At 39.8% G+C, this 66,823-nt stretch overlaps 1 protein-coding gene across 1 annotated transcript; it reads right to left on the bottom strand.

Annotated features, from left to right (window-relative positions):
* Nucleotides 1–7,491: 7,491 nt before the first annotated feature.
* Nucleotides 7,492–33,413, bottom strand: RRP15 (ribosomal RNA processing 15 homolog). The gene is made up of 5 exons (XM_082757183.1): nt 33,355–33,413; nt 30,857–31,131; nt 29,001–29,098; nt 27,934–28,132; nt 7,492–13,071 (listed from the first exon to the last, which is right to left on the bottom strand). The coding sequence occupies exons 1-5, from the start codon at nt 33,398–33,400 to the stop codon at nt 12,919–12,921; spliced, it is 771 nt and encodes a 256-aa protein (XP_082613309.1). The 5' UTR covers nt 33,401–33,413; the 3' UTR covers nt 7,492–12,918.
* Between the last annotated feature and the right edge of the window lie 33,410 nt (nt 33,414–66,823).

Genomic DNA, 66,823 nt, shown 5'->3' with positions numbered 1-66,823 from the left:
CCGATAAACAAACCCGCGAGTCGCGTAAGTCGGAAAAGAGGCTGTTCTCAGCGAGCTGGCGGAGCAGGGTGGAAAACGCACACAGGCACCAAAAAAAAAAAAAAAAAAAAAAAAAAAAAAAAAAAAAAAGAGGAGGGAAGGAGGGAGGGAGTTAGGGAAGAAGTGATGGGTACGGCAGGGCGCTGCGGCACCGGGGGAGGCGCGCACGTGTGCGGCCGGCGGCGCGCAGCCCCGAGCCCCGGCAGCGAGCGGTGCTGCTGCTGCTGCTGCTGCTGCTGCTGCTGCTGCTGCTGCTGCTGCTGCTGGCGTTGCTCCGGCCGCCCGCCTCCCGCCGGCTGCTGCCTGCGCCCCGCGCCGCATGCACCGACCCACCCCCGCCCGGGCCGCTGCGCTTTTTTCGCAGCTCCCTCCTCTTCCTCCTCCTTCCGCCGCGCTCCGCCAGGCAGCGCCGCCGCCGCCTCCCCGGCAGCAGCGTCCCGGGGCCGAGCCGCGCCGCTGCCCCCCCCCCGGCGGCTCCCCCCCCGGCGCCCCCCGGCCGCGGCGCTCCCGGCGAGGAGGGGACGGGTGGCGGCAGCCAGCATCGCGGCCGCGCGGGGACACGGCCCTTTATAGGGCCCTTTATAGGGCCGCCCCGCCCCGCCGCTCGCCCCGCCGCGGGGTGACGTGGTGGGGCCGCGGGGAGCCAGCCCGGGGCGCCGCCGCCCGCCGCCGCCGCCTCCCCCCCCGTGGGGGGCACCCCGCCGCCCCGGCTCTCTCCCCCCTCCTGTTTAAAAGGGAAGGCTTTGAGGCTGCTTGCGCCCGGTACTACATCGGGCCGAGCGGCAGCGCTGCTCCAGAGGAGTAACGGAGCCGGGTGGGAGCCCGGGCGGAGAGCAGGGAGCGCCCCGGAGGGACCCCCCCCCGCGCTCTGCCCCTTCCCTTCTCTGCACGTTCGCTGCCCCTGCCCGGCAGGGAGGGACGAGCAGCGTTTGCTCCTTCCCCGAGGTGTGCTCGTACCTCCTCGCCCGCACTTGACAGGAGCTCTGGAGCCCCGCGGAATGACTCCGTCATTCAGTTTTTTCCGCTGCCTCCTTCGGCCGCAGCGAACATCGCAGGCTCGGGCCGTGCAGGCAGCCGGGGGCTGGTGCTGTGACCTCGGGAGGACGGCTGCACCCGGCTCTGGAAACATCATTCCTGGGTCCACTACACATCCCGCGACTTCGTGCCGCGAAGCTCTTTCACAGCCCATTTATCAGCCCTGTTGATCAGCGTTTACTTTGTAAAAAGTTTAGGTAGCCTTTTCCTTCCCCTCATCCCTTCTGTCCCCAAAGCCCCCTCTGAATTAACGTTCCTCTTCCTTCTTGGTGCATCTGCACAGAAAAGGTCTTCCTCCAAACCATGACAGCCACGGGCTGGGGAGGTCACGGCGCTGCGGTGTGCTGCTTGCATTGTGCAGGATTCCCCCACGGAGGAGTCCTGCCAATGCTGCCAAACCGCAAGGAAGAGATGCAGAGAGACAAAGGAGCTGAGGATATATATTTACAAGTACTGTGCACATGCAGTTTTTGGAAATAAATTTACTCTTCATCCTTTAGAAGTACTTGGGTGTGTATGGCACTTGTCACTGCGAGGCTGTATCGTCCCCAGTCCAAGAGCTAATGGTGCTTTCTGCCTAAATCCATGAATTCCTGCAAGGCCAGATTAAACGTCTGGGCCACAACATCACATTTTTACTGCTGTGCATGTCAATGTCCCACTCCTACTGACCTCAAAAACACAGCTGCAGTGAGAGGAATGGCAACGTTTCCAGAATTACTCAAATAAATAAGCAATCTCAACATGTAGACTCAGCTGGTTTCACTTCTGCAACACACCTGTACAAAACCAAGGGGACAGTTCCTTGAGCTGTTACATCTCACAGCTCAGCTGACTTCACTGCTCAGCTGACGAACCAGCGCTGCAGCACAAGGTGCCTCAACTGCAAATACTTCTAAAGGAAAGGCTTATTGAGTTATTTCCTCCAAAAGCTCCAGCAAAACCCATGGAGAAACACCTTGCTCTAACCCCATGGCCCAGTAACAACACTTGGCTGCTGTTAATGCACTGCCCAGTGCTTGCCTTGGGGGCTTCTGAGCAGCCCTGGGGACAATGCTCGACACTTTCCTGCCCTGCCAGATCCCCCCAGATTCTTGCATTTGTTCAAATTTGGAGAAAAGTAAACACACACACACACACACACACACACACACACACACACACACACACCCCTTTGCCATCTCTTTTGCAAGAAGCAGCCCCATAGCCTGTAGGACTGTGAAGATGGGGCTGTGCCTGGTGCTGTGGCAGTATGGGTTCCCCCTGCAGCCAGAGGTGCTGGAGGCCCAAGCTCCACAGAAGCCCTCTGCAGAAGTCACCAGGGATGCCTCCAGGCTGACAGCACACCAGGCTGACTAGGTTTTGAATGCTGCTGCGATTCCTTCTGATTTGGCAATGTTTCCTCAGAAACTTTTTTTTTTTTTTCCTAGTCCCTTTAAAACCCATCTGTTTTGTTCACATTCGAGGTGGCCTGTTTGCTTCTGTTTCTGACTCTCTCAGTGTGACATGGGGTGTCAGGTTTACCCGGGTTCAGATCTCTATTTTGCCTCACTGCTGCAACAAAGCTGAATTCCCTACAACTTTCTGGTATCACCATGGTGATGTTTTTGCCACGCAGGACTTCCTGGGAGTAGCGGCACAGACAGGCTTTGGCTTTTCTGTTACGAAAGCCCCGGCCACTTGAGCTAAATCCCCAACAGCTGCAGCTGGCCCATCGCACATGCCTGAGCTGCTCTGATTCGCCCCAGGAAAGGACACCTACCTACTCGCCAAATCATTAAAACGCACATTGGCGTCCATAAACACCGACTTTCCATTTTGCAAATGGAAAATATCTGGAACATATACATCATGATATACACACCATGACTTATCTGATCTCACTTCCCAAATCTCCCCGCTGCACGTATTTGTCTCTCCTCCTCCCCAGGGTACAAGCCTCTAAATGGGTGACAGCTTTACCTCACTAAAGGAAGCATTACACAGAAGAGGCTATCAGAGATTACCAAGCCAAACTGCACGCGCTCTTCAAAGCTAGACAAAGAGCAATATCACCAGAACTTAATAATCACGTGCCCTCCACAGGTAATTCAGCTTCCACTTTTTACCTTTAAGTTTCAGATAGCTGTCAAAAGACATCCTAATCACAGCTTTGTGTGTTATCCTGAAACACTCTTTATTTTTATCCATTTCAAAACAGTTTGTATTTAATGAGCACCCGCTAGCTTCAAAAGCTGTTGGGATTACCAGGCACTAAAGCTGAACTAACCCTGCACTTGCCCATTCTCTCTACCTCTATGAAATGGACTTACCCTGTGTGGCTGCTGTCAGTGGGAGCTTTGTAAGTCAGAAAGCAGGAACTGGCCCTCAGCATTTACACAGGGAAAGAACAGAACTCATCTGTTCTAGAGCTTTTAATTCAATACAATACCGTCTTTTTATATATTGATTTATTTTTTTTTTAATAAACAGTAACTGTTTATTAGAAAAACAGGGACACCTGGAAAGTTACTTCACTAAACTTAAAAGTTTCATGTTTCCTATTAACTTAAAAATTATGTGGTCAGGATTTTACAATTTGTGGTTTCTTTTTAGATTGTTTTGGTTATACGCAAATGTGCTGTGCAAAATACAAAGGCAATAATCTTTCTAAAATTGCTGACGACCAGGTCATTAAGTAAGGTGGCCGGCCACATTTTATACACTAAAGAACACTGTTAGAAGAGGAATAACTTTTAAAAGTTAAGAGGTGACTTTTGTAAACTCGCACACTGATGACGACTGTAGGATGCTTGCACAATTAATTCTTTGTGGCATGCACAGAAATCAGCAGCAGTTGCTGTGGTCATGCAGAATCTCAGCTATTCTGATGCAGGGTGCTAGGCAAAAACTTTTGAATTCTCCTTTTTATAAAAGCACGCATAAGAAGGTTCAACTTGAAGAGCTGAGGTGACACCTAATAAAGGTAAGGCAAAAAGGAGATGACAAATAATGGAAAATTTTAATATATACACCATAATAACCCTCTAGATTTTTCTGTTTATTATCTTTACTGAAGTACAAGTCCACACTTCTGTGCTGTACATTTCATTACTGTGTGCAGTAATGCCTATATGAATTTTGAGAGCAAATCCTGCTGACCTTACTAATACAAGCAGCCCCACTGCCGCGAGGATTGCATTTCACACAGCCCCAGCCCCCTTCTGCAACGCTCGTGTTCCAGAAGATAATGGCTACTTTATATAACACACTGTTTAACACGCAAGACTGCTATCCATATATACACATGCATGTGTAACTACTTGCCAACTGGCAAATCGAAGGTATGTTTCTGATATGTATGTGTATATATATAAATTAAAGTGGAATACATACATACACGAAAGTTCTCATTCCCACAAACACAGTCAGTAAGCTCTGTGGAAATGACCACAAGAGAACTGTCAACAGGATATGGCCCAGAAAGCCATTCAGGAGGCTCTTCTGGGATCCTGTGGAATGCCACCCCCTCCACCACCGTATTACAGTAAGCAGTAATGTCCACAAGGCAGTGTGCAGTCTGTATTTAGAACTGTACCTTAATAAAATACATCTAAATGGTACTACGAAAACAACAACATCAGACAGGATCCCGATCCCAAGACACCTCAAGTCAATATTACTAAAATTTACAGGAATGGGAGGTACTGAGATATTATAGCTGGCCCTTAGAATAACTCTACTGCAAAAGTCCAAGAATTCTACAAACAAAAAGGAACATGACCATTAGTCTGCATTTCATTGCTATGGTTATTACCCGTCTTATGGAGCTTGGATTTGACATCCTAGAAAATAACTCCCCGGTGGTAAAGTTGCCCACGCTCTCCAAAGAGTACTGCAGGACACTACGGAAATCAACACCATTATCAATGGGCTAAAAATTCCTATCCTGAAATATACATTTGTTTTTTAAAAAGGTTGCAAACACACATCAGTGCTGCATTCAAAGGCTTTCCTTCTTCTAACAGCCAATTCCCATCTTCAAATTAGTTAAGACTGAAGCCTTGATAAAAATTTCATGAATGCCAGACAAGTTCCGCCATGGTTATACCTCCCAGTTTGATCCTCTCATGTTCTCTTCCAAATCTGCTTGTCAGCCCTGGGGTTACCACACTAATCTTCTCTGTATCTTTCCAGTTTTAGTGTATGTACCACCAAAAAAAAAAAAAAAAAAAAAAGGCCTTCCTTAATCCTAGCACCTGTGGTTTTAATCACCACAGGAAATTCTGTTTCCACTAAAGTCAGTAAGATTTCTACTGTAAGTATCAGCAGAGGAAAATGATCAGGTTTGCTAACTAAAAATAAAAAATAAAAGAGAGAGAAATGCAAGCGCAGGGGTTTATATACCACAGGGTCTTGACATCTACTTACAGCAAGCATGACAAAGTAAAGACAGTAGGGTAGAAGTCATCCCTTTAATCTCTGTGTTTGAACCCCTGACCTGCATCTCTTTCTCAGTATTACGGCTGTTGCCTGCTATTTCTGAACCACTCCATGATGATTTGGGTTATGCCCCACAAAGTAACATACAAATGATACCTATAAATACTGTATTCCTAACAGAGCATCAATTGGAGTTTATTTCAGGAAATTAAAGTTATGCAACTCAAGTTAGAATACGCATCACATTGCACTACAGAGGTTTAAGAAGATTACGTATGGAGCAAGATTAATTGGCAGCAAATTCAAAAAATGGGCCAGCCAATAATGCAATATTTTAACCCATAAAAAGCCAGACAGCCTGGGGACTGGAATCCTGGCTTCTTCACAAGCTGCTGGTGAAGTCCACACAGAAAGAAAGCTTTAGTGAGTTTATGCAGCTTCAGAAATGTTTTTCCTGATGTTTTTAAGCGACACACATTTGAGATAATCCCCATGAGTTTACAGAATGCAGTGCTTTGTTTCATATTACCCCAGGGGAAAAAAAAAAACAACACACATGCACTGTTAAGGTTTTCTGCTGCACTCACAAAACTAGTTCTGGAGAAAGTCTTTGTATTGCCTTTCTCTCTCCTCCCAGTCTCACACATTTTTAAACCTGCTTTCTATGCCTGGCTACCAAAACCAACGAAAACAATATTCTTGAGTGGCTCCATTTCAGTTCAGTTGGGATTCATCTCCCTATAGCAGAAGATATTTTTCTCCCTATAGCAGAAGATATTTTTCTCCCTATAGCAGAAGATACTTATATTCTAAGATACATATTTATCTTCTGCTATAGCTGAGATATTTATATTATCCTGAGGGCTGCTCTTTAAATGTACCAAATACTGGAAAATTTGGCAACCTTAGCTTGTAATTTTTTTCATTGTAGAAGTCTCCTTTCCCACCCTGCATTATATAACACATCCTTCCTTTACTTTGCAGCATCTTACGCTACCTCAGTAGGCAAAGAACATCAACTACAGCTTTCTTTCCCATCTGAGGTGCTACAGACCCATCAAGGCTATCAGATTTAGGCAAGTGCTCAAACAGATGCACATCTGCCAGCCCAGGGCTGAATGTGGCAGCCCTCCTGAAGGTATACCTCAAGAGGAGGGGTTTGTGACACACCCCTTCTAAGAAGGGAAAGAATGGCATTGTTCAGAAAAGATTTAAGAACAACTGGTATCAAGAGCAGGAGAATTACATGTATCACCATTAACTACGTCAGAGGACGATCTGTCCTTTGGACATCAACTTTCTCTGTCACAGATACAGGCTGACAGCTAAATGCCTACTCTCACAAATGTTAATGACGTGAGTGTTCAGACAACATTTACAGGTAAATTAAAAAAAAAAAAAAAAAAAAGCACACAAGCCTATAATGCAGCTGTTAGACCCAGTAACAACTCGAATAAAGGACTCTGACTAATTGTGCTCTTAACCAATTACTGTCCTACCAGTATTGAGAAGAACCATTAGGAATAAAGCATGAAACAGAAGGCTCTTTTCCACTTATAACTTTAGCAAGTTTGGGGCACTAAGTTCTCTGTTATTATGGATAAATGCCGTAACTGTTTTAGCCAAATTTCCTTCATGAATAACAAGCGTATAAAGTCAGTGACATGTACAAGGGAATACAGAAAGACACCCAGAGCAGGTACGTACATTACTTCAGTACATTTCACTTGGTTCACAAGGCCATATCCACAGGTGACCCTCACAGCCACTCCTCATTGCATCATGGTTCGTTACATTGCTTCCTGAACTACCAAGGCTTCAAACAGGCTCCCTGTCTTTGACCTTCAGAGGCCAAATCCAGTGGGTCACCTGCAAGTTGTCTGTATGTAGACAGCACGATGCATAAGGAGGGAAGGAATTATATACTACTTTCATACAAATTTATCACTAGTTTGGCAGGTCATCTTGATTACTAACCTCAAATAATGGTGGCAACTTTTTGTGACAACTATCTTAACACAGCAGCATACAGAGACAGCATGCAAAGCACTGATGGAATAAGAAACCAAACTTAGTTCTGTAGTACAAAACAAACAAACAAACAAAAACAATTTGTCATAAGGCAGATGGTCTAGCATTATGCTCCAACAGTAACTGAAGTGAATGAGAAACAAAGACAATGGTCTGTCTCTGGTTAAGTGCAGTATTGATGTTACAGGAAGACACAGAGGTAACTCATTTCCCTTTTTACTTAAACTATCTTTTTTACATAAAAGTTATTTCACTTTCACTTTAATTCTAGACAATAACACACAAGATTGTAGTAATTGCTCCAGCAATTAAAAAAAAATAAAATTAATGAACAGAAAACAGCAGTGGTACTGGCGGTCTTGGCCTAACCTGGTTGCACTGAGACAATGTCAGAAAGGCGTTCAATGTCTTGCAAGGCCGAGTCCCTTTGCTAACAAAATCTGCACAATGAATGGCAATGTATTATCCCCATGAGCTGGATTTGTTTGTTCAATTGTTTTACTGGAAGTGTATTTATACTTAGGTCTAATACATTGTCTGGCAGAGTAAGGAGCCCTGAAACGGATAATCTTGCCTGAAGGTTCTGAAAAATCTTCGTTGTCTCTCTGTCATGAAGTAACACCCACTTGAGAATTTTATGAAGTATCTTTTTAATAAAAATATATTTCTTTCATAAGCACATAACCAAGAAAATTTCAGCAGGTATTGTCAAGTACTCCAATCACCTAAAAAAAAACAGTATGCAAAAACACACTCTTGTCACCAATGCATAGCTGTGACATCTGTTACTTTTGAACTGTAAGCTCTTTGGAAACTCATGGGAATTATAAATTAGAAAGTCTTATCACCATTGCGTAGGTTGCTAACAACATGGTTTTGATCACTTTTGATCTCCAAAGCAGCACTGCAAGGTGGCAACTGCATGTATGGTAAGTGCAGGTATGTCAAATTCTCAATTACAAAGAAGAGTAAGTTGTGGTACCCAACCCTCTAATGAGGGTTTCCATTCAGAAGCCCAACTTTAGGCACGTTTTCTGAAATGGATGCACACCAGTATCTGTCCCTGAACGCAGGGCACTCAGTATAAGGCTGCCTCAAAAGAACACTGTTAGGAAGCTGCAGAGGTGGAAAAAAAGCCCAGAACTGCTCACTACATGTATTTCTGTCAGCAGCTTCCCACTCCGATACATCAGTGCCAACAAGCTTTGCAATTTACAGATCACTTGTAAAACAAAGAAAGTCCTCTTTAAATAAATTGTAGACAACAAGAAAGTCAATGCAGTAAATATTCAAAGTAAATCATAAACATCTACAAACTAGAAAGCTTTTCACTACCATTTTGCATGGATCAAGCAATTCTTACATTTGTTTCTGTTCTGAACAAGAATGGGAATGTTCTTCCTGACTGGGATAGAAAAACAAAGTTAAAAGCAACAAAGTGACTCTATAGCCAAGGGCCCTTGGTCATAATCTTCAGGATTACATTCATAAATGTAGTTTATAAAAGGCTCAGGAATGGCTATTGGAAACTCCAATATTCAAATATGTTAACGTTTTTTTAAATTACAGCAAACAACCCTATGCTACCCTCATTCCAAAGGATGAAGCATCGCACCAACACAAGCATCTTTCAGCAAGTGCTGAAACCATTCAGTTCAACATAAGTCTTATTTCAACATCTCTTAAGAGAAAAAAGTGTTTTTTTTTCTAAGAAGTATTGGCCACTCTGTGTGTAAAAAAGAATGATTAAGGAAAAGCCCTAATCTAGTAGATCATCTACAAAGGTGAAAACTTTGAGGTTTACATGCTGATAGAAACTAAAAGCCTTTGCATTAAGGGTAACAGTGAAGGAAATTAACGATCTGTTAACCAAGAACTTGCCCTGTCTCCAGTGTCTGTCATTGAGGTCCTAGGATATGTTTAGCATTTTGTTTAGCAGTAGGATCCTATCTATTAATAAAAGTTTAGGAGACTTCAATATTTAAAGCCTTCTCCTGGCCCCTCTTACTCTTTACCTCAGCAAGTCTTGAAGAAATCATTGAGCAATTTGCAGGGGCTGGAAGTAAGCAACACTGATGACTGTTCTGTGTGGATATTAACTAAGCCAGGACTCATTTCATAAGAATGAGGAGTTTGTCATTTTAAGTTGTGCAGCGTGGTGTGCCAGATGACTTCTGCCTTCCTCCCTGAAGACAGCTACTGAGCCAGCTCTGAACAGATGCAGCATTACAGAACACCTTCTTCTGGAAGTATCAGATAGTCAAAATACTTTTATGGACTCCAAACAAAAAGAGAGAAGAGGAAAGAGAAAGAGCCCTGTCTCCACTAGGAAGCAGCAGGGACCCCAGGCAGCAGCTTCCAGCCCTTTTGTTCTGCTCAACTTCTGAACTCCACGAGAATCTGCCTTGCAGCTGCAGAACTAGGACCTCTTCCCTCCATGTTTTAGCAGGGAAGACTACGTGATGCAGTAGCATCACACACAAGGATATTCTACGACCACTCCCAAAGTTTTTCCCTAAGAGCAGGCTGAAGAAAAGAAGGGAGATGGTCCATTTTTCCATAGACCAAATCATGTTTTCCTTGCTGAGAAACTAGACGGGAAGAGGACAGGCATGGGAAGAGCTGACCCTATGCCTTCTCTTATTAAACAAAACCTTGTTACTTGCATGCAATCCATACAATATTAAACTCTACATACTCTGGAGTTGGCCTGAAGCCTAACAAAACTGGAACCACCCCATCCTTATTGGCTTTATATAGATAGGTACAGAAATATACAAAGTTAAGATGATTCATGCTCTCTGGAATGAAGGGCAGCAGCACAGCTTTGCTTAAGCAGAGATATTCATGGGAGCAGGCAAAATAGACTGAGAACTCTTGACGGGAAAAACTGCTAAATATTGTTCTTTTTAGCTGTTGAAAAGGAAGAATATTACTGAAAAAGCTGGTAGGGAGGCAGGTGGGCCAGCTGATTCTACAAATGAGAGGAAACTGGAAGATGTCTGGGCCAAGCAAGGTTTAGCTCTTCATTTGCTGGTCAATTAAAACTGAACTTGTGAAATAAACCAGTGCCAAATGCCTAAAATTAAAATGCACTGCTTCCATCTGCCACAGGACTCCTTAGTTTATTTCTCTTTTAGAATTAGTTACCCATTGAAGTTATTCTAGGAGCTTCTCTATATATGTCACAATGAAAGGACAAGCCGCACTATCAAATTTATAAAATTATCCCATTGAACAAAAAATCTGAGTAGTATGCCTCTTAAAAGGCAAGAAATGCTTTGATTCTATAGGCAAAATATTTAAGCACTGCTATGCACTTTAAATGGAATGGGAGCTCAAGATGCACACAGTTAAACACCTGAGTATTCTAGAAGTATTTTGAAAGTAGTCTGAAGTTTTCATAATCACCTCAGGATATTGTAGTTTCTAAGAAAAACTAGATTATTTTTCAAGAGTTTGATCTCAGCCAGAGACTGGTGATATAAACCTAGAGACCTACTCTAGATTTAAAGGTGCTGATGTAGTTTTTCCACACAAAGTAACTAAAGTCTGCAGAAAGAAAGCAATGTCAGATTAGACTATTATGCTGTTTTATAGACTCAAGATTCATTGTAGTATATTTTTGTATTGCACTAATGAGATGCCAGCTCTAGCTGAACAGCTATACAGATGTCTAACCTTCAGAAGCTGGGATAACCATATGTCAAACTTCTGTGGTTTTGCCACTTGATATTTTGGGTGTATGCCTTCATTTGTGATAATAAATATCAGGCCACAAACTAATGTCTACTCAGATATCTAATATGTTTAACACTCAAAGCAGCTTGAAAATCTAAACATTTCTGCTGTTAGCTTGAGTTCTCCTCAAAGAATTATGCTACAATATATACCAGATGAATAGGCTAGGGATAACGCAACCACTGCCAGTTGTTAGGATGGGTTTCTCTCTACCATTTTGTATGTATATTTTTTACGCTGTAAAACACACACAGTTCAATCCCTCTGCCTTCCTCAATGCCTTTGTTACAAAACTTAAATACACTGTCTTACCACACATTTCAATGCTGAAGACCAAAAATTCAAGTTGTATCTGTAGACACTATATATTTTTAAATATCAATTCAGAGGACCTAAAACATTCTCTTCACATTGCTATCACATTTCTGCATTTTTTAAGTTAAACTACACAGCATCAGACAGACAATCCAACTAGTGAAGGCAGAAGAATTCAGCCTCAGCTTCTCGTTTAAAACTCCTTAACCACCATGCTATTCCATCTGTACTCACATGATTCTATATATTTGTATTATGTACACTGGTTTCTACACCTCTGCAACCTAACCACCTATTAGGAGAAGCTGCTTAATCAAAGTGAGTAGTGTTATACTGATGTGTGTTTTCCAAAATTTGGTATTGTTAGAATATGCACCTTAAAGGAGGGGCTTTTGTTTGACCCTTGCAGACCTGAGGAATTAGCATTACAGTTGACTAAATCCACAGGATGCATCTTGGAGGTCTGGCTCCCTACTGAAAAAGACCAGAACACTGGAACTGCAAATGAACTAACACTGAATACAATTCTATGCAGTGTTGCTAGAAAAGCCCTTTCTGCCCCCACAAACACAATAGCAATGACTGTCCTTTCCACTCTTACGAGTCTCTTAGGACATACAACTTTAGGCTTGCAGAGAAAAAACATACATGCATATACATGTATGCTTTTATATATATATATATATATATTTATATATTTATATATATGTGTACATAGACGCACACAAAAAGCCAATCAGTAAGGTCAAGTCCCATTTTACAATTGTGTTTCTAGAGTTGTCTCTAATCAAAGTAATGCTCCAAGACCAGACCATCACATGAACGCTTACTTTTCTTTATTATCTACAAAACCTCTCCTGGCCAAAGTAATAAAGTCTCTATAGGAGTCCGATAACTTTACAAGGTGAAGGCATTTCTGTGTTTATTGTAAGCCATTTCTACTGCGAATTGCTAACAACTTTTCAAAGTGCAACTCTGATTTGCAAATGCAGGCGCACTAATACATCAACTGCTATGACTAATGTATAAACTTTTAATGACCTTGGCAAAATCTATCTTTTATTGGGCAGGTGCCACTATTTTGACTGTACAAAATATTTTGGAAATATGTTGAAAATTATACATGTTTTGGAAAATATTTCAGGATTTCAGTATAGCAAACGTAGCTATATTAAATAAGAGTGTGACATGGAAGAGAAAATGCACGCCAAAGTTGTGCAAGTTTCTTTTCAAGAAAAGAAACATTCTCCAACCATTGTACATTCACAGAATGTTGACTTTTTATCCAAATAAAGAAAAAAGATAAAAAATTATCTTGATAATTTTCAGTTTCATTCAGTCACTGTCATCTTCTTGTTTCAGACCACCTCCTTGTTCAGTATTACTCTCTCCATCACTTTCCTTGTCCCAGTCTTTCATAGATGCTCCCATCATGAAGTCATCTCGCAGTATATTCCATTCTGGCCCCTCTTCAGACTTCACTTGACCCTGTATGAGGGGAGGGTAAGGAAGAGAAGATGAGATGAATGTGAAAGAGGAGCAGGAAAAGATGGAAGCCCTTCAAGCAACCAAAATAACACCTCACACGCCATTTGCACTGACAGACATCCCAAAGGCCAGCTCTTCATGCAAATGGTACAGAAATGACAATCATAAATGACCTGATACTGAAAAAGAAACTTGTTTTAACCAACCAATGAAAGAAATAAGGAAACAAATCAATTATTCATTGTGGATGAAACGGTCAACCCTGGGCATGGCTTCCTTTATTAAAATCTTTCTTGGCAATCAAAATGGATTCATGATATCATTTATTAACCCCCAGGTGCTGCTTCATTAGAACACTTCTTGGCACATTTCTAAAACACAAATATGGATTTAATAAAGGCTTAAAAAAAAACAAATTTAATATTAAACATATTCAGTGATACATGAACCAAATCTCCTTTATGTGGATTATTACCTCACTACCTGGGCTTGTCATATGGTGCAAAGCTGCCTCTAAGAAACTGAAAGGTGATCTACAGTCAGCAAGCCAACAACACCTTATTCCAAGTTTCCTACTTCTTCAAAATGGATAAACTGAGTCCATAATACACAGACTGGTGAACAATCAAGTGACAGGAGCCTTAGTTTTAGGTTAGCACTGAAAACATTGCTAGGGTGCAGTTCGTCTAAGTGACTGCTCATACTTGGACAGTGCAACAGCTCCATCCTGTGGCAAAAGTTTTAAAGAACAGTATGAAGCAAGTCTGACATTCCTACTGATACTGAAAACTGTTCAATGTCAATGTTCAACTGTTCAATGATTTCAATGGTTTGAGACTCTGTAGCAAAATACTTCTGAGGAACAATACAGCTCAGTGTCCAACATGCAATAAAAAATTACCCTACCAAAGAGGAATCAGGGGAAGTGAAAACAACTTACTTTTGAAAGGTCTTTGAAACACAGGTATACAAGTAACTCACTGTTCTTCCCACTCCCCTGCTCAAAAGGATAGGCCTCAACTGATTCACACTAGTGTAACTGCCACCTCCTGATGCTATATATCAGATTAGAATTGTGTGTTACAGTGTCCTCTGTGGATGTGGTTTTGCTTACTAGATGCAAAACCCATAGTAAACGTATGATCTCTGCAGACATTTGTTCATGCCTCTTTGCAGTGCATCTCTAAACTATGCATACTGTATAGAACCACTGCATCCTTAAGCTAATGCTCACACCATTTCTGAGAGAGAGCAGCATAAAGAATTTAACAGCAAGAGAAATTAGGAATAGAGAGTACAGATCAACATTAACCTAACACTTCACTCCAAAAGAGGCTATTTGAGTGTAAAAAGTCTGCCAAACAAGACATATATTTTTAATAAGTAACCAAAACAAAAATGTTTATAAATGTGACTTGTTCAGCCGTTTTTGAAAGGTTACCTTCACAAAAATAGCATTACAAATCTTAACACCTTCCTTCCCAAATGGAATCTCCCAGGGACCAGTTGGAAAAAAAAAAAAAAAAAAAAAAAGACAAAAGAGAAATACTACAGTACTGCAGCTATTCATCAGGATGCATGCACCTTTTTTTTTTCTTCCCCATTTTATTTTTTGTCTTCACAGCTGCTCTCATAATGCCTACTCCTAAGGGTAACTCTCCCACCTCTAGCAGCAGTGGAAAAAGCAACAATCCACTTTTTCCCCAGGTGAGTGACTTCTATCTTCTTTCACCTTTGCAGAAATTCACATAAATACAGTATCCAGTAAAGCTTGAAATCACCTCAGGCAGGGTAATCAATTAACTAGAATTAAGAGTTACAGTCTGGGTAGGTCCATATGCAGACCTTAAGATATTCTTGTGGTAATAAAGCATGTTAGTGCCAACTCTGGTATTCTGTTGTTGGACACAAGGAGCTGGAAGCTTTTTTTTTCTTAAAACTGGATTCCAATTGTTCTATATGTCCATCTTTCCAGAGGAGAGAGAAAGGTCAGAATGGTTACAAAAAACACTTTAAAAAAAAAAAATAAATAAATCCCAGACCTTTTAGAAATAATCACTGCTTGAACGTGCCACAGAGTAAAACTTCAAATACCCAAATAGAAAAATCCCATTTTCCTTACAAAATCCAATTTTCTTCTTCCAGTAATAATAAAATCATCAGAGATGCCATTTCTTTTTCCACATGCGCATAACAGACATTATTGTCAGCAATGACAGTGTAAGACTGCTCAGGCTTTGACAAGCCCCATTCTCAAATTCATCACAATCGACTATTCAGCAAGCGAACAACAGGACAAAAGCAGGACCTCAACAAAAAAGGGATGCTGATCCTCCACAGAATTACCCACTATGTAAGGAGACACAAAGGTTTGAATAGAGATTTATACAAGCACTAAGATGACAGACAGAGGTAGCATGTCCATGCCTGAAACATGAAGATTAAATACCTGAAAGCAAATATTTAATCAGTTTTAAGCATGCTCCCAAGTGAAGAAAACACTGTGTTTGGTATCTTCATTCCTAAGTCATTTACTGCTCTGTTCTTCCCGTCACAGCTACCCCAATCTATTCTATCAAAAAAATTCCCAGAGTCTTAAGAAAATATGCAGCAAGACTATCTGTATAATTAACAATTAGTTCAACTGTAATATTGCCTCCCCCATTGTTTTATATAAGAATGTTAATGTACTTGGGCTTTCAATGCCATAATCTAGTTTAATCTAAATAAAGCAAAAGTGATTCTTGGCACTTGGAAAATAAACCAGCTTTCATTCTGTGCTTTGAACTCCCAGTCAGCTGTTCATCCACCTCTCCCACATTCCGGGACATCACTGAAGTTCCCTTTGAACATCCCCACGTGCAAACAAAACAGGCCGTATAAACATAAATGCGTAATGCTACACGAAGCAGTAAGGCAAGGAGTGAACAATTGTTTTTTGTTATCCCTCCCCCCGCCTTTTATACACACTTTTGTATGGGTTTGTTCTTTGCCTGAAGGTGTGATAACTTGTTTCAAAAAGGTCTGAGAGGCAGCAACCAGCAAAATGTCTCAGGAGTCACTGGTACGTGGTGTTATCACTGCAATAAGACAGACCAAAACCCAAAGCTGTGGTTACCATAGTGCAGACGGCCCATTTGCTGGGAAAGGTGGATAGCCCAGTTGAAGAGATCATATAAATACCACAAACACCATCCTGCCTGTTTGATGTGTCACCTAAACTATCACAGCATTAGCTCAAATCTGAGACAAGTACTTCTGTAATGGGGAGGTACTTCCCAAACTAATTCTGGTTTGAAGACATTCTCTAAAATCTGCACCAGGACAAGACGAACAGAAATTCTTAGCTAAGTCCTAGTAAAACTGATCAACAAACAAAGCTTATTTCTGTCATCTAGAACAAGCAGACATCACTTGCAGGATCTGGGCTGTAATCGACTCCTGGATGCCTTTGGAGCAATTTTTCTGTGGTCTTGCAGTGCCAGCAGCAGAAGGGGACTTACCACTACACATCAGCTCCTTCAGTCTGCAAACAAGTGTCTTAAGCCCAAAGCCTGCTTCCTTTGAAAGCATGAGAGAATTAAGTTCACTCTAAGTCACAGGACATTCTCATTTTTAGCTGTTGTCTTACTGAGATAGCACTAGTCTAAAACTGGAGCAGGGAAGTTTTCCAGAGCCTTACTCATAGGCTGATAAAAGTCCTGTAATGCTTATTGGTGACAATATTAAAGTATATGATCTGAAAACAGAGTGCACAGATTAGACTTCACTCTGCTTTCCACTAGCTTGTGGAACTTACATCAGTTTCTGCACCTGCACAACAGCAAAAGTATCTGCATGACTGTGGAGATTCCCTTACGGTCTGAATTCCCCTATTGTCCAGAAGACAATAACTGCGGAATATTAACAAGTTAACATTTTTCAAACATAAGAATTACGATCAGCGCATTGGGCTCCCATGCCTTTGCTCTGTGAACAAGATGAAATGCCAGAGCTTGCAGGGGCATCTCTCTTTACAATCACGTACAATAAATGTTTATTAGTACCTGTCAGGGAAAGAATTTCTAACGTAAATATCTTTAAAGCAACAATTTTAAGCCCTGAGAAAACAATTCTAACATGCCTAATTAATTTGAGCTGCCTCCCCAGGTTACTCTATTTTGCTCAATACAAACATCTAAGAACTCAAAATACAGGGAGGCTTTTGTCAGAACCAAGAAGTTAAAAGTGTAACTGCCAAAATGGATTCTCACACTACGTTTGACAATTATTCTCCCTGCAAATCCTGCATCTTTCTCCAAATGACTGCTGCTATGCTGTTCCTCATCCCCAGGCAAGCAAATTGAAGCCTAACTCAAAAACACGGCAAGTACTGGAGGTGTCTCCATTAAAACAAAACAAAAAAAAAACAAAAACAAAACAAAACAAAACAAAAAAAAACCCACACACAAAAGAAGAAACAAACCTTGGAGGGGGAAGATAAAGAACACCAAAAAAAATCATTACCCCTAAATTTATTTTCAGGAATATCCAACCTCACAGGCTAAGAAAAATAAGTATGCTCTCAGCTGCAAGTAAATAAAACTGTAGTTTAAGTATCTGAAAGAGCAATATAAGCAAATTACCAAATTTAATGATTTTTAACAGACAAAACAAACAAACAAACAGAACTTATAGGTTTAAAGTGACAGTCAGAACTGTTGATCAACTTATTTCAGATGCAGTGAGATCTTAACTGTAAGAAAGGTTCCTACATGCATATGGATCCCAAACAGACCAAAAAAAAACCCCACAGATCTGGAAAATGAGACTATATGCTGTGCCTGTTACTGGCCCAAACTTCTAAGCTGAAGTCTCATAGAAACTCACTTTGGCTTTGGAAAGCATTTTTGAGCTTGCAGAGCAAGCAATTCGCACAACAGAAGTCTATTCTGCTGCAGAGTAATGTTTGCTACACAAACATTTATTCCTTAAGGTGAGTGTCATTCAACAACCATTTATACTCTCTCTTAATGAGAAATTAGAGTAACTGAAATAAATTGCCTTTGTATATTTGAAGTGACACTATAATGTGGATACCAAGCATGGTATAGGAGATTTATTCAAACCACACTATGATTTGTATTTGCATTGCTAGTAAACAAATACAAGAGTGATTTTTTTTTCCAGTATGTTTTGAACCTCGGTGTTACTGTTCAAACTTCTCTGCAAGTAAAGCACTGGAATTAGTACTACAAGGCAATGGAAGCACAATACTCATTTTCACTTTGAGCACAGCCAGAAGACCACCCACAGCTTAATGACCTGCATGAGGAATCTCCCCATTCTCACATCCTCCTCTAGGGTTTACTGCAATGAGGGGAGGATGTGTGAAGGAGAAGGAACGCTTTGGGTTGGCATGCAGAGGCTTAATCATGCTCCAACCTTAGAGCAGTCAGAAATGTATTACAGAAATCTAAGAACAAGCAATTATCTGGACTTAAAGAGGAAAATCATTAGCATCATTATTAAATGCGTAATTGCAAAAAAGAATCACAGGAGTTTGAAAGAACAGATTTCTTCAACCTCAGCTCATCAGAAACCTCATGAATCACTATTTCTGTCAGAAAAAGCAAAAATATTCAAAAGATTTCAAGTGTAACACAGAGCTCTTCTGCATACAGGAAGCTCTGGAGCTCTTCAGCACTTGCTAGGCTCCCGTTCTCATGGCAGTCATCTCAGAAATCCCTGCACTGCACAACAAATTGTACCACTTGCTGCTGCAAGATTATGCCCGACCATACTACTATTCTTGTATTTTTTAAAGTGTCATGTTTGTTTTTTGTCCTCTTGTAACAAAAACTATTTCATTATCCTCAGCTATTTGCTTTTACCTTTATACCTGCCATGCCCACTTATCAGATTTTATACCACCACCAGGGGAATTACTGCCATACTGGTCACTAGCATACTGGTCACTATCACAGCATTCACCTGTTATTCCTACCTTTTCTCCATGTGTCATACAGCTTTCATGTTTCATCTACTTAAACAATAGGATCTGTAAAGCAAAGACTGCATAGCACCTAGATCCATAAATTCCTGACAAAGATCCAATGAGTTGTATAGTTGAAAACAGCGTATGATCAAGACTGTTGCATTTAATGCACCACGTTATATTGTAGTTTTGAATACAATAACCAGCTATATAAATTGTTGTCTGATAAGTGACGTACTTGAATCATAAAGCATTTTGTTCATAAGACATCTAAGATGTAAAGTAGCTGCACTGCTTCATTGAGAATCTTCATTCTGACTCAGAAAAGATCATGCTGCTCATCAGTAAGACTAGGTAGGTCTCTGTGCTAGCTAAGCCTGAGCTTCCAGGAACCACAGCCTGCAAAATAATGTTCATTGTGTACCAAAAAATATTGGCTAATTACCAAGACGAAACTTAGATGGACTCCTCCTTACCAACTTCTATTGATATTCCTAAAAAGGAAAATAATGAACCAAGAGTTTTTCTGTTTGGATGTGATTCAAACAAAGGAAGAAAGAACTTTTCCAGATAATTAGTATTTCAACCCAGAAAAAAATCCCACACAACAAGGGATAGAAGAAGCTGGTGTTACATTTTTTAATGTGTATTTGGTGCAGTAATTGAAGACATGACAGAGTTTAAGGATCAGCTCTCTCCCTAAACATTCCCCAGATCCAAAATACCCTTGTTGCAAGGTGCACAGTTTCTGAACCTTTACATTGTACCTAGAAAATATGTAACTACATATGCGCCTGGAAAAAAGTGCCTGGAAAAAAATATCAGTTTAAGACTAAGGCCTTCTATTCAGTATCCCTCAGAAGTCCAGTAATAATGGACTGCAACAACCTATTTCAGACAAGTATTTTCAAGTCACAACAGATCTTTTCATGTTACTCATTTATGAAAGATACTTAGGCACTGTCCCAGATGGGTATCTAAGACCTGCATGCTTTTAATAAAAGTTTGCATTTGCCTGCTAGCATAGTAAGGATACATGAAGGCCAACGGTTGTCTGGAGTGCTTTTGATCCGTTTTTTTTTTTTTTTTTTTTTTTTTTTTTTTAAGAATAAATTAGCAGCCTGCAGATTTTTTAATAATCAAAACGTGATACCAATTATTTCCTATAGATGATGCTGAAATCATCCACTGTTTTCCATTATGTTTCAGCAAGAGGCATAGCAAAGCAAGTCCCAAAAGGTTATCTCAAATAACGAAGACCATAGTAATAATCAAGTCCTTTACCTCCAGCACTTAAGAAATCATCTCAAAGTACAGCTGATTAGGAAATAGAGCTAATAAAAGGCCTCCTTTTTCTGACTCAGGATTTCCAGTCACATTTGAGTCCTGAAACAAGTATAGCTATCCAAAATCTAGGAGGAAGGAAGAGGAAGAAAAAAAAAATACAACTAGCTTGTGCATATTTTTATTACTAAATATGAAATACTGGAGTTTTTATTACTACTAAGCAGTTTTTTTGGCTAAATGACCCTGCTCTCATTGCCCCTACTTTTATTTAAATGGCTTTTGCAATATAAACTATATGCCTGCAAATCCAAGTTTCTTTGAGTTTACTTTGCTGCAATTTCCCACACACCCTCATGAACAAGCAGCAAATTCATTAACAAACAGACCATACACCCTGATCTACATTTCTGCATAGGCTTTCACAATGACTGCACATCAAGAAGTAATGGAAGAGGCCACAAAGAGAAGAACACCATCCAGGGTTTGGCAACAAAGTCAAAAAAGGTCAGATCTTTCCAAGATGACAGCTTTAGTATTATTTGTAATAGCAGGTTAAAAAATATTATATATATCTTTCCTACGTTTCCAATGAATTTAAGAAACAGTCATTAAATACTGGCCAGATTATCCAACAGAAAATAAATATATATATATACAAACTGAATTGAGCAACCCTCTATTGGAAGCTGTAAGCAGGTTGACCCATCACTCCCGAACTCTAGAAAGATAAACAGAAGAGTAGGTGTGCACAGAGGTCATTTATAATACACATCTCACATCTGCTAGTTCAACACTTTGCAAATAGGAACATTTTATACCTTAATAAAACTTCAAAGTAAAGCAATCATATTTCAAGATAATTTGCAATAGAAAGTGCTTAGGTGAGGGGAAAAAAACTGGTTCAGAGAGACAAGTCCCACCCAGTATTTGTTACTTTCAGAGAACTTTTTCTATAAACTCTGTGGAACGTTCAGATTTATTTTCTCTAATTACATTACCCTACCTATAAGAGTTATGAACAAAGCCAAAAGTGGACAGCTGCTTTTATAAGGCTTCCAACTTGATTTACCAGATAAAACTGGATATTTTTTTTTAAGTTGTTTTTTCATTAAATCAGGGCTGTGTCCACAGTCATAACTTTGTGAGATCTGCTGAGGTTGGTTTTGAAGTCAAAAACTATCAATTTGGTAGGGGTGCAGGCAGTGGTTAGGAAGTACTTTTTAGCAACAGGGAGCAGCTGTTTAACAGTTACGGCATTTTCCAAATAAAAAGCTGCAAGGATTAAAATTTGGAAAAAGTGATAGGTCCCCAAAAGAATAATGACCTGAAGCATTTTAAGTTTTCTGCCATTGTTGCAGAGAAAAATAAATGCATAAATTAAAAAAAATAATAAATAATGAAAAGATTTCCCCCAGCTCTGACACAATGCACTTTTACAACTTTAGTCAAAAAAAGTCACAGATTACACTGAAGACAACTTTCCTTTAAAAATAATTCTGCAAATCATAGTTTTACACTTCAGTAAGGCAATTCTAATAGGGTTTGACATTTTGGATGTCTGTGCTTTGTATACTTACAGAAAGATCAGAAGATGATGTATACCACAAGCTTGTGGTTATTTTAGACACAGTTTTACTGAAAACCAGCTTGGCAACACTGTCTGGGAAAACAGAACAACACCATAGTCCCCTGTGCATTAATAATCAAATAGCAAGGCGAGTTACTCTCGAATATTACAGATGGAGCCATTTCAATATTGCATCACATTTCAATTGTTAGTCCCTGTTTAAATTCACTTAAACCTGCCAAACTTTGACCACATTAGGCTGAAGTTTTCCATTGCAGTCACCTGCCTCAGGCCGTAGGTTTTTGCAACGTTTCAACTAAATCTCCTCAACTCTTTCCAAGGCAAGAGGAACTTAAAACATTTTGTCTACTCTAAGAAGGAAGTATTTCCTACCTGTATTTGCTAATACCTTGTTATGCATTTTCTTGAACTTACAAATCATTTAATGACTATTTTGGAGCCGGTAATGTATTTTGTTATCTCCATGAACACCTTCCCAGGTGTGGCCAAGTTTTAAACACCTGGTGGACCAGCCTTCTCAAACCTGAGGTCACCACCTCAGTTGGTATGACAGGCTTTTAGTAGCCAAATTCTCCTGAAATATCCGTCCCCACTGACCACATGCTATCTGCATCTTTGAAGACCACATGTGAATCACAATGACAAATAGAGAACAGGTCCTCCTGTGCAAGCAGTTGCCAGGGCTGCTTTAGCATTAGGAACCATAGTATAGGAACGTGTGCTTGGCCCTGAAATGAAGAGGGAAAGATCCTGTTGGGAACATGAAACATAAAGAGGATTAAAAAAAAAAAAAAAAAAAAAAAGAGGAAAAAAAGAGAAAAAAAAGAAGAAGTTGGTGGAAGCAGACTGCACAAATCACAGCTTTTTTTTCCTTCCTGCCTTCTAGTCAAGTACAACAGAAAAAGAAAACAGGCCCTAGGAGATACAAAAGGAGAGCAGAAAGGGAAACCTGAAGGCAAGAACACAGGAAAAATGGTGAACCTAGTGAGATAAAGCCATCACATCAATTTTAACTCTTTTACCTGAAAGTAAACTTGCAGCATTAGATTCTTGACATCTATCAGATACTTATAAAAATACTGGCAAAGACCTATTTCTCTTAACACGGGAATTTAGATGTACGTTGTTAGATAGAAAACTGAACATATTTTCAACACCCAACCCTGCTGATGACCCAAAAATGGTAAGTCAATACATCTTGCAAACAGATTGAAAGTAAAAATGTCAAACAACTTCTAACACTGCAGAATAATCCTTTATCTTAGAGAAGGTAATTAGAATATAGCACAGTGGTGGCAGGCTGTGCTATATTTATCCATAAGGATGTACAATAGAATACACTGTATAGGTAGTTCATCAGCAACTCCTGATACTAAAAACAAACTCCAAGCATACAGGAGGTGGCCTTCAAGAAAGTACACACATATGAAAGGCAGATGCAAATGCATGATTTATAACTAAATACGAATTAAAGTTACTGTGAATGTAATGGGAAAACATTAGAACTGGGAGAACAACTTTGCTTTGGCTGCATGTGAACTAAATTAATACTTGGCTGCCCCCTCAAATCTGCTGGAACACAGGCATGCATCCTTACTCCTTTAATTAGTTCTGTGAAGACAGCAGAAGTTTATTACTATGACTGTTGTATGCTACTCTGGAATGTCATTATCACTTAAAACTTTCCTTTTAAGTTTAGAAGAGGTGCTGATGCACCTTACCAAATTCCTCAAAGACGTGGATGCCTTCATCACCACATTTTGGAAATAGAAGCACAAATGACAAGCAAAAAAGTTAAGAGAGTTTCTGGTGCTTCTGCTGAAATCACAGAATGAATAACCTTGCTGTAATTGACATGCTGCAAGGGAGAAGGGCTGAGACTGCTCTGGAAATATTTTGCAATGGTCTTTGCTTTCTTACAATTAAGATTTCAGAATTCTAATTTGCTGCACCAGCAAGCATTCCTGTATAGATTCAAGGGATCTGAAACTTCATTCAACCCTGGAAGCAAAGGTACTTCCCTAATCCAATGATCTTAACTACACCCAGAAAATTGCTAAGGATGCCTAAAGCTAGAAATAGACTTGAAGTCTATTCTAATTCAGTGGAGTCTTAGACTTTAATTGGAGCACTTGGTTGCACGAAAACCAGAGTAGATTACATGTATTAAGATAATCTGCAAATAACAGACACGAGCATTGAAACTGGCATCTCAAAAACTACATACCAAAATATATACTTGAATCTTAGCACAATTCAAAATTTAAATTGGAAAAAATAAACTCCCTATTAATGAAATATTTTCCAGAAAACGGTGCTAAGAGTAGGGCATGTTTTCCCAATAAGGACTCGGTTCAGGCTACAATCTACTATCATACCCTTGCAGACCAACAGTTGCAGTAAGTCCCAGGCCAGGTCAGATGAACAACTTACAGCCTACAGAAGACAAATTAAAATACATGGAGGCTTTAAAAGAATAAAGTATCCTTGACAAAAAATACCACCTATATTAGACATTGTGACATCTCTTTCATGGGCATACCTCTGAAAGGAACTTAACTCTCTAGGAATAGCATAAAAAATCCTTTAACATCACGGTCTACTTCTATATTTGCTCTACAAACATAAAGATGACTTCAGCCTTTATGGCCAGAAAGACAGCTGATATGTATTACTACTATTTAAAAAAAACAAGCATAAATAAAGTGTAGATTATTAACATTTATTCAGGTTTCTTAAAGGTGGGAAATAGCCAAGATCTAAGCAATAAATACTGAAATGAAAACATGCTCTGTAAAGATTGCATTGAGTGAGAATGGAAAGCCCTTGTATCTGCCGATAAATGCTTCCAAAAAAACCCACACCCAAATAAAAAAAAAAAAAACACAACAGTGAGGCTTTTTTTCCCCCCATTATTCATTCTTATCCCACAACACAAAGCTTTCAGATAAGGTAGGGGGAGGGATATTACATGACCTTACCCAGAGGCAAGCATCTTGTACAGTACCTTGGAAAAAAAACAGGGAAAAACATTACACAAGTCAGCTGGCTCAGCAAGGATTAAGAAATACCTTGATAAACAGTTAGTGATATGAAAGGCAAAGTTTTTGGCTCCAGCTCAGAAGAGTAATTACTCCCATCTGGGCACACAAAACCTGAAAAGGGGCTATAGTCTCAAATGGCACGAGAAATTTTTCACAGCCTGACAGTCTTTCACAGCTGCATTGGGTGGGTACACCAAGTCGTGTCTGAGCCAATGGCTAAACGTTTGAGACTATAAACAACAACACTAAGCTCTGGCAGAGGTACAGGTTACCTGTTCTTCCCATGAAGGCATGAAACTGATGGAAAAAGATCATATTTTTAAAAGAATTTGTGCCACAGCAAAATCCGACCACTACAGATGGGCCTTTATAGAGATTTTAATTTCTTTTTCTCATGCATACCTATACTTGAGTAAATAATCAATCACAACAGAGCTTTGTAAAGGATATCTTCAACAATCCCTAACATTTGGAAGGAGCCAAACTCTCAAAACCACGACAGCAAATCTATTGCTCAAAAACCACTGTAGAGTAAGAAGGCTAAGTATTTGCCCATTCTCACAAATATAATCAAATCTCCTTTCATAGTACCAGGTGTGGGTAAAGAAAGTTTTGCTTTCACTGGGAAAGCTTTATTCTGCTATTTTTCTTGCTAACTGCTCGTTTTATGTGGGTGGGGTAGTGTTTTTATTGTTCTGGACTGTTTTTTTAATTGATGGCACAAAGCCTGGAGTTCGGGATTGGCATCCCTTCCATTGTTTATGTCAAAATAAATATATTCCCCTCTCTTTTTCAAAACGAAATACACGCCATACTCTTTAATTGCTAGAAACAAAGCAGGCTACTAGAAACCAAAAAACAACCTCCACCACCAGACCAAACAAATGAGCTTTCAGATAGCATAAAAATCTACCAGGTTTGCGCTCTAAGGAATTCACTGTCTCAAAGTCTCATCCCTGCTTACCACTCTTTGAAATACCCTCAAAAGACCAAGAAGCAAAGATACAGCCGTGGAAGCCAGCAGTTTTGCTCAGTCCCAGAATGTCTGTACAATTCTGAGAAGGAGACTAAAGATCAGAATTTGGTTTCAACAACTAAGAATATGGGAGCATAATAAACGGGTAAGATACATTCACAAGAAAAGGCAGATTTCAGATTTAAAAAAAAACAAAACAAAAAAAAAACAACCCTCCTTTTCAAACTGTTCTTAAAGACCTTGGTATACTGCTGAATGGAGAGTCACTGAAGGAATGCAACATGGCAGGAGATGGGGAGACAGTCTATCCATGTAGACATAAATATTAAAAAAACACCACCACCAACAACAAATAAATAAACCAACGCAGAAGCATGGTCTTAAGTTCATAATGAAAAACTCCCAAATCTGAAGATTTTGTTCACAGGCTATGTGAAAGTAGCACCTATCCATGCTCAAAACGACACTAGACAGCCAGCACCTAAAGCATTATTTGTCCAGAGCACTTTAATGGAAAAATGCTTGATGCTGCTAAAATAAGACACTGCTTCTATGGTAAAGAAGCATTTGCAATCTGTTTTCATCCCTAGTAATTCGAAAATTGTCCTTCTACAATTTGACACACACAGAAAAAATCCATTTTTTGCTCAGCTGTTGATTCATTGTCAGTCTGCCATGTTTTTGCAGCTGATATATAATTCCCATGACGGTTAAGTTAATAATAATCCTGACCAGTCCTTAATATCAGCAATAGTAGTAGGCACTTCTATTACTCTGACGTTCAGGTGTTCCAGGGAATAAAAAAAACAACACTCCTTTCCTCCCTGCCCCCCATTCCCCCAAAAAACAAAACAAAACAAAACAAAAAAAACACCACACATGCACATATCCCCACCCAAACAAGCAAGCTGGAATTATTTAAGGAGAAATAAAGTGTCAGCACCAACCTAAATTGTTCTCATTATCCAAGAAATTAAAAAAAAACAAAACAAAACAAAAAAAAACCTTTAATATTACACTTGCATGAAAATTCTATGAACTCTTCATGCCAGGCAGCGTTTCATCATGCTCCCCAAGTGCACACAAACAAAAAACATATGACAAACTGTTGTCTCCCAACTGATTAAAGTATTTCTTTCTGGCACTAAAAAGCATTTAGTTAACTGGTGTAAGTCTGGGCCAAAGAGAAGTATTCCACCCATTACCAAGCACAAAGTTCAAACCTGAATGCAAATGCATGTCAAAAACATGCAGCTTCTGAAATACAAGAGAGTATGTCTGAGCAACTTGTTTTTAACCCTGAGCTACTCGGTGAATTAAAAGAACTGATAGAGTTGGACAAATCCAAATAAACTGTATCCTTCTCAGCCATTTGTAAAAATGTAAGATATCTTAAAACACTTCTTTCCAAAACACTGTATCATCAATAAAGCCCCAACACACAATTTGAAAGAGAAAAGCCTACATATAAGATTTAATGTCTCACTTTCTTCCTGTTGCAGTGTTCACCTGTACAGCAAAGCCACAAAGCTGCTGAGCATAATCATCCTGCACAACTGAGTATGAAATGCCTGAAACTGTGTGTATATCAACCATGGTATATTGACCCACAAAGTCCAATATACCATGTAGACACCATACCTTTAGCAATTTTAAAGAACTCGTAAATATTATTTCCTGAACTCCAAAGGTCTTGACCCAGTAAAACCTTACAGTTTGTTTCACGATGTGCAAAACCCAAGATAAAGTCCATTATTATTATTATTTTTAAAACACAGCTAAAATAAGTAGTTTGAACACAAGGCTTGATGCCCTATCAGGAAAGCTTGCAGTGTTTTGTACCTTGAAGCCCAAAAGCTTCCTTTCGAAATATGCTTAAAAAAAAACACACACTTTGATGACAGCTGTTTTGAAGTGCAGGCACATTAGCAGACAAAAATTACACTGAGAAAGTATTTTGTAAGGAGTATTTCATCCAGGTGAAGCCTACCTGTTTACTTTTTGTGCCCTTCCCAGGATTCTGGTTTCCTTTAACACCTTCCATGCCTCTTAAAACATCGATGAAATCTTTCTTTGATACAGATGACAGCAGTTTAGCACGTCGCCTCTCAGAGCTCCCAACTTTCTTCACTTTCTCATCAATGTTTTTTTGGTGAGTCCTGACAGCATTGAATAACTGTACAACACCTCTAAGATGGAAAGCAGGGGAAAGGAGGTGAACAACAAGACAAAAACAGCTTTTTAACTCAAGTTGCCTTTACCTTCTATCAAAGCAACCAATCAGTGCAGATGCCAGATGGCTTCTAGTTACTAAAAATGGTTACTTAGAACCTCAATTTAAATAAGATGTAACATTTACTACACTACAAGAGGCTTTAAATTCTCTACCTTCCTTCACACTTACTGCTAGGAGCCAGTAATAAAAATTTACAAATAACCATTCAGACCCCAAAGCAAGCATGGCGCATTGCACTGAGATCAATACAAAAGCATTTTTCATCTTCAGAAGCATGCTACTCATCCTACAACCAGCTATTAAATTCCTCAGACAAGATCTTAAGAGCTGCTGAGGCAGAGGAACAAGGCAGAGGAATGAGACCTGTAAGAAGACAAAAACATACAGAGACTACAACAAGGAGCTTGACTAGTTCTGTGGCAGTGAACTACAATAATGCAAAACAGGCAACCGAACCTAGCAGCCATGTATCTGGTGAATCCTCTGCGGAGAAAGAAGAAACAGAATAGTAGACACAACTGTTCTGCATTTTTAAAGCATTTTGCTAATTTAAACAAAATGAAGGGGTCTAGCAAAGCACTTCTGTTAAGCAAACATTACATTCTTGTCTAATTTTTTATGCTTTTGCAAACCTTTTGAAAACTTTTGCTGAACTTGATACTGTACAATGCAGACCTGTACATAAATCACTTGGCTCCTGCTAGTCATTTCTTAAGAGTTCAATCTGATTGGAAACAGATTATCTGCACAGGCCTTTTCTTCTCTTTTTCCTCCCTTTAAGATATACGTGTATTTCAAGAAAGCTTTCAAAATGCTCTTACCTTGTGGCAATTCTCTGAAGATTTCTCTCTCTGTCTCTGTCTTTGACAACATCTGGCTTCACTCGGCACATCATTTCCCACTCCCGCTTTTTATCAAGCTGCATTATAAATATTGTTACATGAAGTGAGTGGCATTGAGCATCCGAGAATGCAGCATACTCTGATACAATATGCAGCAAGAGGAGTTAAAAAATGATAAATTGACGAAGCTCAGTTTGGCTGAGGGTAAGGGGAACTCCAATACAGCACCGGACACCAGGTCTGAGGCAAGTCTCTTGCACTGATGCTTGCACACTGGCTTCTACAGACAAGGAAATGATTCAAAGACAGTTTTCAACTCCAAAACTTCACAAGTTGATCAGAGAGAAACCTATAAATAATAAATTTCTGGGCATGTCAAGACAAGCACGTTGCATTTTGGGCCTTGGGAATTTGACTTCCCCTGCTGCGTTAATCACAATGCAGCTTTTGTGACTGACAGCGGTGCATAGCAAAGACTACAATGAGTAGAACTCAAACACAAAATTGTAACAAGCACCCACTGGAGAAGAACTGCTGTATACAACACTGATTTTTGTCTTTTTTGAGGCTCACTGCTTCCAAATCCCAAACTGATCAACTTTTAAATTATCAGGGGCCATACAATACCAATAGAAGAATGCTATTATTTCCGCAGCTCCTGCACCAAGAGTAAGGTAACATTTTTAAGCCCTTTCAACAATCTAACAGTTCTTAGACCTGGTGATGCTGCATTAAGTCTGTTTCATGCAAAAAGTTTTTCATGGAATTTCAAAGTCCTTATCTTTATGATACCAGGCAGACTATTATGAATTCAACAGTTTATGACCATGTTTTGGCCTTTGATCAAAAGAACTGCCCTAACCTACTTTCCACCAGCAAGAAATTAATAAAAGGCAATCTGCCCTGACGTTTTTCTAAGGGTGAACAGGTCAGTTTAGAGACCTGCAGCCCACCTCTGCTTTACAGTACTGCCACGTGTTTATGGTATGAGAACAGGTATTTAGGACAGTTGGAACTGAGGAGATACCTTCACCAAAGCTCTTTTAAAAAGGCAGGCTGTGGCATAACCACAGCATGTACCAGACTATCAGGTGGACACCGGGATTTCCCAGTAGAACAGAACTGGTAAGATGAGACATTACAACTATTACTATATTTTTTAGCCTGAAGGTGAATCAATTTCATTCTGGAGTTAAAGTTCCACCAAAAAAAGGCAAACAAACAACAACAACATTCACAAAACAAAACAAAACCACTAATTGTCAACAGCTTTGCTTTCTTTATAACAGTTTCAGGACTGTAAGTAATTCAGGGCACAGATGTCATCATAGAAAACTCCTACCATGGAAAATCAAGGGGCACAAACCACTTCACAAGCACGTCATGGATTGCTGCAATCTCAACCATGAGGCCTTGATTTTGGAAGTCACAGCAGAATTTGGATGACCAGAGTTTTCTGTCCTTTCTCCTTCTCACCTTCTATGACAGAGCTAGAACTACTTGCACTCCTAATGCCATCAAAAGGAGTTATACCCCAGATTAATAACAGTAAATAGAAATCTGAGCTTAATGATGCTTCTTTCATCCAACAAAAACATCTCAAGCTGACTGACACCACAATCCTGCTGCCAAAGATCAGCTTGTCCAATCGCTCAGAACGTAAGAAGCCCTAGAGCAGGACTGCCTAGAAAGTCAAGAAATTTAAGCAATTTGAGGTCACAGTGGAGTAGAGATCCCAAAACTGAGAACAGGCTCATAGTGCTCTCCTAAATCCCTGCTTAGGGGATCTTGCCACATCTCCACCTGTACAATGAAATGCTGAGTCTTTTTCTCACCTTCCTCCTCTTCTCCAGCCTCTCTTGTTTATCCTTTTCTCTTTCCTTCTCAAGTTTTTTACTCTTGGCCAAGATAATGGACTTATTTTGTGGTATCTTTTTGTTGAGCACTTTTGCCATGGCATCTGCCCAGCCTGCACCTGGGCCAGGTTTGGAGTTTGTTGCCTCTTCTGCCACATTGTTAAGGGCTGCCGCTTCATCCTCATCATCTCCATCCAAGGCTTCACCTCCTGACGAGTAGCTGTCATCTGGAAGTCCTGAGCTTAACTCAGAACCTAGGGCAGAAAAATTTAAAAGAAAAAGGCATCAATTTCTAGTAAGGGCCCATCGCAGGCTCAGTTTGTTCCATATGCAAATGTTATGAAATTTCAGGGCCATGTACTCCTTGCTTAAGATGCTGCTCTAGCAGGCCTGCACCATCATAATGAACGTATAAGCAAGTACCCAGAGCTTGCTCCTCTCAGGGATGTTTTAACCCAAAGAGGTTAGCTAAGAGGCAAAAGATAGCCCTGGAAATTTATTATTAGATGAAAAAGTATTTTGATGACTAGGTCTGGTAAGTTTTTGGGGAAAAGGATATTTTCCAGTTAAGAAAATATAACTTATACGTGTATATAAACACATGTATGCATGTATATATATGGATGTACATACTTGTATAAAAACTGCAACAGCGACATCTAGTGTTTAAATGAATGTAGACAGATTAAACTGAAGGTAGGGGGTACTTCTTACATGAAAGTAAAGTTTGCTCCCGAAAAGTAACACCATCAGAAACGTGATTGGCACAAAAAACACACAGGGGAGACTGTTTTGTGAAACAGAGAATCAAGGCATTTATCAGGTAGCTCAAAAGTAACCAGAGGCAGCAAGCCTCTGTTCCATTTTCTGTTTCTGCTCTCTTTCTTCATACACAAACAAAATACCTTCAAATTCCAATTTGTTTACCTCATACCCCATCAATACAAAACAAAGTAACTGGAGTTAAAATACCGAGGTCTGGAATCGAGATACAGCAATGAACACAGCAAGAAAAGAAGAGCTACACAAACAAACATGAAGAATCTACTATTTCCCTCGTTAGCCTATTTGGTGGGTCAAATAAGAAAAATAAAGTCCTTAACAGCGAGGACGATTAACTAGAATGAAAGTGGCTGGTTTCTGACCTCTCCCAGTCCCACGTGCAAGGGGACAACTCCCCACCGGTTCTGAGAGACCAGCTAACTGCTCCTCACCTCCAAACACACAGCTGGCTGCCTTTCACCCATCCACCTCTCTCTCACTAGATTAGAAATAATATTTTGAAATCATAATGTCATGTTCCACTGGAACAAAGGCTTTAACTTTGTAAGCATTACTACACCCCTTAAGTTACAAGCAATAACACTAAGAGAAAGAATAAGGAGGTGCTGACAAGATCCATTTTCCATAACACTACACAGAGACCACTTTTAATCACATTTATTTTCAATTTTGTTGCTTATTTAAATATAAATATATACTGTGTGGCCAGACTAACTCATTAATTTGCCTTCGACGTGTTTCTTTCTGAAACAGCAAGGTAGCAGCAAAACAGTGCTGTTAACCAGTTTGAGACAGAGTCTCTACAGCCCAGGCACCTTCAGAGAGCTACAAAGGAATTTGGTTATCAGGGAAAGCAGCAAGGTTTTAGGCCTGTACCACAAATACTTACTGAAACTCAGAAATACTAACTGAACTCTTGTTTGTTACCTACGTAGATATGATTTTTCACTACAACCAAGTTGAATGCTTTTTAGTGTTTTCTCTCACCCTGCACAGGATGAATGTTTTCTGCAGCACTCCTTACCATGAAACTTAAATTTTGAAGCAACTAATTTGTCCATCACACTCAGAAACTACTTAAAGCTACTGATGTGTATCTATATCATGATTTCTAAATTAAAAAAGAAAACCACACTGTTGCACATGAAGTAGGTGTACAATCACATTCTGCTTCCTGCACGTAAAACAATGTATCAGGTTCTCAGCCCTAGGCCTTGTCCATGATAGAATATTGCTATCTAGTTTTTAACTCCATCAGAAGTAGTTCTTGGAGCTCCATTCTGAATTGCAGACTCAAGTCTCACAAAGTTTCAGTAAAAAAGCCCTAACTGGGAGGTACTGTATATATACATACACAGGATCTCTGTACTTTCCTCATCTACGCTTGCTCAGTGATCTATCTGGTCATAGACACATACAAAATATAACAGTCCTCAGAAAGGAGCTCTGGAAGAAGCTCCTGCTCAAGGCTTCCCTTGGGTTCAGTTGTGACCCCCAAACCCAGCAGGGAGCAGACAGCAACCCTCCCATCCCCCGTACTGACAACCACAGCCCATCGCCCCGCGGAGCTCCCCCATCTCTGCGCCCTACAAAACCACGCACCCACACCCCCAGCAGCCCCCAGCAGCCGGCTGCCCCCGGGAGCAAACAGGCTGCGGGGAGCGAGCCCCGGCCCCGCCGCCCTCCCTCAGTACCGCTGTCCGCCTCCGGGCCGCGTGTGGCCGCCACGGCCGCCGCCATCTTCCCCCGCTCTGCTCCCCGCGCCTTCCGTTCCGTGCCGTTCCTCTCTCTGCCGTTCCTGTCCGTGCCGTTCCGCCCCCAAACGTTCCGGAGCTCATCTCTGCTCCTTCACAACCACACAAAACCGATGTCTTATTCTGGGGTTTGGGGTTCCTCTTTCCAGAAATGTGCGTTGCCAGCCCCGTTGTCTGCCCAGCCCTGGCCTTCTTGGTGGACCAGAACATCTGGGCAGCTCTTGAAATCCAGGTGGAGATTGTTAAATTTAGACAAAGCTATGGCAAATTGCATTTCTTTCCCTGATGAGTAGCCACCAAGCAGTGAGCCTTAGCTGCTCTCCTTCTTGCTACATGGCATTTCTTGCATCACGGAAGCATTGCGCTCTTCATTTAGAGATGGGGTCAGGAAAGCCAAGGTACAGCTGGAGCTGAACGTGGCAAGGGATTTAAAAAATAACAAGGGGTTCTACAGATACATAGGCAGGAGGAGACAGGCCAAGGAGAGTGTTGCCCCTCTGACAAATGAGACAGGAGAACTGGCTTCCTCAGACATGGAAAAAACTGAGGTACTCAATAAGTGCTTTGCCTCAGTCTTCAGTGGTGGTCAAATGTCTGTCAGGACCCTGAACCTTGAGGAGAGGGTGAAAGGAGCAGATTTCATCCCAGTATGACAGTGGAACAAGTCCAGGACCGCCTCATGATATTGGATGTGTATAAATCCATGGGACTAGATGGTATACATCCCAGGGTGCTGAGAGAGATGGCTGATGTGGTTGCCAAGCTGCTCTCCGTCATATTTGAAAAATCATGGCTCTTGGGTGAAGTCCCCAGTGACTGGAAAAAGGGAAATATTACTCCCATTTTTAAGAAAGGGAGAAAGGAAGACCCAGGGAACTACAGAGCCTCACTTTTGTGCCTGGGAAGATCATGGAGCAGATCCTCCTGGAAGACATGTCAAGGCACATACGAGATAAAGAGGTGATCTGAGACAGCCAGCACAGCTTCACCAAAGGCAGATCTTGCCAAACCAATTGGTGGCCGTCTATGATGGAGTGACAGCATCAGTGAACAAAGGAAGGGTGATGGATATCATCTACCTGGACTTGAGTGAAGCCTTTGATATGGTCCCTTACCACATTCTTCTCTCTAAATTAGAGAGATATGGATTTGAAGGATGGACTGTTATGTGGATAAAGACGCAAATCTTCTTAGATAACTTACTTAAAAGCACTCCAAGCTAAACAAATGGAAGTTTGTAATCAAGTTACTGTAAGAATTGGATATGCTGGTAGGCACAAGCTCCAGGATTCCTTGGAGCCCTAAAGGTGCAGTACAAATATCCTAGACATTAAAAGATACATCTATAGTATGACTGTTGCTAATAATATATCTAAGAAGATTTATCCAGAAACCTTGACATCTTAGGTCAAAATCATTAGACATGATCATATGCGTGAAACATTGCACTCCTTTCTACCTTCACTGACACTTTAGGGTGCTTGTATTCATAAATTTGTATTAAAACAAGGGGGTGTGGTTCATATTTTAAATGAGACGCAAGGCAATGAAATACCTGTATATTAATGATCTCAGATTGGTGATTTAAGATGACTTTGTTGCTTTTTAAGTCTCAGTTATCATTGAATTGTTCCTTAGAAAAAAATACCTAGGGAGGAATAATGTTGCATGTAGAGTATTCTTAAGTATTTTGCAGGTTTTAAAATCTTTAAAATGCTATTTAATTTTTGAACCTTGTATTTTTGTAAATAAATATTTCATTTGTTGTTGCTACCCTGCGTAGACATTGTAGTCATTGACCTATGTCTTTGTACTTGTCATTTGTTTTTTTTTTGTTGTTGTTGTTGTTGTTGTTTTTTGTTTGTTTGTTTGTTTGATTGATTGATTGGTTGTTTTTTGTTTATTTTTTTTTTTTTTTATTTTTTTCCCCAGTAATGTGTGTGGTAGCCAAGACAGAAAATTCCTTTTGCTACCTCAGTTTCCAGTGGAAAAATTAGAAGTTGGAGATAAGTCAGAAAAGGAGTGGCAGAAATTATATGGCTGCAGAAACTGATTTGCCAGGAAAGAATTGAAAAAGCTGAATATGTACATCATAAGTAAGTGCCAGCTAAGCGCAGACAATATTGGACATATTGCTTCTGTCATAAGAATTCCAGCAGAGCAGAGCTATGTGGAAAGATTTTCAGTCTAATTCAATGTTAAAAGCAAAGAGAAATCCTATGCTGAAAAAGGTGGGCCTCTGCTATGACTTGCAGAGGAAAAAGAAAGCCATAAATGTCCCCAAAGTCTATAATGAAGAGGTCCAAGCTTTACAGGAGACTTAATTCCTAATGCTTCCTAATGCTCTAGGGCTCGAAACTAGGGTGTCTGCAATAATAAGCACTAACCATCTGGTCAAGTCTGCTACGTGATGAGAAAGACACAACCAATTTCTTGGCACAATTCATCTCTGAATCATATAGCATCAGAATGGACACTGCTAGGAGAAGGGTGTTAAACTATATAAAGAGCTCTTTAAGTATGGCAGTCCTCATTTCCTAGTGAATACATTATTGAATGTGTCTTACTCTTGGTAGCATATTTGTCTTGGGAGTATGTCAAAATCTCCAGATTAACTCTTGTAATGGGTTCCGATAAATGATGGGTCTGAACTTTCTTTGCTCAGACTGAATTAAAAAGTCATGTCTTTTATAGCATTATTTCTCTCCAGAGGCATTATCCAGAAGCATTTGTCAGCAAATCTGTTGTCAAACCCCATTTCAAATGACTGTCATTGTCTCCCATCACATAGACCTGAATGCTTTTCTGGACTGAAATTGTGGGCTGAGGGATGCTGGAGATACAACCACCCTATGACGTCTTTCCAGTCCAGACAGAGCTGCAATTACCTCTCTGTTTATCACTATCAGCAGCATCTGAAGAACAGCTGAGGCACAAGCTGGCATTCTGCATATACAAATCTGCAGTAAAGCCATGGTTAGTGAGACAGAGCATGAAACTTTGATCTGTGCATGCAGTAGAGCCAACACCCAGGAAAGTAAAAAAAAAAAAAAGTGGCACAGGGATCCTAACATTTTTTTTTTTTTCAAACATTTCAAATATAGTGTTTTTTTATTATTTATTATTATTATTATTATTGTTGGGTTGTTTTTGCTTAAAGTTTAAATATCAACAATACTAGGATAAGACCAATTAAAGTAGTTACTCTTAGGGGTCGCACCTTTGGCAGCCTGTGTGGGAGAGGACCACAGATGTAATATAGTTATATTGCTCTGGGTTTGTCCTGAAGAAGCCTGTATTAGCTGGAGTTTCTCAATCTGCAAAATCTTCATGAACTGATTGTAAGTCTATAATCTGATAATAAGTCTATAAGTCTATAATGCATTACTGTATTTCAGCCAAGAGATAGAGAAGTGTAAATCACATCATACAAAAAGACAGGATTGGAGAACTCGTCTTTTGCCTTTCATATGTGGAAGAGACACTCAATGTAAAACTTTTCAACTCTTCTGAGTCAGAAAATAACCAACTCAGAAACAGAGCTGGTGAATAGGTCATTAGCTGCTTGGATGTGACAGGTTTTTCTAGCCAGTCAGAGCTTGTGTGCAGCTAATAGCTTAGTCTCAGAAGAGAATGAGAGGTATCCTTGCCCAGCATGGCACCATCAGCCTCCAGCAAGGAGAGAGAGAATAAATGGGGTTAGAACAGAGAAAGCATTTTCTGTTCTTATCATATCAAGCTGCAGGGGGAAGACCTGGTAGTGCCACACAACATGGTCCAGTTTTAAGAAGTATGTTAATCCTCAGTAATAATCAGTCCCACACTGAGATGCATGAGGCAGCTCACATGAGTTACAGATATCATATCAGTGACTGCAGGTATCACATCAGCAATTCTGTTCTAATCAATTCTGTACTTGGAGGCCACACATGTTCCTTGTAATTATACAAGGTCCTGTCTATACCACAAAGCTCAGAACTGTACAGAAATTCATGAGCTAGCTCTGAGTATGCTGGGGAGCAACCAGTCATAGAATACCTATACTTTTTCCAGTGCCTCAGCTGTGTTTCTCAAAACTACATTATGCATATTTGTGCTGCAGCGTATATTATCTCAAAAGAAATATGAATCTACCTCACTCTGGAGTGCCAGTCTTACAGATCCTTTATGAAAGGAACCAGACCTGTTTTGATGTCTCTTCTAAACACAGTACAAATCTTACCAGACTCAAAGACTTCACATCTGAATATGAGATAAGCAACGTTGTCCTGTTTCCCCAGAGCATTTGAATTTCAATGCATATTTTGAAAAATCCTTTTCTTCCTCTCATTTGCACCAGGAGACTGATGTTCATGAAGAATGAGTCCTGACAAGGCTAAGAAATTTGGATTATTATTATTATTTTTTTTTTTCATAAAGAATAGGAGTGGTTTCTGGGCCACAGAAGTGATCTGACAAAAATTCCCATATACCTCAGAGGAGTTTGGAGAGTTATGTAAAAATCTGAGGGGCCTTCAGAGATTGCTTTTTCTCGGTTTTAGTGCCAGTCTAATGCTTTGGTGTTCCCTGTGGAGCTGCAGAGCTAGCTCAAGAGCTTTGCTGAACAGTTTGGTGAAGCTCTTGAAAAGTGACGAACCAGAACCAACGGTTCCAGAAAACTCTTGTTACCATAAATCCTTTTCTGTGCAGGTGTCAGCACTTGACTCATACCTAGGAACTCAATTTTTTTTATTATTATTATTTTTGTTAATTAACAAAATAATAGTGTAGGTCCACCAGCACTTCTCTGCATGTATTTGTACTGTTTCCAAACTCTTAATTAGTGGCCCTAATGAGACTCAGAAAGCGATATGGGAAAGGAATGAGGTAAAGATGTGAACATTTGCAAGTCAAAGTTCAATACATGAGTCAGTAATGAATTAACTGATTTTCTCAGACTTGCCAGGGAAAAGAACAAAACGAAACAAAACAACAAAAAACACATATTCCAAAGAGCATAACTCAAAAATGTAGAAAGACATCCTATTTTTTTGAGACAAATATATGACCTGCCTCTCTAAATACACAACATGTAGTATCCATGCTCTTTCCATAGTGTTGGGAACAGTCAAAAAGAATCATAAAATCAAAGAACCATTAAGGTTGGAAAAGCCCTCCAAGATCATCTGGTCCAACAATCCCCCTACTACCAATGTCACCCACTAAACCATGTCCCTAAGCACCATGTCCAACCTTTCCTTGAACACCTCCAGGGACGGTGACTCCACCACCATCCTGGGCAACCCATCGTGGGCAGCCAACTCCTGACTGCTTTTTTCTGAGAAGAAATGTCTCCTCATTTCCAACCTAAACCTTCCCGTGTGCAACTTGAGGCCAAGGAAAAAAAAACAAACTTGCAAACACGAAAAAGCAGAAAAGCTTAAGTAAGCTTAGGAAGTTGTCCAGTGCTCTTTGGAATTCACAGAAAAGAGTATGGCTTGAGCATGTCTGTAGTAGAAAATAATCCAAAATTTTAATACCCAAATAAGAATAACAGTGTGGAATTGTGGAAAAAAAAAAAAAAAAAAAGTGGAATTATGGCAGTATAGTGACTTAGTTTGTATACAATGTGGGTTCTGCAGATACAGTTCCTGTAAGTTCTGACAATGTGAATGTCTCACCAGTTATAAAGCAACACACTGCAGAAAAAAATAGTTCTCTAAGATGGTTAGTTACAAGATGAGTCATTTATTGTTACAGAATAATCTCAGGAAAGTTTATGTACATTTCTATTTAAAAAATTTATTTATTTGTTCCCCGGATCTTTTAAAATTATGTCTAATTATCTCAAATTATAAAATCATCCTGAATCTACATTGTTAACATTTATGAGTCTTCACAAAGCCAGGTGAAGCTTCAGCACAGTGATTTCACATTGACTGTAAAAGTCATTATTAAATACAGATGCAGAAGGGTTAGCCAAAAACAGTATTGTAGATACAAAGAAAAAATTGTATTATAGGAGGATGAGATAATATCCTTGACAATGATGTAAGAGCTAAAGAAAGATTTCATACTGAACTAGCTTGAATTTTTAATAATATATTTAACTATAAAGCAAGGAAGTTCTTTTTTATAGCTGAGCTCAACATTTACTTTCAAACTTCTTAGCACAAGATCAGCAACTCTATTCTTACACCTCCTTTAATTACAGATTTTGATACTTCAACAGCATCCAATTGAAAAAGCTATCCTACTTCAATCAGGATATTCAAAACAACAAATGGAAAAAACAAACAAACAAACAAACAAACAAAAAAACCCCACTCAATTCAAAAAGCTTCTTATTCCCTCTTCAGCAGGACTCTAAGACTCTTACATACTCATGAGCTGTCAGCATATGAAATCTCTCCATGAGTACTTGTGAATTTGAAACACGTGTTAACCAAACATGTGCTTAATTACCTTAATGAAACCTGAATACATAAGGTTGCAGACATGTGAACTGCAACTGGAATGTACTGCTCACATGAGTGCTGACGAAAAGTCATGATCCTTATATCAGAAAATCTTCAATGAATGTATGTATTTATTTATTTATTTTCTCTCCTGGAAGCTGAGGTGTAGGCAAGAATTGGTTTACCACTGGTTTCTGTCATACCATCAAATTTTTGAGTAATAGTATGCATTTAACAACTTGAATTTTGCTGGTAGCAAGAACACATGAAACGCAGAAAACTAAACCTTGCATTCAGATACATTGGTGCCAACTAATGTATTTCTGAAAAATCAACTCATCCCCCTCCACTCCCTCTTCCTCACAATGGAGATCACCTGCAAATCAGTGAATCCAGCTAACTCTTCTTTAGCTGATGGAAAACTTAGGTAATAGACACAGTATAAATTTTAATAAATAAGATGAGGTCTGTCAAAATTCTTACCGTATCCTGAATGTTTTTAGAAGGTTCTGAAGTGGGAAATACATTACATTTAATAGACATGGAGAAATAAAGAGAAATAAAGAGGTGACTCTATCAAGCAAGAAACACATACTCTTTAAGATGGGTGCTAGAGAGATTCATCATACAACCTGTCTTCATCAGGTTTTCTCTCCACATTCTTGCAACAGGTACCCTCCCAGGAAAACTGTGGGGTTTTTTTTGGTTTGTTTGTTTGTTTTTTCCAAGTGTTTTAGGAGACTTTCATCCTTAAAAGAAGATGAGCAGAAAAATTTGTGCTTTCCCTAAAATCAGTAACAGATATCCCATTAGTTTTGGGGAAAGCAGGTTTTCATACAATGTTTTTATTCCCTGTGCAAAATCATAACTACTAACAATTGTCAAGTTCATTATCTTGCCTATATACTTCTACTGATAGATTTACTTTGATGAAGGAGTTATTAATAGACAGACATGCTAAGGTGAAATTACTCTTTCAGCTTTCATCCAAATGGTAGCACTAACTAAACTTGTTTTACTTTTTTCTCCTTCCAGCCCCAACAGAAATGATTATTGACAAATGAACTCTCTGAATTCACCGAGCAATTTTCCTGTAAATGAAATTAGTGATTGGAACAAGGAGCTTGACTGAACCTATGTTCAGCCAATTCATCACATTTCAAAGCAACGTGTGCTTGGGACTTCTTTACTTTTCTCAGGTCCATCTTTTATTGGATAGGTTTTGCTACCTTCATCTGCTTTGGAGGCAACCACCCTGCCCAGCTTCACAGGCGTATCTGGGCTGCAACCACCACCAAAAACATGTTAGCAAAGACACCTGACTCCTATAAGACATGCAGCTCCAGGGCTGTATGTTTTTGGGCACTTGCCCAAGGTGTTTTTTTTGTTTTGTTTTGTTTTGTTTTTTCCTTTTTCCTTTTTCTAATTGCTGTGTTATGTGTTATTTACAAAGTATTTGAGAAAATACTAGAATTATAAGTTTTGACCTGAATCTTTAGGGCAGCTGAGTTATTTGATTTAGAACTGCTTGCTTTTGTTGCAGTGAGTGGACGTTTGAGTCTGGCCCTAAGGAAATTATAAAAGAACACAAAGACAGAAAAATAATACTTTTAATTCTGAAAACAGTTAGTTCTGTACTTGTTCTTGTTTTTGTTTTGAGAGCAAGTCCTATCAAGTAAATCAGGCTCATGAGGCTGTTCGGCCTCCTGCCTGAGCAAGTATCCCTATGCCATCAGGCTCTTCATTTGTTCTTCAGGAGTGCAGCAGCCAGGGGGTACCAGGGTGGCAGACAGAAAAGCAGCTTGGCTTTCAGTATCAGGATAGTAACATTTAGCTAATCTGGGATTTGTGGAGAGCCAATTTAGAGGGTGTATGATAATTTATACCAACAAATAGGCAGGCTGCTGCATTTTGTATAGAGTCATTTTTCAGGCTGCATGCCTTCATTTCTGGTTTTAAATCTCTCATTACTATCCTTTAAGAAGAAAAAGGAGGAAAAATTGGGAGAAGATTAGAAGCCTGGCAGAAGGGTATATGCTCCTTTTTCTTGTTTAAACCAAGGGTGACGAGATGCTGGACAGCAGCCCTGCAGAGAGGGATCTGAGGATTGTGGTTGATAGCAAGCTAAACATGATCCAGCGCTGTGCCCTAGCAGCCAGGAGGGCCAACTGTACCCTGGGGTGCACCAAGCATGGCATTGCTAGTCGGTCAAGGGAAGTGATTTTCCTGCTCTGCTCTGTGCTGGTGCAGCCTTACCTCAAGTACTGTGTGCAGTTCTGGCCACCACAGTACAAAAAGGACGTGAAACTGTTGGAGAGTGTCCAGAGAAGGGCTACAAAGATGGCGAAGGGCCTCGAGGGGAAGACGTATGAGGAACAACTGAGGTCACTTGGCCTGTTCAGCTTGGAAAAGAGGAGGCTGAGGGGAGGCCTCATCATGGCCTACAGCTTGCTCATGAGGGGGAATGAAGGGGTAGGTGCCGATCTATTCCCTTTAGTCACCAGTGACAGGACCCACAGGAATGGTGTCAAGCTGTGACAGGGGAGGTTCAGGCTGGATATCAGGAAAAGGTTCTTCATCGAGAGGGTGGTCATGCACTGGAACAGGCTCCCCAGGGATGTAGTCACAGCACCAGGCCTGTTGGAGTTTAAGCAGCGTTTGGACTGTGTTCTTAGTTGGACGGTCTGAACTTTTGGGTAGACCTGTGTGGTGCCAGGAGATAGACTCAATGATCTTTGTGGGTCCCTTCCAAATGGGGATATTCTATGATTTTATGTTTCTCTGAAACCAAGTTATTGTTTCTAGATAACCTTTAATCTCTCAACCTGATTCCTCAGGTATGAAGATTTACAATTCCAGAATAGTCAAAGAAAGATGTGTGTGCATTACTACGTAAAAACAGATCCAAGGTTTTTAGCACCACTGATAGCAATAAAAAACGAACAACAAAAAAACCTATCCACATCAGTCTGAGAAGATGAATGTGGAGCTCATATATATATGTGAGTTCCTAATGAAGCTCTGTGGAAGCTCTTTCTGCCTTTAGAAGAAAATGTTTCTGTTTTTCCTTAATAGAAATCCATTGCATGTAGCTATGTAATGGAATTTCTTATTTTTTATTTGCATCTGTTAGCCTTTTTATTGCAAATAGAGCTCTAAATCTTACTTTAGAAACGAATATTGCACTATATGTCAGTGCATGCGCTAAGGAAGCCATTAATAATCTTCGTTATGAAAACCTGATCATAAGTGTTTTTAGTCCATTAGCCATTCAGCTTTATTTATGTGCTCTTTCAGGAAGAATTTGAAGCCAGAATTCAAAAGAAGAAGTTTGGAAAAAGAGCAACACGTGAGGTCATAAAGTGCTGTCACGTTCAGTATGATAGAAAATTATTTTCTTTCTTCAAGTTTTTCCAAGAACCTTTAAGAAGAGCATTCATCATTTATTTCTTTTTCATCATCAAATTAAAATACTTTTTGCAAACAAAACTTTGATGAACCAGACCAAAGTAATCTGCTAATAAAACAAAACTCCATTATACAATACTTTTTGCTGTTTAAATGTACTCCAAGTAGCAGGTCTTTACTGAGTCTTTGTCACTTCCCCTTAAGACTTATGTGACATAAATTTAATACAGTATTTTCCTGACTGCCAAGACATATAGTACTCTGATCCCTTCTAGGACAGAAAACTTTTGAAATAAAATACTGAAATATTTGCAATCATCTTCCTATCTTCATGGATTTACTCTGACTAACCTGCATTTTTTTCAGTTATTACTGAAAAATTAAGCCTTTTGTCCAAAATATCCTTAGGTCATATTTTGCAAAAGCCACTCTCAGGAGTAAAATAGAGCTAAATCATATTCTAAAAGGAAAAGAACTTTTCCCTTGAATAATAACAAGATGATTTGTCACCGTCCTTCCCTTCCCTTCCCTTCCCTTCCCTTCCCTTCCCTTCCCTTCCCTTCCCTTCCCTTCCCTTCCCTTCCCTTCCCTTCCCTTCCCTTCCCTTCCCTTCCCTTCCCTTCCCTTCCCTTCCCTTCCCTTCCCTTCCCTTCCCTTCCCTTCCCTTCCCTTCCCTTCCCTTCCCTTCCCTTCCCTTCCCTTCCCTTCCCTTCCCTTCCCTTCCCTTCGTTTATTTATTTATTACTTTCTTTAAAACACTGTGGGAATTGTGTGATTTCAGAATACAAAACTGCATGTAGTTGCTATTTTATTTGATAAAATCACCTCATACATCCAAACTTGAAAAAGGAGAAAAACTATAGTTTCGTATGGCTTCTTTAGAATATAGTTACTGTCAGCTCCTTAGATTTCTGGTGTATGTTTTAATATATCCCTGAAGCTATGACTTGATCCTGTTGCATTTAGAAGTTGTGAGATTGGGATCTGAAATGTCAGCATGGGGGCTGTTCCCAATACATCACAGCTGCCATAGGTAGTGGTGGCTCTGGTGGCCACTTCCCAGAGCTGTTGTTTATATTTCACAAAAGCCTTAGGAAAAGCCATCTGAAAAATGAGGCAGCATTAAAAAAAAAATAATAAAATTCTCAGTTAATCCGTCTTCATCTTTTGTTAACATATTAAGAAGCAAATTGATTGTGTATAATACAAATTATTTTATGATGTGTACGGAGACATTTTTTTTTTCTATGATTTACATAAAAATGCAATGGTTAGCCTGATGTTATCATTTGGCATTCAGTGTTTTTCAATTGACTAATGCTGAAAGGCTGAAGTGTTTTTTGCATGAAGAATAGGTCTCTAACTTCTGAATTAATTTCTGTAGGAGACAATATGTATGCAATGTTTTTAAAGCTTAATTTAGATTCAAATTAATGTGAAGACAAGCTCCTTGAGTCACCTAGTCTTTCTCTGTGGAATCATTTCTAATTGAATGTTAAGATCAAAGTTTAAGTTTATAAGAAAGAAAAACAAGTGCAGATAAATAGTTATTATCTGACATCCTTATGAAAATTCACGACCTGCCGCTTTATCAGAGACCTTTTAAGAATTCTAATTGTGAAGTATGCATAACTATTAAATGGCTAGAACGCTTCAGTCTCTTGATAAGAAGCGAGTTAAATAATTGTCCTGTTTAACTTGTGCTTGTTAACCTTTAAGGTCAACTAGTTTGAACATACGTTTAATGAAATCCTGGAGCCAGAATTTATGATACTGCTGCTGAATGTTAAATTGGACAATTTACATAAGCAGGACATTAACCTTCTGAGCACTAAATAGCATTTTAGCACTTAGCCGCTGGGGACAATAAGGGACATGTTCTATATATTTGTGATTAGCTTGCCTGGAAACTCTCATGATGACCAATTGGCCTACCAAGTTTAGCAGCATAATTAAATGAATGGACTCAGCCTAAGTAAATTATCAGTCCTGTGTACAGTATATCATTATAGTCCTAAGGAAAAAAAAAAAAGATATGAATAATTTAATACTACATTACTAATTTATCAATGCTAAGTGACTGTGAAGAGGCTCTTTGTAATTCGTTGTTTTAAATTTGATATTTGATTTACTGCTGGTGTGATTAAACTTGAACCTACTTCATTTCTTTATCAGAAATTTATGGTAACAGTAGACTTTTTTCTCAGGGTAATAGATGTATTTTTCGTTTTCTTCTGCTTTGATAATAGCAAATACAAAGTATTACACATTGCCAAACTTGTAATTAAGCAATTTGTCATAACAAGGCATGTATGTCATCTTTTGGCTGGTAGATCTTTTAGCAGATAAGGGCAGCAGACCTGGAATTGTCAGCTTACTGAGCTTGAAGAGCAGAGTAATAGCAGCTTAGGGTATACTTTTCTGAGCTGAAAGATGGAGCACATATCTTTCCTCTGCCTATCTGACTATTTTCTCGGGGCAAATGAAGGCCATATATTGCAAACAAGTAACATGGGTTCTTTGGAGGAAGATGCTTGTTAGGACAGTCATAATTTATTCTGGGATGGTGCTTGTTGATCCCATGTCAGGTGCTGCGCAGGCACAAATAAGGACATTTTCAGACTTGAGCCATTTCCCAAGAAGTGTTCCAAGAAACCACTCAGTTGCTTTTGTTCAGATGCTTGTGCTAGCTGCGAGGTGCCTTCACATGGATGTTCCCTATGGTCATGGCCGCGTGGGTGCTCAAGTCCCCGCCTGTGGGCAGAAGCCACCCTGGCAGGCAGCTGCCTTGCGTGCAAGTGCTTTGCTCCTGCTCAGCTCACCACTTCTGCCTGAGAGGTTACACTCAGTCAGCAAAGATAGGAATGGGGACTCCAGAAAGGATCTGGACCAAAACAGAAGAGAGGATGGAGCTGACTTCCACTTCTGATAGTTGGCTGTACTGCCTGTAATGGATGAATGTGCAGTCGGTGTCTTACTTTCCCTCCTTTTTATGCTTTTCTGGCAGTGCATGGGATGAATGTGAAAAAAGCTGCTTTCCATTAGAGATAACGTCAGATTGGTTCCTTAAATCCTACTTGTTCCAAAAATTTTTGGTGGAAGTGAAAAAGAAGAAAACCTGTGAACTTTGGTCCCAGAAAGAAAACCTCTCCTTACAGAGTTTTGGTTTCCATGACTGGCCAAGTATTCATGGGAAGGAACAATCTTTCAGTATTTCTGCCAGTTTCCCCTGGCATCTAGCAGAAATTATTTCTAAGGATACAGTCCTGCCCTTGATATTTGTCTTGAATTTTCAAATACTTCTTAATTCAAAGTATTATAGATCAGGCATACTGAGAAGCTTGTGACTGTATAGGAAATTTTACTGTTTTAAAAATCTTAACCAACCCCCCATGCTTTCCACAGGCTAGACAAATTACTTCAGTTGGTATTTTGGACGCTACAGCTCTTTTAGCCTTTTCTGGCTAGCTGATGCATGCCGACCTTTTCAGTCTTACTGATTACACCATAGTTAGAAATTATTAATAACAAAATAGCTGAATAGGAAGGAACTTGGTTAAAGCCATCAGTAGACTTATTAATATCCCTGATCATATCAGACTGAGGATAATTCAGGTGTCATCTGGCAGCTATGGACATCTGGTAGACCTAAAAACAATTAAGAAGGGAAGCATGTGTTTTGAGAAGCTAGTTTGTCTGAAAAGGGAACTCTTTCAATTGCTGATTTTTCTGTGTAGACAAAATTGGGCGACCAGAGTTCAAGGTCTGCTTTTGGAGCAGGTGTTTGTGTGGTATCAGGCAAGTCACAGGTTCTGAGCTCAAGTACTGCTGTATACAAAATGTAGATAAGAGTGTTATCCCTCCTTCAAAGAATTCTGTGAGGATAAATGCACCAGGACTGTGAGCTTCTCTGGCATGGAAGTAATGAAAGCTACATAATAATTCCTCCTTCCAGTAAACAGTAAAACTCAATAGAAAAATTTAGCTTTTGTGACCAAAGAGGTGTCTGAAGTGTAATATATACACTTTCATCTGAGTTAAGAAAAGAAAAGAAAAGAAAAGAAAAGAAAAGAAAAGAAAAGAAAAGAAAAGAAAAGAAAAGAAAAGAAAAGAAAAGAAAAGAAAAGAAAAGAAAAGAAAAGAGAGACAGTCATGCACCAGCCCTTTTTAGCCCAAGAGATTCAAACTGTTAAGAAAGATACATTATCAGAACACCATGCATCTATTTTTCTGTTCAATTTTTTTAGCATCAGTGCATCAGTGGTTTCAATCAGCCATCACTGGGATTACAAGGTGCAAAGGTCTTCAGAAACAATTTTAGATGAGCTCTTCTTTATATGACAATCACCTCTCCACTCCCCTGTTCTTCCTTCCATATATTTGTCATTTGAGACATTTCTCTATACGTTTTCAAAACAGTTTTGTGAACACACTCAAAGGTTTTGCTTTTCCATTTCTTCCTATAAAGGAGTGAACAGCCCATACAATATAACAACATTAAATCTGTACAGAGAAGTGTGGCAGAAAGAAGTGAGAAAAGAGGGCTGATGAAGGAGGATGGAGGGGTTTGAAGAAAATGTCAGTTAGCACCAGACCTTCAGTTACTTTACTATTGTAGGAAGTTGTTCGTAAGGGCCACAAAGATGATCAGAGTGCTGGAGCACCTCTGCTATGAAGAAAGGCTGAGTGAGAGAGCTGGGGTTGTTCAGCCTAAAGAAGAGAAGGCTTTGGAGCGACCTTATTGCAACTTTTCAATACTTAAAGGGGATTTATAAAAAAGATGGAGATAAACTTTTTGCTTGTTCATGACAGAAAAAGAGGGAATATTTTTTAACTAAAAGAGGGGAGATTTAGATTAGAGGTTAGGAAGAAATTTTTCACTCAGAGGTTAGTGAAGCACTGGAACAGGTTGCCCAGAGAGGTTGTGGATTGTGGGAGGTGTTCAAGGCCAGGTTGGATGAGGCTCTGACAACCTGATCTAGTGGTTGGCATCTCTGCCTATGGCAGAAGGGTTGGAAATAGATGATCATTGAGGTCCCTTCCAACCTGAGCCATTCTATAAAAGGTATGAAGGGACCACACTGTAGATTACTCTACACACGGGCCGTCCTTAATATTTTGTCTGGGCTGTTTTGTAGATTTGCTGTTGCATACAACCAGGAGCATCTGTATGAGCAGGGAGAAGAGGTGAGAGGGGGACAAAGAACAGTGAGCTCAATATCATGGTGATTGTATTAAATGTGTTCTTTGACTCCTTGTGTTTTGCCCCTGTAGACCTTTTTATTTTCATCAGTCATGTAGTTTATTCTGAAATGCTGAATAGATGAGTAAGAGCTGTTCACTCCTAGTAAAACTAGGAATTTTAAACCCGTGATCACAGAAAACAGGATTTTGCTGGTCAGATTGATGCCTGTTTGAATTACAAGCCAACAAAAGAAGTGGTAGTGCTACCAACACAGATGGAAAAATTCTAGGGTAATGGTAGCTCATAGATAATGACGTAGCCAAGTGAAGCAACAGAAATCCAAGCTGGAAAACACTAATCTTTTAAAGGACTCTGAATATATTGTATCTCTTAACCTCATCATCTTTATTCATGGCAAGAAAAATTTACATTTATTTTGTTTCTCTTCCCTTCCCATTGTTCAAATTCAGTGTAATCAGATGGCTATGTTTTTTTGAGGTCTGATCTCCATCCAAGTAAATTTAGTCTTTCAGTTTTTCTCCTTTGGTAAAACAACAAAATCTCCTTTATCCCCTCAATCTTCATCCACAGTCTTATTTAATGTACCATCATATTTCCACTGCATTGGAAAACTCATGTTCTGCTTCAATTGTCTTTTTTTCTCCCCTTCATCTGGTAATATTTTAATACTTCTGGAGGAGACAGTCCCTCTCAGGGAAGCTAACTCATGGAGAACTGTAACCATTTGTACTGGGTCTGGCTGGGATGTTAACTTTCCCTGCAGCAGCCCTTACAGAGCTGTGCTCTGCACTTGTAGCGAGAACAGCAGTGGTATCACACCAGTGTTGTTTCTGCTGCTGAGCAGTGCTGGCACAGCATCAGGACTCTCTCTAGCCCTCCTCTAGGGTGGGCAAAATGTGAGAAAAGAAATATCACCAGGGCAGCTGACCTAAACCAACAAAAGGGATATTCCATACCATATGATGTCACACTCAGCAATAAAAGGTGGAAAAAGGAAGAAGAGGGGAAGGGTGGGCTCTTGGTGTGAAAACGTTGGTCCTCCTCCCGAACACTGGCTACATGCGTTGAGGCCCTGCTTCAAGGATGTGGTCAAGCATCACTCATTTGTGTGAAGTAGAGAGTAATTTCTTTCCTCTGCACTTCCACTTAGCCTTTACTTGTTTTGCTTTGTTTTGCCCTCACTTTTCCCCTTTCCTTTTTTATTTTTTATTTTGTTGCCTTTAGTTTAATTGTTTAGTTAATAATAATATTTCCTTAATAATAATTATTATTTTTTCCCTTTAATTAGATTATCCTTATCTCAACCCATGAGTTGTTCTTTACTTTACTTCTTCCCCTCCTCATCTAAGGAGGGGGAGTGAGAGAGCAGTTGTGGTGTTTAGCTGCCTAGCACGGTAAAACCACCACACCATTGCACCAGGTGATACTGAGAATAGAATAAATATCTTTCCCTCCATTAAGTGTGCAACCTGATTACAAGAAAGACACAGGTTTCTTTCAGTGGACCACTTCCCATAAGTCATGGTGCAGTCTTTTACTTAAGTCTTAATCTATTTGCAAGTACTGAAGTTCTCTAGTTTTAAAAATGCAGCAGATATATATTAGTTGAATGCATCAGGCAAGAGACTTTTCATCATGCTTTTAACATTGCCTGTGTTAATTTGCACCTACAGGAAGCTGCACATTTAAAGTTACTGGCATTGCTTTGTCTTCAGTTTGTTATGCATTTTAGTTTCCCTGTTTAATGATACCATCAGTTCCTTAAATATCCCTCAGCTTCTATTTAAAATGCTAATGATACTATATATACAGAAAAAGATACGCATAAAGAGTTGTTTTGTAAGTGCTACTGGAAGCTATGGAGTCTGTCTCTGCATCCTTCTCTCTGCCTACAACACTTTCTGCTCAGTAAAGGATTGATATGCTATTGCTAATTCACACCTGTATGGAATGAGGTTTTAAAAAAGTTAAAAACAAAATAAAACAAAACCCTCCTAAAATGAAAGAAAACAACAACAACAACAAAAAACCACCACGTAGCATTCTGGCAGTCTGTTTGAAGTGATATAAGAAATCTTTCAGCTTTGCTGTATCCGTAAGACATCTTCCCACAAAACAACTGTTATCTTTTAAGAAAAAAGAATGACATTTCTCTAGCATGTTTTCCATACAGACATTCTTAAATATAATCCCTTCTGTTGCTTTGGTAAGTCAATCACACTAACAGGTACCAGTTATTCAGTGACTGCCTTGGGCTAAATAGAGCAAGTGACATAAACACTTTTAGGTTGTCATGTGTTAATGTAAAATGCCCCCAGACCCCAATGCTTATTCATCTTCATCTAGTTGACTAATGCTTTTCCCATGTTGTTACATGTTGGTAAATTAAAGAAGCCTTCCAGACAGTTCTGTCAACAGTTTACTGAAATGTACCTCATTAGTGAGGTTGAGCTGTCACATGAGTGTAATTTAATCCTATTGAATTATCACTCAAAAATGCTTGAATACCAGGCCTTTATATGCCGAGAAAGAAGGATTTCTAGGAATACTGTCACATTTAAAATTGATTAGATCTGAAGCATATAAAAGAAAAAACCCTGAGTTTTTTTCATACTTGCAGTAGGACTTGTGACAGCCTTTTATCTACATCTTGTTTTTTGGGAGGGAACTGAAAAAAAGCCAAGTGCATTTCTACTGAGCAGTTTTTTTTTTTTTTAGATCCATAACAAAGCTGTGAAGCTGAATGCCATGGTTAAGATAGAACTTTTATTTCACACAAAGAGAAATTAATTTCTTAAGTAAGGAATTCAAAGTACAAGGATGGTTTCAATTAGTACCTTAGTAAATCATATGCATTTAGTGCTCCTTTTAAAGGACACCAGATGTTTTAGAATCTTTGGAATCAGTTCTGTGTTACCTGACCAATACATATATGATATAATTCATGAAATATAGGGTCTGTTTGTCTACGTGTCTTTGTGGGTGCCTGGGGTCTTTAAGTCCATTCTGCTCCTACTGAGATCATAGAAATGGGCCCCATCAGCCTGAGCATGTTATGCTTGGAAAAGCTCAAAACTGGTGTTTGTTTGAAAAATCTGCTTATTGAAATAGCACACTTCCTTAAACGTATTTTAAAAATGTTTTTGTTAGAATTGATCTGGGAGGACTCAGAAAGATTTCTGACTAGAATAACAGACAAGGGTAAAATTTGCTCAGTTAGGAGCTTCTTTGACCATAATGGTGGGTAATGGTTCGGAGCCACCAGCTGCATTTCCTACACCCTAAGTGTACACTGAAACACTAGTTTATCATATTCATAAGAGAAACTGAAAAAGATCATGGATATTTCCCAATGCAGAAAAGGAATGGTCTTTAAATCTCATACAAGAGGATAATGGTTTTTTGTTCACACCAGCATTCAGTGCTGAATAAAGTTATGACGTGATGGGTGAAGTGTGGCATTTACAGATATATTTGCTTGTTGTTGGCAAAATGGGAGGGGAAGCATTGTCCCAGCAGTTTACCTCACTGCAGAATGTCCTTCAAGACTTCTGCCATTGGGTAGGAAGGCTCAACTATGCACAGACCTGTTCCCACTGAAGGTCACCAGAGAGTCTCTGCAGAGCATGTCCTCAGTGCTTGGGACCAGCCCTACCTAGTTTTCTCTCCTGGTAGCTCTGCTGGTTTTACATATTTAATGAAATTTTATGGTTTTAGTCATTGTAAATTACATTCGCTTTCTCAGACCTCTAAGACCTTCCTCCACCTACTCTCCCTTACCTGTCAAGTTTCACTGAGTATGCTTTAAATTCTGGAAAGGAGAATACTGACTTTGCATAACATAAATGAAAGAGCTGGAAAGCATTACATTTTTATACAAATTACATGAAACCCCCAAGATTCTGTCCTTGAGGGGAGAGAGGAACACAGCAAGTATGCATAGAAACAACAGTTTTTCTTTGTGTGTGTGTTTGTTCATGGAATAATATTTTATGTTTCTCCTGAGGAAAGAAGTTCTTGTGCTTTGCAAGTAGCAATTGTTAGACCAAATTGCATTTTCCTCAGTCCTGTAAAACTAAAAATCATTGCTGTAATCCTACACATGAAAAGTTACACGTCTGTGGGAAGTTAGTGAAAAAATAACAAAAATTAAAAATTAATGGAGAAACATTTGGAGAGGGGAAACATTTTCTGCTTTGGACTGTAATTTATTCCTCAGCGAAGCAAGTATTCACTTTCACTGGACATATCAAACTTTTCTTCTGCAACAGAGATTGCTAAAGGCAAAGCATTTTCAATGATGAAAACACAGTGTTACTTCTTGTATACATGTCTGAACATAGCCGCTTGGCTCAATAGACTACAACTGAGAATAAGTAACCTATATGGAAAGGTTTCCTTTTTAGAGTTTCTGTATTGAAGGAAAAGAGAGATTAAGACTGGTGGATGGGGTTACCAGCAAAAAAGTAATTACTTCCTAAGCCATTGGTGCCTTACAAGAGAGCATTTCTTTAATGAGGTTGAACATACGCACAAGTTGCCCAGAGGGACTGTGGAGTCTCTGTTTCTAGAGATCAAAAGCTGCCTGGACATGGTCCTGGGTAACCTGCGCTAGGTGTCCCTGCTTGAGTAGAGCAAGGGTTAGACCAGATGAGCTCCAGAGGTCCCTGCCAACCTCACCCAGTCTGTGATTTTGTAAACTTCCGTGAAAATATAATTAATGACAGAGGGCTCTTACAGAGCTGCATTTCTGTCATTTCTGAATGCTAAATCAGGAATAAAACAAAAGTATTATACCTTTCTGGCTCAGACTAAGATATACGGTGAAGGAGAGAACTCTCCTTGACTGAGATCATGTGTTCAGAAACACTTCTTCGTGTTCATAAGCAAATTATATATGTAATTCTGAATTAATATATACATATAATAGTAAGAAAAGTGATATAAAGTTAAATGGGGATCCTTGTAGATCATGGCTAAGAAATATACAACTACTTGAATGTTTTCAGTAGGAATTCTTCAGCCAATCTGTAGAGAAAAAGGAGTTTTAGGGTTGTATGGAATAGTTCCAAGTTGTCAGGTCTTGATTCCTTTTCCCACTCATAGAAGTTCCTATGGCGACCAAAGCCTGAAGTTCTGTTCTGGTTCATATAAATTGGATGTTCTTTTATTCAGGTTGCTTTGGGAAAATAGTTGTTGTATATATACTACTATGACATTCAGTCCATATTCATGATAGGAAAAAGATGAATAGTATGATACATTCTTGCTTTTATTTTAATTCCACCAAAAATATTTCATGCTCTAAGTAGGTAGGACTCCAAACCAGTGTTCCTCTTCTGCACTTGGAACATATGATGTTTTTGTCTAGCTGTATGTTGGACATTTTGTCCAGTAGGATCCTATGTGAAAATGTGTCAAAATCTTTACTGAAATCCAAAAAAAAAAAAAAAAAAAGTCACATCAGCAGGTTTCCCTTGATCGACTAGATGGGTGAGCTTAGCATAAAAGGAAATCTAATTTGTTAAACAGGACATACCCCTCATGAAGCCATTTTGGCTGGGAGCAATGACTACATGTTCCCCCAGCTATGCTTCAGTAACTTCAAGGATAATATTCTCCATAATTTTACCAGGCACTGATGTGAGACTGACAGGCCTGTAGTTGCCAGGTCTTCTTTCTTGCCTGTCTTGAAAATTGGTACAACATTTGCCAGCTTCCAGTCAACTGGTACCTCTCCAGATTCCTAAGACCATTGATAGAGGTCCCACAGTGATGACAGCCAGCTCTCTGGACCCATGAAACATAGAACAGCCCAGGAATCTTGGGCCACTAAAACTCATTATTAGTTTCAGAGTTAAAGAATACTGAAGAATAGAACTGCATGTCTGTTTCGACATTAGTCTTTTATTGACTTCTCTCCGTACCTTTCAGGTCACAAAAGATAATGCTGAACTAATAGAATGACTTTAAACCTTTAACAAAGCAGTATTTACTGTTAATGTAAATACTGCTAATAAATGTATCTTATACATTTCTTAATCAAATCATGTGCATGTTTGTGATACAAAAATCTTCTTCATCTTCTTGGAATATTTTGAACAGACTAATTAAAAATAAATAAATAAATAAATAAATCATATACACAGTCCCAGTTGAAAGCCTAAAGTTCAATTCCTAAAGTTCTAGTCTAGTCATGCTATTTTCTGTTTCCAGTCACATGAGCACAAAACTACCTGTATTCAATCACTTGACTCCTTACTGAAAGTCCGCTGAAGTCAAAGGAAATATTCCATTTGCTCCAACAAAATTTTCATCAAACTTTTCTATGTGAACATCTCATCTTCCATTTTTTATTTTAAAGTTATAATTATCATCATTGGTAGCACAGTATTATCAGTATCCTTTCTTTTTCCAGTAGTTACTTTCCTTGTTCTCATAAAATTATATACAGAGCTTTTTATATAAAGATCAGACAAGCTCTGGTGCTTGTCTGATCCCTTGGTGAGCAAGCGCAGCTCACTATGTAACCAGAAAGCTTTCTTCTTGCCAAATTAGTTCTTTATTGGTGTGATGTACTGAGTCAGTGAGGTATCAGTGAGTGTAGATGCCTGGGAGAAAATGAATGGAATGCTCTGTTTCATTGTTTCAATTGAATGCTCTGCTTCATTGCAACAGGTAACTACTTTGGCTCAGCCATTGACAAAACACCCTTAATACAGTATCTTTAGTCCATCTGGACTTAACTATAACTGGTATCTTTGTCAGAATTAGGGGAAACATGAGTATCACTGAAAGCAGTAGGAATTTTCAGTTTGTCTTTCCAGTAGTCAGGATTTTATCTGCTTGGTGGCATTGCTGGAGTACCTCTTCGACCTGTATTCACAACACAGGTGTATTCAGACCTGTGTGTACATGGGCATTGTAAAATGAAAAAAGGGCTAACAGTTTGTATTTGGTTTTGTCCTTGGCCATGGAATCCATCACATTAGGAATCTCTTTCACAGAATTCAATGAGTGAAATTAGTGACAAACTCTCTGTTACTCTAAAACAGGAGTAAAAGGAGAGAAGGTGTTGCCTGAACCCTCTTCGTTCGGTAGTTCACCTGCACCATAGATACATAATAAAATAATATACTGCAATATCATCCTGAGATATTAAGATCACAGCGTTTTCCCCAGTGAAAAAGCAGAAACTGAATAGCTGGGCACAGGAGTGTAACATAAGAAAAGGGATAGTCATTATTCACAAAGAAAAATGAGAATATGAAAGCTGGTATGTCTGGGAATTTTTGCAGAGTGTGGGCATGCTCCCAGAGCAGGCACATGCATGATTGGAAGAGAGCATTTGCATTTCAAGACAGATTTGCTGCTTGTTTTATTGTTAACTTTAAAGCAGAGGAGTAGCTTGCAAAATTAGATGGTTTAAAAGGGAAAATTCATTTTCAAGAAAGAACAGATGATAACAAAAGCCAACATGGAAAGGCTATCAAGGTTGGAAGAGATACCTAAAATGATTGCTACTGAAAAAAAGTCTAAAAAGACTGATATTTTTTGTTCTGACATGCTTGTTCACAGCTTAGGAAAATCCCTGACCTGTCTTTTCTCCAACTGTCTTTCTCTCTGAGTTTATGTTGAAATCTGTACATGATTAAAAACAAATTTTGAAATATTATTTTTCCTGCACCCTCATAAAAAGGCATTGTGAAGGCAATAATTTGAGTGTCATTGCCCCTGGTATAATTCATCTCTTCATGCAACCTGTCCACTGCCTGTGAAAAAGTAGCCTCCAAAACCTTCAGTTTGTGGTACATGTTTTGGTTTCCACATGAATTAACAGAATTTTTGTAAAACAGGGGCATACTGCAATAGTTCCATCTCACATGTTCTCAATTTGCCTTGATAAGAAAACTGCCCCAAACCAGATAACCTTGTCTTTTTCTCTCGCTGTATCTTCTAAAGTTTCTTCTACAAAGCTTCCTGTGGCACTTGTCTCTGGCAAGGTTTTCATGTAGACTACACAATGTAAATATGTTATGTGTTACCTTTGGACTGTCAGGGCAACATTTCCAAAGTTTTATCTCCTCTCAAAGGTTAGGCGCTGCAAGCATCAAATGAGATGCAAAGCACCACTTTCCTATTTAGCTATTTGGTATAATGAGGCATGAAGGAATCTTAATTAATTGAAATGAGGTGTGGCCTAAAAAAGTTGAGAAAGAACAGGTTAGGAATGTCCATATGCCAGCATAATAGTGCAGCAAGCCACATAAAGTAACTCTCAACAGTTAGCAGGAACCAGACCACCCAGACTTCTTGCAGCGACACATTAGCCCCCCAAACCATCATTCCAATACAACCGTGCCGGGTTCACTGCCTAACTCATTTTGTTCCAGTCTAGCTTAGTTATTTCCATACATTATGTTGTGCAAATTTACCCAGAGTTAATAAATAACTAGATAAATATGTTCACCTGTCAGGGAGCAGCAGGAGCAGGCTGCTTCTCAGGTGGAGATGAACCAGGAGGCAAGGGTAATAATGAGGGAAGCCCGAGCAGGGCTCTGTATAAGAAGCAACAGCAGCCAGTGTCAACAGTCCAGACAAGCCAGTAGTTACAAAGCAGGTCCTAGGACAAACTAGACCAACATACCAGCAAGCCGCAAAGGCAGATGCCCTCTGCTTGAGAGCCTCCTCAGGGCAATTGCAGCCTGTTGGCACACTCACAGCCCTGACACAAGCACTTGCCATGACTCTTTAAGTATGTGGTTGCTCTTATCAAACATGACGTGTAAAATTGTCTGGATGTCAAAGGTGAGAAGGACACTGGTATACATTTTACTGCTGTGTGCCTACTCTGGCACAGGAGACATGAGAAGAGAAGAGAGAAGTAGATCTCTACTCCCTGTGGCATGCTCAGTTGAGACTATAAGTAGAGTAACTTCTAGATTGTCTTAATTTATGTCTGGACAGGGACTAAGGGAGCTTCAAAATTAAAAGGGCATAACCACAGTCCTGATGGTCTCCCCTTTCCTTTTATCAAGCAGATCTTGGCAAAGAAAATAATCTGTCCTACCTGCCTTTAAAAGGAATGCTGTAGAAAGCTCTGTCTTCTTAATTTGTCATGACTGAACTTGCACAGATGTTGAAGAAAAACTTTTTTTTCTAGCGGGGCTTATGTCAATTAGGAATCCTTCAAAGATTTCCAAAAAAAAAAAAATAGTATAGTTTAAAAGGTATTAGACTTCAGTTCTTTGTTTGCTTGTATTTTGTCCTTTCATTTGGAAGGTGCTCACAGAAGATGCTAGGTTGACAGACTAGGAGATGATCTTCCCTTTTTATCCGGCTGTCCTAACAATGTACTTCTTCCCTAAGAGACCATTTTGAAGGGAACCAGAAGGTACGTTGATTCCTACATTATGCTTCTCTGCCAGTAACTGCTTATAAGATGACCTAATTCTGGCTATGAAGGAGATGGGATTTTGGTCTGTCAAACTCATGGCTGCAAAAAGTTGAGCTTTTAGTAATTACATTAATCTTCAGATAATATGAAGGTACTTGTTTGCTTTAAGCATACAGGAAAATCAAATGCCTACAGACATAAAATATGTATATTTTTAAATGCCATGTTCTTGCTTTGCCTTATAGTACTACTTGCTCTGTGGGCATAGCCCATGGAATTATTATCTTTACAGCTATTTTGCAGTCATGACACTGTTATTACCATGCAGGATTGGGAAAAATATTATCTTTTTTTTGTGTGTGTCAGTTTTCATTAAATTGCTAACATTTTAATACCAAATAAAGAGTGGAGACTGTCAGACTCTTCACACTTTATTATCATTGCTAGGTGAACATGAGAGGTTTTTTTCACAGATATTGAACTGTGAAAAATGATTTTTTTAAAGGATAAACAATTCCTGTATAACATTCAGTACATTAATCCTACTGCAATTTGATGTAGCTATACCTGAATTTGATCATTTCTTTAAATCCTGAAATCAGTTGGTTCTAAGTTACTTTTCAATGACATTTAACAGTTAGACTTAAAAATACAGAAGAATGCATTATAAGTTTTACCCAAAATGATTATGGCAGTCATTTGAATAAAATACAGATTTTGCAAGCTGTAAAGCATATCATTATACTATATACTGGTCTAACTAAGGTTTGGTTCACAAACTACAGTGCTCTAACCAAGTCATTAAATCTATCTAAAAGGGCCTCATTTGAGAAGCAATAAAATTTTTAATCATTTTATTATTAAAAGAGTGTTTAATATGTAGCTAATTAAATGCCAAAGGCAGGTTATCTGAGTTTAACCTTCAAAAAGAAAATGATGTATCAAAGTCTGCCTCTGGCATCATGGGATAGAAATGTCATCCTCATAATCATTGCGTGACAACTAGCTGGTGGCCTTTTCTAGAGCTATAGTTAAATTACCTGATTAAATTAATAGCCATTTAGATGTTTTAGGAACTGCACAGACCTATACTAAATGAAAATTAGGTCCATTACATTTTCTGAGTGGGCTAGATAGACCCTAAAATAAAACACGTATGCCATTGTCCACATTACTTAGATTAAGCAATTAAAAGCCCTTTCTTAAAAGCTACTAATTTTCCATAATGTGCCAAGAACCAGGTTTACACTAATGATCTGAGAGAGCTTTTCTGCTTTTTTCCCCACTTTTCTTGTTTATTTTACTATTAAAAAATCTCAGGAATTTGTGTATACATGTTAAAGATATCTCAAATTTACAGGTATATGTGGGTGTTGTGCTGTATAGGCTTCTCCTGACCTCCTGGGAGAGCTGTAAGGGAGGATGTTGATTGTTTAGACAAAGTCCCACTAAAATCCCTGGTCTTCTCAATACGGACTGGAGTCTTCAGCACTGGACTTGATCTCTGTGAGAAGACAAGGTTTTGTCTGTCACTGTTGTGTGACATGATAGGTGAAGAGCACAATGTAGGATGTTGATGTGCCAGATGAGGTGCTTTCAACTACAGCAGACTGACTTCTAAGACTTCAGAAAGGGTACTTATTTTGTCTTCATATTCTGCTTGAGAGACAGAAAGGAGGAAAAAAAGAAGCATATTCATTTTAGATAAGGTCTAGATGGTATCTTAAAATTTTATTACATAGTTATTTGCAGATGGCTCGATTTGTGTGCAATGTTCAGTAGGAAACAGGTTTTTTGCTCATTGTTATGCAAGTTTGGTTTAAGGGAATAGTAACTAGAGAAGGTGGCAGGAACTCCTGCAGACTGGCCCAGGCTCTGCTGTAACACCAGTAAATTGTAGCTGTGATTCTGCATCCTTGAAAGTGATGAACAGCTTTGGCTCCCTCAAGATCTAGACCCGGAAAGCCCCCGTCTGCATGCCCATCTGTAAAATGAGCATGGCTATACATATTCCACTGGGAAGATGGCTGTGAGACTTATGATTCTATGTTTGAACTTAGTGAGAGTTGCATCTTCAAACTTCAGGTTTTTTTTTTTGCAACTCAGAGAGTTGCAAACTTCAGTTGCATCTCTTCATGAAATCCTAAATGATTTCCCAGGGAAGAATGGTTCAATATAATATGATTTAATATTTCATTTTTCTATAACAATTAGAAAGGCGATATTAAAATATTTATAACCATTCCTGAAATTTTAAATGACATTTACATTTTTGTATGTATTTTGGTCTTGAACTCTGCTGTGTAAGTAACTGTTTTTATCAGTGGTGTGTCAGTAGTATAAACAAGAGGTTCCTACAGAAATGTTTCAACTTTGTGATAAATTATGAACAGCATGTTTGTAAATGTTTGTGAGGTAAAATAATTGTGCAAAATAGCGGCAGTAGGTTTACTTGCCATTTAAGCTTTAGTGAAGCTTAAGGACTTCCAGAAGGCAACATTACTTGTGAATCAGTGTCACATCTCATTGCTACTGGATTATGAAGACCACAAAATCTGGTCTGGTCAAGAAAATCACCATCCTGGCCTCCCATTTTTATGCTGAATCATATTAGGACTGTATGTAAGTAAAAATATCTGTTTAGAAGCACTCTTAGTACTTACAGAAAATGTCTTTTAGTGTCTATCCTTAAAAAACAAAAGCTAACAACAACAACAAAATAATAATCCCAATACATTTTAGGTGAATTTACTTTGCCGTACAGATGCTATGGTTTTGAAGGCTACCAGAACTATCACTCAGTAAATGGTGATGGATATCTGAAGATAGAGGCACAGGATAATGAACAAAGTTGGACTGAGAGTGGATAGGTATGAGAAAGGGTGAATCTTTTCTCTTTGAAATATTTAAACTGTCATCCCTTGTTTCAATGTTTTCTGAGCCAAAGATTTGTTGCTGTTGTTAGTTTTATTGTTTCTTTTGCGTGTGACTATCTATATGTGAATGTGTGTTTTACAGAATAATAACATGACTCACTCCCTTTGGATTATTTCTAGAAGCCCATAGAGTAAAAGTTTTTTTTGACAGTGATGACTAAACAGTGTCCAAAGCAAGGGTGACCTCCACAAAAGACAGATGCCTCTAGCACATCCCTGGACAGGTATTATCTCAGTGTTTGGCTCCAAGCAAGGATGCTTCTTTCTTTGGTACCTGCAGCATGACTCCTCATCTCTCACCACTGGCTCTGTTATTACCCCACCTCACAGAAATATAAAAGCATGTTGAAAGGGGTGTGAAATAACATTTGACACTTCAGCTGGCTTTTTGATTCCCCAAAGATCCCTTTGTAGCATTTCCTCATAAATAGAGCAAAGTAGTTTTTTCCCTAGCCCTGTGGGGAAATGCCTGTCTGGTTGTGCCCATGTCCACGGTACAACAACATCATGGGGATGAGCAATGTTCTGTGGCTACCTCAAATAGCTCAAATAGGCACTTGGGCAATGATTTTGAGTGGACAGCATGTCATAATACATATAGCTGGGATTTGGCAGAGGCTGTGACCCAGTCTGATTTGAGCTGGCAGGGCTCATTGAGAGGGCTTTAAACTAGGTAGGAAGGGGGATGGGGCTGAAGCAAGGATTGCTGGGGCTGTGCCAGGGGGAGCAATGGCAAGGCCGGGGGATAAGGTAATGGCCCAGCTGAAGTGCATCTACACCAATGTACGCAGTAACAAACAGGAGGAGCTGGAAGCCATCATGCAGCAGGCAGGCTACGACTTGGTTGCCATCACGGAGGGACCACTCTCATGACTGGAGTGCTGCAATGCCTGGCTATAGGCTCTTCAGAAGGGACAGGCAGCACAGAAGGGGTGGTGGTGTGGCTCTCTATATTAGAGAGTCTTATGATGTTGTAGAACTCGAGGCTAGGAATGACAAGGTCAAGTCCCTTTGGGTTAGGATCGGCAGGGACAACAAGGCTAGTGTCCTGGTTGGGGTCTGCTATAGACTGCCGAACCAGGATGAGGAGACTGATGAGGAGTTCTACAGGCAGCTGACAGAAGTTGCGAAATCGTCAGCTCTTGTACTCGTGGGGGACTTCAACTTCCCTGACATATCCTGGAAGCACAACACAGCCCTGAGAAAGCAGTCTAGGAGGTTTCTGGAGAGTGTGGAAGATAGCTTCCTGATGCAGCTGGTTAGTGAACCTACCAGGGGTGGTGCCCCGCTAGACCTTCTCTTCACAAACAGAGAAGGACTGGTGGAGGATGTGATTGTCGGGAGCTGTCTTGGGCAGAGTGACCACGAAATGGTGGAGTTCACTATTCTTGGCGAGGCCAGAAAGGGGACCAGTAAAACCGCTGTATTGGACTTTCGGAGGGCTGACTTTGAGCTGCTCAGGACACTAGTTGGTGGAGTCCCTTGGGAGGCGGTTCTGAAGGGCAGAGGGGTCCAGGAAGGCTGGGCGCTCTTCAAGAGGGAGATCTTAATGGCGCAGGAACGGTCTGTCCCCACGTGCCCAAAGACGAGCTGGCGGGGAAGAAGACCAGCCTGGCTCAACAGAGAATTGTGGCTTGATCTTAGGAGAAAAAAGAGGGTTTATAATCTTTGGAAAAGTGGGCAGGCCACTAGGGAGGACTATAAGGATGTAATGAGGCTGTGCAGGGACAAAATTAGGAAGGCCAAAGCTCATCTGGAGCTCAATCTGGCTACTGCCGTTAAAGATAACAAAAAACGTTTCTATAAATACATCAACACAAAAAGGAGGACTAAGGAGAATCTCCATCCTTTACTGGATGCGGGGGGAAACTTAGTTACAAGAGATGAGGAAAAGGCGGAGGTGCTCAATGCCTTCTTTGCCTCAGTCTTTAGCAGCAATACCGGTTGTTCTCTGGATACTCAGTACCCTGAGCTGGTGGAAAGGGATGGGGAGCAGGATGTGGCCCTCACCATCCACGAAGAACTGGTTGGTGACCTGCTATGGCACTTGGATGTGCACAAGTCAATGGGGCCGGATGGGATCCACCCAAGGGTACTGAGGGAACTGGCAGAGGAGCTGGCCAAGCCACTGTCCATCATTTATCAGCAGTCCTGGCGATCGGGGGAGGTCCCAGTTGACTGGCGGCTAGCAAATGTGACGCCCATCTACAAGAAGGGCCGGAGGGCAGACCCGGGAAACTACAGGCCTGTCAGTTTGACCTCAGTGCCAGGAAAGCTCATGGAGCAGATTATCTTGAGTGTCATCATGCAGCACTTGCAGGGCAAGCAGGCGATCAGGCCCAGTCAGCATGGGTTTATGAAAGGCAGGTCCTGCTTGACAAACCTGATCTCCTTCTATGACAAAGTGACGCGCTGGGTGGACGAGGGAAAGGCTGTGGATGTGGTCTACCTTGACTTCAGCAAGGCTTTTGACACCGTCTCCCACAGCATTCTCCTCAAGAAACTGGCTGCTCTTGGCTTGGACTGGCGCATGCTTCGTTGGGTTAGAAACTGGCTGGATAGCCGGGCCCAAAGAGTCGTGGTGAATGGGGCCAAGTCCAGTTGGAGGCCAGTCACTAGTGGCGTCCCCCAGGGCTCGATGCTGGGGCCAGTCCTCTTTAATATCTTCATCGATGATCTGGACGAGGGCATCGAGTGCACCCTCAGTAAGTTTGCAGATGACACCAAGCTATGCGCGTGTGTTGATCTGCTTGAGGGTAGGAAGGCTCTGCAGGAGGATCTGGATAGGCTGCACCGATGGGCTGAGGTCAACTGCATGAAGTTCAACAAGGCCAAGTGCCGGGTCCTGCACCTGGGGTGCAATAACCCCAAGCAGAGCTACAGGCTGGGAGAGGAATGGTTGGAGAGCTGCCAGGCAGAGAAGGACCTGGGAGTGATGGTGGATAGTCGGCTGAATATGAGCCAGCAGTGTGCTCAGGTGGCCAAGAAGGCCAACGGCATCCTGGTTTGTATCAGGAACAGTGTGACCAGCAGGGCTAGGGAGGTGATCGTCCCCCTGTACTCAGCTCTGGTGAGGCCGCACCTCGAGTACTGTGTTCAATTTTGGGCCCCTCACTACAAGAAGGACATTGAGGTGCTTGAGCGGGTGTAGAGAAGGGCGACGAAGCTGGTGAGGGGCCTGGAGAACAAGTCCTACGAGGAGCGGCTGAGGGAGCTGGGCTTGTTCAGCCTGGAGAAGAGGAGGCTCAGGGGCGACCTTATCGCTCTCTATAGGTACCTTAAAGGAGGCTGTAGCGAGGTGGGGGTTGGTCTGTTCTCCCATGTGCCTGGTGACAGGACGAGGGGGAATGGGCTTAAGTTGAGCCAGGGGAGTTTTAGGTTAGATGTTAAGAAGAACTTCTTTACTGAAAGGGTTGTGAGGCATTGGAACAGGCTGCCCAGGGAAGTGGTGGAGTCACCATCCCTGGAAGTCTTCAAAAGACGTTTAGATGTAGAGCTTAGGGATATGGTTTAGTGGGGACTGCTAGCGTTAGGTCAGAGGTTGGACTCGATGATCTTGAGGTCTCTTCCAACCTAGAAATTCTGTGATTCTGTGAAATGGACATCATGTAATTCTTAGGTTGGCATTGGAGCTAGATAATCTTTAAGATCCCTTCCAACCAGAGAGAGACATTCTATGATTCTATGATTAGATCTTAGAGAAGATGAAACTGCTGGGTAAGATAAAAGTTTCAAGAAAGCCTCCATTTTGAGCTTTTGAAAGACCAATATGTAAATTAGTTCTCCCTATATTGAGCAGTGGATTTACTCTGATAATCTGTATTAACATCAGCATGAACTGCTTGTTTAAGTGTTGTTCTGCACTGTGTAGAAAGATGAAGACCACCAAACTGCTCTGATCCTGCTGCAGGGGATGTATCCTGACACACCAACAGCAAGCTGGTAAAAGGTGAGATAAGTTTGTGCGATGATTTAATGTACAGAGCTATCTGAAGCTGTCATAAAATAGCAACTTTATATTGGCATTTCTTTCATCTGGAGAGCCCAACAAGTTGGGAGAACATTAAAGCACTAATCTTAACAGAATTTAAATATTAACCCTATTTTAGTGCTCTTCCTGTCATTGCTAGCATGTAAACTAAGGCATAGATATAAATGATCATCTATTAAAATTTTGAGTCTTTTGTAGCCCTAACTGTTTAACAGAGACTCACTCCACAGATCTAACAAGCAAAGATAGTGCCTTGCCCAGGTCTCTTCATCATCCACATGCAAGCTGCCTGATTTTAAATAAAGGAAATTAATTTCTTAGAAAGATTCAAGACAAAGGATGAGAAATACTGAGTAGTGACAAAGATACAGTGGTGTTTTTTCCTGCTAAGAGACCTGTGGGAGAGAAGCAGTCAAAAAATCCTGAAGGAGAGTATCAAACGCAGGCCCTAGCTGAAGGAAGTAGGAAAAAAAAAAAAAAAAAGGAAAAAAAAAAAAAAAGAGTTTGAGCAGCATCAGTTTTTCAGAAATATGTATATACATATTTTAGGTGATTTTTCTCTAACAGTAGCTGACTGATGTATACTATGTTCCTTAAAATGGTTTTAATTCTTCTGTTAAATTCCCTACTTTGTGAACTTTTTAGTTCTAGCCTGTGTTCAGTGATGTCTGATAAACACAAAAACATCCCACAGGCTTCTCTCTGATGCTTTTGGATCTGTGTTAAGTGCTATCCAGTATCCACTAAGATGAAGGTGAGCCCAGTTTCAGCTTTTATGAAAATCTTTCTTTACTAATCTTTCTTTGGGACAGTTCCTACTGCCCTTGGTAGGAGGTGAGCTTATAATGATAGCAATAATTAATTTAAAATTTTTCAAGTTTCTCTCTTTGGTGAAGAATCATATTCCTGTGCTATACTGAGTCTTGCCATATGAAGTAAACCATCCCACTGGCTTCACTGGAGCTACTCAGAATGAGATAAAATGGAAACATTGGGCAGCAAAGCATTATTCTGGCTAGGAAAGTGTGCTTTAAGCTATAAAATATTAACTGTAAACATAAGTCAATGAGTTTTCACTTCTAGACCATGATTTTAAAAATAAGATATTAGTCTTAATAAGCAATGCAATATGCCACAACTGATGTGTTAAATACTAGAAAAAAATGCTCATGGAAACAGAACAGTGACAGATCTGTTTAAAAAATAAATACATAACAATTAAAAAAATATGAAGAAAAATTGCAAAGAGTGCAATTAAATGTTTAGGATATGATTGGATGTCACTTACTACCACCAGGGTACCAAAAGTGCTGAAATAAAAACATAAGTGTAATTATAGAGATTCTGTCAGAACATCTAATTTTCAAAGCCATTTCACTGTTAAGAAATAATTGTCTTTTCGATGCTAGTGGCAGCTATGCTATCCAAGTTTCCAGGTATTCCTGTATTTCCTCTTATGAGAGGAAGTACATAAAGAAAAATCACACACACAACTTGGATATTTGGATATTTTTATTTCTTACATCGATGCCATTAAGTATTTACTCTGTATTTACAGTATTATAGCAGAGACCTGAATACATCTGTAGCATAAGAACAGGTCTTTTGTTCATTGACCATTGAATCTCTTTAAGTTTATAAAGGATGACGTATGTGTGGTCCAGATACTCAGTACACTCTAACCCATGTCATGGATTTTAATGGAGAAGGTCTAGACAGAGTTCATACAAACAGAAACATGAGAGCATGGGAGCTTCTGAAAGGGTGGTGAGCTGGGAACTGCAAGTGGTAAGAGTTGTGCCAATTTTTCCAAAGTGCAGATATACGTTCCTGGGTGATATAGCTAAGACATTACCCAAGAGCTATCAGTGGGCATTGTACATGTCCGTATGGGAACATAGTATGTTAATCCTGACCATTTCCGTGAATAGAAGATGCTGGGTCTCCACAGAAGAGACCCTACCCCATCTGTTCCTATGCTGAAGGCATCTGAATTTGGCACAGAGCATCCAGAGATGCTGCTGAAACCTGGGC

Source organism: Aythya marila (genome assembly GCF_965140915.1).
Source record: "Aythya marila genome assembly, chromosome: 3".
Classification (NCBI taxonomy): Eukaryota; Metazoa; Chordata; class Aves; order Anseriformes; family Anatidae; genus Aythya; species Aythya marila.
This window is presented reverse-complemented; position numbering and strand designations above follow the sequence as displayed.

Excerpts from the sequence above, each read along its gene's own strand:
- RRP15 (XM_082757183.1), bottom strand. The coding sequence starts at position 33,400 with ATGGCGGCGGCCGTGGCGGCCACACGCGGCCCGGAGGCGGACAGCG. Across the intron at positions 29,099-30,856 it reads GGCTGGAGAAGAGGAGGAAG|CTTGATAAAAAGCGGGAGTG; the intron begins GTGAGAAAAAGA and ends TTTATAATGCAG. Across the intron at positions 28,133-29,000 it reads CTTCAGAGAATTGCCACAAG|AGGTGTTGTACAGTTATTCA; the intron begins GTAAGAGCATTT and ends TTTCCATCTTAG.